Here is a 72,089-nt window from a genome sequence, read left to right as displayed (position 1 = left end):
ACATTGGACACGTGCACCACGGCCTCCATGCATGCTGTCACTCAGCGCACTCTGCGTGCACCACCACATTGGACATGTGCACCACGGCCTCCATGTATGCTTGCACTCAGCGCACTCTGTGTGCACCAACACACTGGACACGTGCACCACGGCCTCCATGCATGCTTGCACTCAGCGCACTCTGCGTGCACCACCACATTGGACACGTGCACCACGGCCTCCATGCATGCCGTCACTCAGTGCACTCTGCGTGCACCACCACATTGGACATGTGCACCATGGCTTCCATGTATTCTTGCACTCTGCGTGCACCATCACACTGGACACGTGCACCATGGCCTCCATGTATGCTTGCAATCAGCGCACTCTGCGTGCACCATCACACTGGACACGTGCACCTTGGCCTCCATGTGTGCTTGCACTCAGCACACTCTGCTTGCACCATCACACTGGACACGTGCACCATGGCCTCCATGTATGCTTGCACTCAGCGCACTCTGCTTGCACCACCACACTGGACACGTGCACCATGGCCTCCATGTATGCTTGCACTCAGCGCACTCTGCTTGCACCATCACACTGGACACGTGCACCAAGGCCTCCATGTATGCTTGCACTCAGCACACTGCTTGCACCACCACACTGGACACGTGCACCTCGGCCTCCATGCATAGTTGCACTCAGCGCACTCTGCGTGCACCATCACACTGGACACGTGTACCACGGCCTCCATGCATAGTTGCACTCAGCGCACTATCACACTGGACACGTGTACCACGGCCTCCATGCATGCTTGCATTAAGCGCACGCTGCGAGCACCACCACACTGGACACGGGCACCATGGCCTCCATGCATGCTTGCACTCAGCACACTCTGCGTGCACCACCACACTGGACACGGGCACCATGGCCTCCATGTATGCTTGCACTCAGCTCACTCTGCTTGCACCATCACAATGGACACATGAACCATGGCCTCCATGTATGCTTGCACTCAGCACACTCTGCTTGCACCACCACACTGGACACGTGCACCATGGCCTCCATGCACGCTTGCACTCAGCACACTCTGCGTGCACCATCACACTGGACACGTGCACCATGGCCTCCATGTATGCTTGCAATCAGCACACTCTGCTTGCACCATAACACTGGACACGTGCACCATGGCCTCCATGTATGCTTGAACTCAGTGCACTCTGCGTGCACCATAACACTGGAGACGTGCACCATGGCCTCCATGTATGCTTGCACTCAGCACACTCTGCTTGCAACCATCACACTGGACACGTGCACCATGGCCTCCATGTATGCTTTCACTCAGCGTGCACCATCACACTGGACACGTGCAGCATGGCCTCCATGTATGCTTGCAATCAGCGCACTCTGCGTGCACCATCACACTGGACACGTGCACCATGGCTTCCATGTATTCTTGCACTCTGCGTGCACCATCACACTGGACACGTGCACCATGGCCTCCATGTATGCTTGCAATCAGCGCACTCTGCGTGCACCATCACACTGGACACGTGCACCTTGGCCTCCATGTGTGCTTGCACTCAGCACACTCTGCTTGCACCATCACACTGGACACGTGCACCATGGCCTCCATGTATGCTTGCACTCAGCGCACTCTGCTTGCACCACCACACTGGACACGTGCACCATGGCCTCCATGTATGCTTGCACTCAGCGCACTCTGCTTGCACCATCACACTGGACACGTGCACCAAGGCCTCCATGTATGCTTGCACTCAGCACACTGCTTGCACCATCACACTGGACAAGTGCACCATGGCCTCCATGCATGCTTGCACTCAGCACACTCTGCGTGCACCATCACACTGGACACGTGCACCATGGCCTGCATGCATTCTTGCACTCAGCACACTCTGCGTGCACCACCACACTGGACATGTGCACCATGGCCTCCATGCATACTTGCACTCAGCGCACTCTGCGTGCACCACCACATTGAACACGCGCACCACGGCCTCCATGCATGCTTTCACTCAGCGCACTCTGCGTGCACCACCACATTGGACATGTGCACCACGGCCTCCATGAATGCTTGCACTCAGCGCACTCTGCGTGCACCACCACATTGGACACGTGCACCACGGCCTCCATGCATGCTTTCACTCAGCGCACTCTGCGTGCACCACCACAGTGGACACGTGCACCACGGCCTCCATGCATACTTGCACTCAGCGCACTCTGCGTGCACCACCACATTGGACACGTGCACCACGGCCTCCATGCATGCTGTCACTCAGCGCACTCTGCGTGCACCACCACATTGGACATGTGCACCACGGCCTCCATGTATGCTTGCACTCAGCGCACTCTGTGTGCACCAACACACTGGACACGTGCACCACGGCCTCCATGCATGCTTGCACTCAGCGCACTCTGCGTGCACCACCACATTGGACACGTGCATCACGGCCTCCATGCATGCTGTCACTCAGCGCACTCTGCGTGCACCACCACATTGGACATGTGCACCACGGCCTCCATGCATGCTTACACTCAGCGCACTCTGCGTGCACCACCACACTGGACACGTGCACCACGGCCTCCATGCTTGCTGTCACTCAGCGCACTCTGCGTGCACCACCACATTGGACATGTGCACCATGGCCTCCATGTATGCTTGAACTCAGTGCACTCTGCGTGCACCATAACACTGGACACGTGCACCATGGCCTCCATGTATGCTTGCACTCAGCACACTCTGCTTGCAACCATCACACTGGACACGTGCACCATGGCCTCCATGTATGCTTGCACTCAGCGTGCACCATCACACTGGACACGTGCAGCATGGCCTCCATGTATGCTTGCAATCAGCGCACTCTGCGTGCACCATCACACTGGACACGTGCACCATGGCTTCCATGTATTCTTGCACTCTGCGTGCACCATCACACTGGACACGTGCACCATGGCCTCCATGTATGCTTGCACTCAGCACACTCTGCTTGCACCATCACACTGGACACGTGCACCATGGCCTCCATGCATGCTTGCACTCAGCGTGCACCACCACACTGGACACGTGCACCATGGCCTCCATGTATGCTTGCAATCAGCGCACTCTGCGTGCACCATCACACTGGACACGTGCACCTTGGCCTCCATGTATGCTTGCACTCAGCACACTCTGCTTGCACCATCACACTGGACACGTGCACCATGGCCTGCATGTATGCTTGCACTCAGCGCACTCTGCTTGCACCACCACACTGGACACTTGCACCATGGCCTCCATGTATGCTTGCACTCAGCGCACTCTGCTTGCACCATCACACTGGACACGTGCACCATGGCCTCCATGTATGCTTGCACTCAGCACACTCTGCTTGCACCATCACACTGGACAAGTGCACCATGGCCTCCATGCATGCTTGCACTCAGCACACTCTGCGTGCACCATCACACTGGACACGTGTGCACCATGGCCTGCATGCATTCTTGCACTCAGCGCACTCTGCGTGCACCACCACACTGGACACGTGCACCACGGCTCCATGCATGCTTTCACTCAGCGCACTCTGCGTGCACCACCACATTGGACATGTGCACCACGGCCTCCATGAATGCTTGCACTCAGCGCACTCTGCGTGCACCACCACATTGGACACGTGCACCACGGCCTCCATGCATGCTTTCACTCAGCGCACTCTGCGTGCACCACCACAGTGGACACGTGCACCACGGCCTCCATGCATACTTGCACTCAGCGCACTCTGCGTGCACCACCACATTGGACACGTGCACCACGGCCTCCATGCATGCTGTCACTCAGCGCACTCTGCGTGCACCACCACATTGGACATGTGCACCACGGCCTCCATGTATGCTTGCACTCAGCGCACTCTGTGTGCACCAACACACTGGACACGTGCACCACGGCCTCCATGCATGCTTGCACTCAGCGCACTCTGCGTGCACCACCACATTGGACACGTGCACCACGGCCTCCATGCATGCCGTCACTCAGTGCACTCTGCGTGCACCACCACATTGGACATGTGCACCACGGCCTCCATGCATGCTTGCACTCAGCGCACTCTGCGTGCACCACCACATTGGACATGTGCACCACGGCCTCCATGCATGCTTACACTCAGCGCACTCTGCGTGCACCACCACACTGGACACGTGCACCACGGCCTCCATGCTTGCTGTCACTCAGCGCACTCTGCGTGCACCACCACATTGGACATGTGCACCACGGCCTCCATGCATGCTTGCACTCAGCGCACTCTGCGTGCACCACCACACTGGACATGTGCACCACGGCCTCCATGCATGCTGTCACTCAGCGCACTCTGCGTGCACCACCACATTGGACACGTGCACCACGGCCTCCATGCATGCTGTCACTCAGCGCACTCTGCGTGCACCACCACATTGGACATGTGCACCACGGCCTCCATGCATGCTTGCACTCAGCGCACTCTGCGTGCACCACCACACTGGACATGTGCACCATGGCCTGCATGCATGCTTGCACTCAGCACACTCTGCGTGCACCACCACACTGGACACGTGCACCATGGCCTCCATGCATGCTTGCACTCAGCGCACTCTGCGTGCACCACCACACTGGACACGTGCACCATGGCCTCCATGCATGCTTGCACTCAGCACACTCTGCGTGCACCACTACACTGGACACGTGCACCATGGCCTCCATGCATGCTTGCACTCAGCGCACTCTGCGTGCACCACCACACTGGACACTTGCAGCACGGCCTCCATGCATGCTTGCACTCAGCACACTCTGCGTGCACCACCACACTGGACACGTGCACCACGGCCTCCATGCTTGCTGTCACTCAGCACACCTTGCTTGCACCACCACACTGGACACGTGCACCACGGCCTCCATGCTTGCTGTCACTCAGCACACCTTGCTTGCACCACCACACTGGACACGTGCACCATGGCCTCCATGCATGCTTGCACTCAGCACTACCACTGCATTTCAGGATTGACCTCTAACGAAGGCCCTCGAGACTGACACACGCAGATCACGGTGATCACCTAAAAGGACCCGCAAGGATCAGGTCTGTGCGCCAGAGGGTCAGGGGGTACACGTGGAAGAGCATCCCAAACAAGGTACTCCGCAGGCAGCCTTACCTTTCTACTGAAAGATGTGAAGGGGTCGAGGCGCTCTTCGTACTGCGTGGAGTACCGGAGCTCGGTGTCGTCGCTGCTGCCGCCCTAAAAACAGACATGAAGAAACAATGACCGAGTCAACAAAGAAACTTAAAATATCTATCACCACGCTTGATTACTTTCAGTTACTTGGGAGACAGCTCCAGGATCCCGCGCACTGTCTAATGCTTACAATTCTAATAACCAAGAAATATATTTTTAACACTGGCCAGAGCAGGAAGATTGTTTCAGATGACACCGGTCCAAGTGGATGAATCATTCATTTCAAGACTAACATTATATTCATCTTAAGCTCTAGCATACACTGTAAGGTAAAAGTTATACATTCATTTTTCATAAAGCATTTATTTGCTATTGCATACGCACGCTCTGCCATACATCATTTGCTGTTACTCAATGTGTTTTCCATCAATAATGTTACAAATAAGCTTTATTTATTTATAAAATGTGTATTGCATGAATGCCATCTCGGGTTTACCAGTCAAGCCACATGTGATCTAAGGTTTTCTCTTTTCTTAAACAATTGACCTTAGAGCTCCCTCTCGTGGAACACTCACTACTTTCCCCAGATGTTCCCTCAGGAAAGTGGGTGAGGGCAGAGATTCCCAACTCCTGGAAGCCACTGAAGTTTGAAGCTACCAGCGATGAGAGGACTGTTGAGGCCCAGTAGGCGTCTCTTCTCAATGATGGCTAACTTAAGCCCCAACTTTGAGACATTCTAATTTTTACATTAGAGTGCCGGCTCGCCAATACCAAAGCTAGAGGGCGCATGGAGTGCGACAATCGATTCCTGGCACCAGGATCCAGATAACCAGCATAAGGGAGAAGGAAGGAAAGAACAAACATAGTTAGAGCCGCGTAAACCTCAGGGAATGGGACACCGCTCCAGCAATCCGAGAAGCTGCCTCTCGAGTGGAGCAAAACACTAATCAATGCAAACCTAACCACCTTGAGTTTCAGAACCCCCTGCCTCTGGGGTTAGTCAAAAACAGACAGCTGCTTAACTGGTACTATCCCCACAGTTCTTTGCTTCTAGACCAGCGTCCATCTCAGCCATGTGATTTTGTAGGCCAGAAAAATACATGAGCAGTAAAAAAAGACTGCTGAAGACGAAAATCAGACAAACAGATGCAGGAAAGTAGGACGTATCAAGACATCTTTATCGAGGAAAACTTGTGAACGGAGAAACTGGAAATCACAAATGCTTTTAACAATGCAAGTAACCAAAAATACAGAAAATGCAAAGAACTATGGAGTACAATTCACAAAACCACCTTTCATAAAATAAGTCTCTGTGAGCGTAGGAACCATGCAGCACCTATGTAGCTCCATATAAAGTGCCAACTGGAGTAAATGTACAGAGATCACCAATCGAGGGTTGGAAAGCATACCTCCGCATTTTATCTTGTGGCTCACTGAAACATTTTACATATTTATGACGTAGTAAGTGATCACACAGCTTTCACTAGTCCTTTCAGTCTATTTTTTTCTCCAATGTATTAAATTGTATGTCAACCATACGACTCCATGAATTATTTATTATTTCAGTGGTTTCTAAAGCGCAGAAAACACAGATCATAGATATGAGAAACAATAATCGCCTGCAGCCATGTTTAGCCTTTTCATGAACTCTAAGAAGCATGCTTGACTCACCATGTTGAAGAGTCTGTCTCACCGGTTTCTATGAAGGCGGCTCCCTCCAGCATTCCCTGCCCCTCTGGCTCTACCAGACTCTAATATTAAGATTCATAATACAAAGACTCTAAAATGGATGTGTCTGGCAGGAGTTTTGAAGTTGTAATACCAATAATTATTAAGAATGCCAACGCTGTGTAGGTAGCACACAAGTGAGGTATCATTTTACTCGGGACACTAAGGAGAACACTATGGGGTAGGACATTTGTGCCGGGACGGTGATTCCACACAAAAAGATGTGGAAAATGTGTTCTATTCAGCTAAATTTGTGGTTTGCAGGGGATTCTGGGTAGGGAAACGGTGGATCCACGCAAGCCATACCTCATTGGGCTCCCCAGGGTGTCTAGTTTTCAGAAATGTGTGGGTTTGGTAAGTTTCCCTAGATGGCGGCAAGACAAGGGCCAAAAAACCAGGTGCCCCGCCCTCCCCCAAAACCAGATAGTTTTGTTATAGAATTTTGAAGTCTCCACAGTACGAATTGGGCCATTTCGTGTTGCAGCCACTATGCCCACCCACACAACAATTTTTATCGGGAGACCTGAGAGAGTACTGGGTGGTAGGAAATTTCTATCAGTCCGGTGATCCGAAATGTAAATAAATGTAAATGTAAATCTAGAGTATTTATATAGCGCACTTCTACCCGGAGGCCTCGTAGCGCTGTATTCATACCGCTGTGGAACCCATCCTGGCTTTCCTGTGAAATGTCCACTCCTGGGCACCCCTAAGGTGAAGCCAGAGATCCACAGCGCTGCTGGGGCCGTTGTGGAGATTAAGCAAGTTATTGCCCAGAGTCACAGAGTGGGACCCATGATTAGACTAGGCACCGAGACGAGAATTATCAGGTCCGGGGAAATTGAGTCCAAGAGCCGCCGAGGCGGGAATTGAACCCTGGTCCCGGCCAGACCTCTGCATCAGGGTCTGCCGCTCTAACCATTGAGCCACGCTTCTCCACTCCTATAACTTTCCACACAGAAATGTGAGAAATTGTTTTTTTCAACAAAAGTTGAGGTTTGCAGGGGATTCTGGGTAGGCAAATGTTGGGGGACCCACGCAAGCCATTCCTTGCTGGACTCTCCCGGGTGTCTAGTTTTTATAAATGTATGGGTTTGGTAGGTTTCCCTAGATGGCCGCCGAGCCCTGGGCCAAAAACCCAGGTGACACCCCTTGTAAAACTAGGTTGTTTTGTGATAGGTAATTTTGATGTCACCTCAATAGGGTTTGGGCCCTTGCCTGTCGGGGGTACTTGACCCACCCACGCGAGTGAGGCACCATTTTTATCGAGAGACCTGGGGGAATACTGGGTTGTAGGAAATTTGTGGAATCACGCAGATTCCAGAACTTTCCCAAATAGAAATTTGAGAAAAAAGTGATTTTTTTTAGCTAAATTTGAGGTTTGCAGGGGTTCTGGGTCGGGAAATTTTGGGGGACCCACGCAAGCCATACCTTGCTGGACTACCCAGGGTGACAATGTATAAGAACTTTATTTGATTAATAAAAATCATTACAATAGTAAACATGCATCAGTGATAATAAAAACGTGTATCAGTGTTACTAAAGGATTTACACATGGTACAAAAAACACGTGTCTATTCTCAAAAAATTATTATTTTCCTTTAAAAAAAAAAAATCTTCCTATGAATGTCCGTTTTAGTCCGTTTGTATCATCACCATAGTCATTGAGAATAAATAGTTAATACTACTGGGGGCGCGGGTCCATTAATATGGTGTAGACACTACAAATGATGGTTTAATGGACCTGGGACACACAAGAGGCCAAGAGATCGTATGTGTAAAGAAAGAGGCCATGGTCAACAGCAATTTGATGGAACAGAGGGGTTGGTCTTCCTTTTTATTGTTGACCGTTGTTTACTTGCTGGCTCTCTCTGATTGTGAATCTTCTTGCCGCTCCTATCATAAACTTGGTGAACCGGATATTGAGCATTGGGTTGTCCGGTTTCATTGATGCAAGGATGGCTTGTCTGCACGTGCGAACGCCGAGTTTATTCCATTCGCTCTTTAACATGATCTTTCGGTCGTCGAGTAGTGCAGGGCAAAGACATGTCACATGCTCAATCGATTCACTGTTACTCCCACACCCCCTGCATGTTACGTTGGTATTTACGTGTTGCCAGCTCGGCAGGTGATACAGGAATGGCCATTCGCCCATTCTGAGGGCCATGAATCTTTTTTTCCACAGCACGGAGTAGGTACATGACAGGAATGGGGCCATAATCCCTGGCTTGAACCATGATACAATTGTCCAGGTGTGCTTACGTTGGGCCAGTTGGGCTCTGTCCGAATGAAAGGACCAGAGGCGAACGTTCGTTTTGATGTGAATTTTGAGTGCCTGCTGCGATGGGTTCAAGTTCCAGATTTCTTCTGAATCCAGGAGTTTTAGGGAGTCATGTAGGTCGCGCCAATATGATCTACCAAGTTGTCCGACTAAGATTTCCTACCACAGGAGGGCTTCCAGGCTTCCTTTTCTGGAGCTACGCAACTTATTACACAGCCTGATGAATGCTCCGGCCCCTACTGCTTGATGATCCTGAAGGCCAAACTCGAGACGTATTTGAGCAGGGGATGAAGATTTTGGAAGGCTCAACACTTGTTTGAATATTCTTGTTGTTATTTTATTCACAAAACTGTTGTCCTTCCCTCGCATGATCTCCTGGCTATAGGTGAGAAAGTTGGTAATTTTTGCCTTCATGACAGTTATGAGTGGGGTCATGCATGGCCCGTAAAGTTGTCTGGTTAGGGTCTTAAAAGCCACCTGGATTGTCAAAGCTTTGGCTTCTACCTCATCACTGTGTTTAAAGAAAGAGCCCCTTCTGTCCATGTGGACCCCCAGGTACTTGTAAGAGATGGCTTTATCTACACTTTTACCGTTGTATAACCAACCGCCGCCTCTGTATTTCCTTGACCCAAAGGTGATGGCCCTTGTCTTTGTTAGGTTCAATTCTAGTTTGTTTCCGATGCTATAAATGAACAATTGATCAAGGAGTCTCTGCAAGCCAACCCTGGTATGGCTTATAAGTACTAAATCATCCGCATACAATAGGTTGCTAACTCTTACCCCGGCGAGTTTTGGTGGATGAGAATTAACTTTGTTGAGTGACTCTGACAAATCGGAGATGAAGAGGTTGAAAAGAAGGGGCGCTAACACACAGCCTTGTTTCAATCCGCGTGATTTTTGTATTTTCCTTTTCCGCGTGATGTTTGTATTTTCCTTGAGGTATGTTATCCATCCCCAAGTTTTATGCGGATCCAAGTTTTCGTGTGTAGTGCAATTATAGCTCGTAGAAGCATTGATGGAATCCCCCCTTTCTGCAATGTGTCTAGTTTTCAGAAATGTGTGGGTTTGGTAAGTTTCCCTAGATGGCCGCCGAGCCCAGGCGCCAAAAACCCCTATGACCCCCCCCCCCTTGCAAAACACGGTTGTTTTGTGATAGGTAATTTTGATGTTGCCTCAATAGGTTTTGGGCACTTGCCTGTTGCGAGTACGTGCCCCACCCACACAAGTGAGGTGCCATTTTTCTCGGAGGACTTTGGGGAAAGGGCGTTGAGTGGAGTTTTGTGGATACACATAGATTCCAGATTTTTCCACCACAAAAATGTGCGGAAAATGTGTTTTTTAAAACAAATTTTGAGGTTTGGAAGGTATTCTGGGTAACAGAACCTGTTGAGAGCCAGACAAGTCACCCCATCCTGGATTCTCCTGGATGTCTGGTTTTAAAAAAAGTATACGTTTGCTAGGTTTCCCTAGGTGCCGGCAGACCTAGGGTTCAAAATTTACAGCCAGGCACTTTGCAAAAAAAGGGTCAGTTTTCCCTGTGAAAATGTGGTGTTTCCACATTGCGTTTTGGGCGCTTTTCTTTTGCGGCCGCTAGGCCTACCCACACAAGTGAGGTACCATTTTTCTTGGAAGAATTTGGGGAATGCGGGGTGGGTGGAATTCTGTGGATCCACGCAGATACCAAAACTTTCAATCACAGAAATGTGAGGAAAATGTGTTTTTTTTTAACTAAGTTTGAGGTTTGCATGGGATTCTGGGTAACAGAACCTTGTGAGACGCACACAAATCACCCCATCCTGGATTCCCCATGGTGTCTAGTTTTTAAAAATGTACAGGTTTGCTAGTTTTCCCTATGTGCCGGCTGCGCTAGGGCCCAAAATCCACAGGTAGGCACATTGCTAAAAAAAAAAGTATGTGCTTAGTGGGCTTTCTGCTGCCCTGTGGTGGGGAGTCAGGGGGGGAGGGTGAGTTTTCCCCCACGGGCAGCCCCGATGTATAAAAAAGCCAGTGTAATTGCTGGCGCCTAGTGGGTTTTCGGCCCCCCGGGGGGGCAGAAAGACTGGAATTTCTTTGGGGGGGTATTGTCATGCCCATTTTGGGCAGCCTCCACCCCTACATGAATTAAAAAAAAATATCCTGGTTTCGAGTGGGCTTTCTGCCCTCCGGGGAGTGTGGGGGGGGCAGGAAGACTAATTGTTTTGGGTGGGGGGAGGTCGGGGCATTGGCATGCCCGTTTTGGGCAGCCCCCACCCTAATTTCAATTGCCCAAAATAAATCCCTGGCATCTAGTGGGCTTTTTGCCCCCTGGGGGGGGCAGATTGGGGCTACTGCCCCCCATGGGACCAGAAAGGCTGATATTTGTGGCAGGGGTGGGGGCATTGGCATGCCCGTTTTGGGCAGCCCCCACCATAAGTAAAATTGCCCAAAAAAATCCCTGGCGTGTAGTGGGCTTTATGCCACCCCGGTCGGGGCAGATTGGGGGTGACTGCCCTCATCTGCTTTGGGGGGTGGAGGCATTTGGCAAGCCCGTTTTGGGCAGCCCCCCCCCCCTAATTTCAATTGCCCACAATAAATCCCTGGCGTATAGTGGGCTTTTTGCCCCCCCCGGAGGGCAGATTGGTGGCTACTGCCTCCAAATGCCTCACGGGGGGGCAGAAAGGCTGTAATTTAGGCTGCGCATGGGGGCATTGGCATGCCCGTTTTGGGCAGCCCCCACCCTAAGTAAAATTGCAGAAAAAAATCCCTGGTGTCTAGTGGGCTTTCTGCCCCCCGGGGGGCAGAAAGACTAAACTTTGCCAATTATTGGGGGGGAGCAAAGGCCCTTGCCCAAGGGGCGCTACCCCCTCCATGGTGTCTAGTGGGTGGAATCCTGCTTGGGGATCGCCCTCCCTCCCTGTCCAACGATACTGCTCCCGTCTTTCTACGTGCTCAGGGGGCTGAGATAGCCCCCAGAGCACTTAGAAAGCGAAACTGAAATGAGCCTTTTGGCTCATTTCAGTTTCGGTTTCACTGAAATGACGTCAGCGCGACGCGGTCATTTAAGGGAATCCATGGGGGGGGGGGGCTAGAGAGCTGGGGAAGCTCTTCCCCAGCTCCCAAGGCTGTTGGGGGGTAAAGGGAATCTCTCTGGTGCCCGCACCAGAGGGATTCCCTGTGCCATGGTGTCGGACGCACGGAAGCCGTCCGACGCACATGAGCACTTATGCGTCGGACGGCTCCCTCGCGTCTGACGCATAGAAGGGGTTAATGAAACTGTCAACAATAAACATCAGGGGGCTGCGATTTCTACTGAGAAGAAAATGAAAGTGCTAAGCTTTTGGTATGTATAAAAGTGACATGGAACATGTCTAATAGAGCAGCAGAACATTAGGAGAGTGAAGTCTTGATTTGTGGTGCGCTTTTCTTTTGGAGATCTGCAGCATCTCTAATTACAGCCATTAAACACAACAACTGCAATAATAATAATATTAATAACTGAGAAAGCATTTGTGTCTTTTTGTGGTTATGATGGATCTGTTGTAGGATCTGTTTTAATGGCATAGTCTGCTTTTGTCCGTTTCATCTACTGATTTTATCCATTTGCCTTGTAGTATGCGGAGTTGTGTTTTCATTCTTTTGACTTGTCATTAACCCATGCTGTCCTCTTTTTTATGGTCAACACTGGTTGTAGTTTTTGTATGTATCGGCTTGTCCAGGGCAGTGGAGATCCAGTTGTAGAAGGTGTGTATGTCTTTCAGCCGCATGTTTATTGGGGTTCTTTCTTTTTTGGGGAGCGAAGGGGGGGGGGGGTTATATAGCGCTACCTCGACCCGAAGGTATCCGGTATCCGAGGGCTTTACATGAGCACTAGTTGCATTTCAAACGGACACATTCATTTTTGTTAGGCACAGGGAGATTAAGTAATTTGCCCAGAATCACAGGATGTTGAGCGTCGTTGCCGAGAGTGGAGCCTGGTTCCCCAGATTCCAGATCGATTGCCCTAGCCTTTAGGCCACACCCTGGTGTTGAGTTGCTGGATGTCTAGTTTTTTCCATTGACTGCACGAGAGTTTGTTGTTGTTGGTGGTTTTTGTTGTCTTCAAGTCTTTTTATTGATAGGTGTGTGGATCATGAAAGTGATGATCTTGTGGTCGCTCTAGCTTATGGGGGAGTTATCTGTAACTGTGGCTTGTCTTAAGGATGCAAATATGACATCTAGTGTGTGTCCTGCGTAGTGAGTTGGGCCAGAAACGATGTGTTGTAGGCGGGAAGCTTCACCGGTTGGTTGTGATACCTGTGGTTGTGGATAGATTCTGTATGTTGAGGTCTCCTCGAATGTATAGGTCTGGGTGTTCCAGATGTGTGTTGGTTACTGTATAAAGTAGGACATCTTTAAAGCTGGCACTGCTGCGTGATGGTCTATGTATTAAGTGGAAATAATAAGTAGCAGTTGGAGTGGGGTGACATTATTAAGGATTCACAGCCGCTCATGGTGACGTTTTCAATAATTGTTAGTTTTTTATGGATGACAGCCAGGACTCCTTCAATTTTGCCAATCCGATTTTTATTAATGATATGAAATCAGGAATGATGGCTCTGTGGGATGTAGTTGCAGATTCTTCGCTGAACCATATTTCTGTAACGAAGGTGAGGTCTGGTGTTGTTTCTGAGTAGGTCAAAAATGCCAAAGCGATTTTTGTTAATAGATCTTGCGTTAAAGATAGGCATTTTAGTAGTTGTGTTTTTCTTCTTCATGCCTTGTAGTAAGGTGGAGGAGGAGGGGCGTAGGGTATTTTAATGTAGTTGGTTTGGGGTGTAATGTGCTTGCTGTTTTACTGGAGCTGGAAGGGAGGTTGTTTGGCAAGAGAAATGAAGATTTTGAGATATGTATGCGTGGGGACATTTGTGGTGGGTCATGATGATGTAACCTTATGTTGTCTGGTTGTGTAGAGTATGGGGAGCTGTGGTGGGAAGGTATACTTGGGGAACCTTGTGATCATACGTTCACTTTCACTTGGATTTTAGTTTTCTTCTGGCAAGTGTCATTATGTTTTCAAGTTAGTTGCGTTAAGCTAATTGATTTCTTGCATTGCTAGTGCTAGGTTGTATGGTGTTGGTGATGTGGTTATTTTATTTTGGAAAAGATAGATAGTTGATAAGGATATTTATTATTAGTTAAAGTTACTCGGTGTTTGTATATGAGAGATATACAGTTAGTATATGGGGAAACTTAAGAACGTAATAGTGGATAAAGATTTTAGAAGTAAGTGGTCGCTAATCCAAAGTTCTTATGGTGGAGATGCAGAGTGTCTGGCCCTAGACCCATTCCAGGCTCAAACGGGCAACACCCCTTACCTTTAGCTGGCAACCCTGAGTTCTAGGGTTAAATAGACCTAGAAATCATAACGGGAGCCCTAGGGACCACTTACAGCCCTATCCCTATCAACCAAGCAGAACACAAACACTAAGCACAATAGAAACCCTAGCCCTGTGATGCCAATCAGAACCCTAGCCCTATCAAGCTATCAGAATCCGAGCCCCAAGTCCAATAGTAACCCTATCCATGTGATGCCAATCATACCCTTGGTCCTATCAACTAAACAGATCTCAAACCCTAAGCCCAATACAAACATTAGCAATGGGAGCCAATGAGAACCCTAACCCTTGCACCCATTCTGAACACACATCCTTAATCCAATAGAAACCATAGCCCTGCGTGGCATTCTAAACTTAGGTGCAACAACCAATAAAAACCTTATCCTTAGAGAATCTGACAAACTTAAAGGGCTGTGTGGGGGTTGGAGGAGCTGCTGTTCAGCTCACAATCTCCTTGGATTCAGACTGGCCCAATATACACTTTGCAGTTCCTGTTTAATCCTGCAGGTAAGAACAAATGTAAAGCCACTAAATAATGCTTTTCACATACTTAAAAATCCTTCTCTTATACCCTAAAAGGAGTGTGAAACACACTCCCAAACACAATTTAAACCACAGAAAACAGGTTACTCAGTCTTCAGACACTCAAGGTAAAGGATTATTTTTGCCTTTTTAGACTGAATCTTTGGGGATTGAGGGGCTTGGCCTTTAGTAATTTTAGTGCAGTTTAGAGAAAACAAGGAAATAATTTAAGCAGTCACACATAGAAAATAACAGCAGATTTAGAGTGAAATTACACAGCAGAATGTTCCTGCTCTTATCACCCCTTCCGTTGGTCTGGCTCTCTAGGCTGCTCATGGCACACAGAAGCTAGGGGGTGCAAAATGTAGATCACTACCTTAGGGTTCCTTCCCCAGAATTAAGAGCTGTGCGGGGTGGGAGGTAAGGCGGAAAGCCTGCTCAGGTTACTCTGGCCTTGTTCGCCCTAGGGTGGTCTCACCCCATGTTTTGTACCTACTTACCTCCATGTTTTGCTGAAATTTGTTTTGTTATGACTGTGCACCTTAACTCTACTGACCAGTGCTAAAGTGCTTGTGCTCACTCCCTTAAACATGGTTTAATTGGTTTACACCCGATTGGCATATTTATTTACATATAAGCCCCTTGTACAGTGATAAACCATACACCCAGGGCCTTCATAATAAATGCTTCTAGTTTTCCTGCGGGGTATAATTATACAGATTAATAATAAATTACTGGTAAGGATATCTCTACAGTATTATCCTAAAAGAATCAAGGAGTCAAGTGTTTCATTCAAAGTAGTGCTAAAAAAGCATCATTTTATATACTGGTCAAGAAAGGCTGGGGGAGGGAAGGGGAGAACAATGGGGGGGGGGCAATAAACACAGTTAATTACAGCACTGTGAGAACAATTAAACAAATGACAAATGACAAGTATCAGCCCAAAAGGTTGTACAAGGTGCACGAGTGCAGTGAATTGTGACACTACGGCAGCGCAAGTGACAAGAGATACAGCGTGAGCGGCGCAAGGTGCAAATATATACAGTGACAATACAATGGTTTCCAGTTCAATTATGGTGTCCTAATTTAATCTTTCTAAGGAGAACCACTGTAGGGGGGCGCCTAAAGTCTGGCTGTTTGGTCGACGACGTTTCGATCCGGTTGAATGAGGATCATCTTCAGGACATACAGGGCTGGGTGCAGTGCTGTGTGGAAAGGAAATATGGGTAAGGGCGGGCCGATTCACTAAATGAATACCTTATGGAAAGGGGCACAATGAGGGTGCGCTTACCGTTGATCATTGAATATCTGATCAATAGACGGGAGTTAGCTTGGGGTCAGGCCAGATAAGGTCCCGGTCCGGGCAGCACGTGGAGAACTGAAAACAAACATGTGTATGTTTCAGAAATGAGGAAGTATTTCGTGCGGAACAGGGAAGTAAGGGTGGCGGGCGAGAAACCTACTCACCAGCAAATTACTTGAATTGGCTAGAAGTCCAGGCGGGGCAATTGCCGATAGGTGGCGGGAAGCGTCCACTTCTACGGCGCAAGTCTCAATTATCTGGGGGAAGGACAGAAGACATTGGAACAACACACTCGGGAAGTAGAAAAACGGAAAAGCAACAAAGCCGAAGTAAAATGCGCTAAGAGCCCCCAGCGTCTTACCTTCAGGCTGTTGTATCAATCACACGGCAGGGCAATTAGTCTGGGGGGACAAGGGGTTAAGATAAAGAAATTAGTAATCCAACACGGGATGCTGAGGGGTAATATTCAGAGAATGCACAGCAAGGACGTTCGTCGTAACGTCTTACCGAGTTGAATCATGAAGGGAGAGTCGGGTAGCAGCGCTCAGTCGCTATGGTGACCGGCGCCATTTCACCAGTACAGATATCAGGATTGGGCAAGGTCAGGGGAACGCCCATCAGAGTAAGCGAGGAGTGGATTGGTCTAAACATGATGGTAACGGATAGCGCCTCTGGTTACCAAACAGCCGATCGTTCGTCACCACAAGAGTCTGTGGGAACGTAGTACAAGTAGAGGGGGAACGTGGATAAATACAGAGGCAAAGTGACGCGCAGTGTCCCTGGTGACTAAAATATCGATCATATACCATTTCATGAGAATGTGGGAGCGTAGACCGATGGGGATCTAAGTTTCACAGTCCTCAGAGGGTGTAGGGAATGCAGCTGAGTATACAGAAGGTAGCCATGGTTCGAGGCTATCGGCCCCATTAACAGTCATGTAACACGAGCTCTACTGGAAGGACAAGTGTGGGTGTTCACAAGTCCAAAGCGTGACGTAAGGTGAACCTTTATGTTCTGCAGCTAAATCACAGGGTATTATTCTAAACAATCACATTTATATTATATTATACAAAATTACAGTGGCGAGCAATGTGAAGGATTGACTGCTCCCCCAAAACACAGTTGTATTAGTGTTGGTAGGGTACATGTAATGGTGGAGAAAGAGACATTAGTAACACATGGCAAATTCAGTGCAGGGAAACATACTTATCATACCAGAATGGTACTGTTCCATTCATCAATGGTGTTCAGTCCCTGGTTCACTGAATCACAGAGGGTAAACTATTTGGTTTCACTTTTGTTCATCAGTGTGTGGATGTTACCCCCTCTGGTTGGTAAAGTAATGTGTTCAATGACCTGCCATTTCAAGTCCGTATCTTTGTGTTTGTGAAGCAAGAAGTGTGGAACCATGGGCGATGTAGTCACTTTACAGTTAATGCGGCTCTTGTGCTGTATGATTCTATTCTTAATCATTTGGGTAGTCTGGCCAATGTACAAGAGACCACAAGGACATTCAATTGCATAGATAACATTGGATGATCTGCAGTTGGTGTGGCTTTTGAGGGTCTGTACTTTTCCTTTGTATTGGAATGTCTTGGTGTTGACGGTGAGATCACATACAGAACAGTTTTGACATTTGAAGTGTCCGAGGATCGGAGGTAGACCCCCTGCTGCAGTGATGCTATTTTGTTCAGGTTGTTTCTCAGGCCAGGTGATGGCTCGCACTAGATGTGTAGAGAGATTGTCGCCTCTTTGGTAGGAGAACAGCGGCTCATCCTTGAAGGGGGCAAAGGGTCGGAGGATAGACCAGTTTCTTTTGATTATTTTAGCAACCTCGTTGCTGTTGGGGGAGAATTTAGATACAAAAGGGATTCTCCTCTGAGGTTGTTTGGTCTGGGGCTCCAAGAGATGTTCTCTGTGGCAGTACCATGCTCTCTTGCGTGCCCGAGTGATGAGTTTCTTTGGGTATCCACGTGTGAGGAGCTTCTGGGTCAGAACCTCTGCTTCCCTGAAATAATCATGGCGCCATTTACAATTGCGCCTAAGGCGTAGAAATTGCCCATAAGGTAGGCCATCCCTGAGTCCTCTTGGATGGAAGCTGGTGTACTGTAGTAAGGTGTTTCTTTCAGTATTTTTCCGGAATAGGCGGGTTCCCAATTTGCCTTCTTCGGCATGAATGGTCACGTCTAGGAAGGGTAGATCGTTGTTTCTGTACTCGCTGGTAAACCGTAGGTGATCTTGGGATTGGTTTAGCCAGTCCATGAAGCTTTTCAGTTGATCTTTTGTACCTGTCCAGAGTAGCAGAATGTCGTCAATGTAACGACGCCAAAGACGAATATTACTATAGAAAGGGTTGCTGGGTTGAAGAAAGATCATTTTTTCCAGATGGTGTACATATAGAATGGCAAAGTTGGGGGCAAAACAAGCCCCCATCGATACTCCTTTAATGTGCAAATAAAATGTCTCCTTGTATAAAAAGTAGTTGTTTTGCAGGGCGACGCGGAGTAAATTCATAATGAATTGTGTAGGAATTTTGGTGGGTCTTGGTCTGGTGTGAAGCAGGGTTTCAATGACTTGTAAACCTTCTTGATGAGGAATATTGGTGTACAAGGATTCGATATCCAATCCTACCAATAGATCCCGTCCTTCGTCATAGTCTAAATCATCAATGATATTAATCAGATGTGTGGTATCTCTGATGAAGGTGTCTGTAAATGGCACAAATTCTTTCAGGATCGCGTCTAGGTATTTTCCAAGTGGTTCTAGAATAGATCCGCAACCGGATACGATCGGCCTTCCCGGGGGATTGTTCTCGTCCTTATGAATTTTAGGGAGGACGTATATGACCGGGGTTCTTGGGTATGGATTGTTAAGAAAAAGAAATTCCTTTGGAGTCAGAATATCCATCATTTTGGCTTCTTCGGTGAGTTCTCTGATTTTTTCCTTGATTTCAGGTAGAGGGTCTTTTTTGAGAGGACGGCAAATAAGTCCACGTCAATTGGACCCCAACAGTGTACAAAGGATGTAACTAGGATATGATCTGCCTCTTTTAAAAGCGGCTCGCCAGCAGATAAGTCACTACTTTCTTTCTCTCCTTACTTTATGAAGTTTTGGATTATATTTCACCTTTTATAATGATGCTAATTGTCTTACTGCCGATATGATGCCTTTTCTCTCATATAACTATGTTTTATAAGGTCTTTATTGCCAATGCTCTGTTTAAAATGCCAATTCCTATGTTTAATGTTGCCCTCCTTACGTCCCTTCAAATTGACTGGGCCCCTTTAGAAGTTTTTTCACACTTCTCCTTCCTTCCCTGGTGGTAGTGCCGGTTTCCCGTTCCCACTCCCACCCTCCTCCCATGGACTTCCAATTTTCGGTCGTCCTTTACCTTCCTTGTGTCTCCCCCCGCGATCGACCTCAGTCCTCGCCTTCCTTGTGTTTCCCCGCCTTCACTCCTAAATGCATATTTCTTTCAGCACGTTTCCTCTGAAATGCGCTTTACTTCGCACCTGAGGAAAGGACATTGGCAACGCCCGCGTTGCGTGCCTCTTTTGCCAAGCGTCTTTCCTCCTCTCCGACGGCTGAGCTGAGCTGAGCTGAGCTGAGCTCGAGCAGTCCCAATGCTTTGACAGTTGCTCTGCTTCAGCCGTCGGAGACACTCTGCCTATCGCGTCCAATACCTTACTATTTTAAAACGCTTAGCTTTCCGCTTATTAGTTTATAATTCCTGCTGATCCCGGCAATAATTACAATTTGACTACTTTCTCATGGAGTTTTGATTAACTCCATTACTCTCCTAGTGGGTGCCGTATTTACTAATATTTACCCTATTAATACAACTTCCCTTTAACCCGCACGCCTACCCTGCACAAAAAAAGGGGTATTTTTAGATTTGAATTTGTTTAAAAAAAAAAAAAAAAGAGGAGGAGAAAGAGAGGTGGACTCTTATTAAGAAGGGTATAGTTTTCTACTTACTTCATTTATATTATTTTATTTTCCTACTACACCATGTCTGACATGGATTCTGAGGATGCCATGGCAAGCTCACCTGCACCTATTGGTAATTCTTTGAAGAAATTCCTCCAACAGGAAATTAAATCCTGTATGATGTCCTCTCTCAAAGAAGTCATGCTCTCTAAAAGACCGTGTGATTCCCAAGATCCCCCCCCCCCCCATTCACGGCAAGAGACCCAGAAAGACTAAATACTGTGAAAGCACTACAGGCCCTAGTGGCACTCATTGTACGGGAGGTCCTAGCACCTCAACTTGGATGGGGGGCCACCGCGCCCCACTTGAACCTGATGTCCCTCGGGACACTCCCTTGACCGGTGTCCATGGCGGCACAAATGTGTACGGTGTCCCTCGCGACACACCTTGGAATAGTGCTAATCCAAAAATGAACTCTGGTTTTGACTCCTCCTCCTCTTCCTTTGACGACAACTCCTCAAAAGACCCCTCGGACGAGTAAGTCTTTGACCTGGACGAAGTCCAACAAGACTTCAATTCTCAACCTGATCCCGAGCCAAGCTCTAAAAATACTATTTTGAACCCTATTGGAGAAGAAATGTTCTCTCCCTTAAACATCTCTCACCCTAATAGCTCAAAATGGTTCCCACAGGAACATGTATCCCAGTTTGTCACACGTTGGTTGAGAAACCTTTTGGATAGAAATACTAGAAATACAATGAGGTCTGAATCCCCCAGACCTACCATTGAAGAGAGGGTCTGTCAAACCCCAAACCTAGATCCAGACCTTATCAAATTCCTCTTTAAATTGGGGCGAGACCCTAGAAAAGGACTAGAGAGAGCCCTTAAAGGCTGCCAAGACCGTCTTTTAGATGTCTTAGGACCACTGGTTAGAATTTTAGATATGGCCGAACAATCCCATCTCTCCTCTACCCCCTTGAACGTCGACCTCGTTCGAGGATGGAGCCAAAGAGCCCTTGTTCTCCTTGGCAATACTAATGCCAGTCTAAACATTGAAAGAAGAAGGTCCATTTTAAACAAAATTAACCCTAAACTAGGGGACATGGCAGAGAAAGAACCCTCCCAAAACCCTAAAGGCCTTCTTTTCGGAGAAGATATAATCAAGGAGATTGGTAAATACGTCTCTACCTTCACTGCTCTCGACAGGGCTCAAAACAACCTGAGACGAGTCTTTAACACAAACCTTTTTGGCCAGGCCGGCAGAAGGGGTCGCTCTTCCGGCCGAGGAAATCAACGACCCTATTCATCATTCAGGGGAAGTGGAAGAGGCTTCTATCCCTCTAGACAACCCTTCTTTCCCCAAAGAGGAAGGGGTCCAAGAAACCGTGGTTCCAGAGGTCGAGGTGCTCCCAACACCTCAAACTCTACCAGTAAGTACTACTCCTCTTTCTTCTTTCCCTCCCATTGTAGGGGGCAGACTAAAACAGCTTTATCATGTTTGGAATTCAATCACCCAAGATCCATGGGTTCTAGAAACTGTCTTGGGTTTCAAGATAGACTTTTTACAGATCCCCTTCCAATCACACTTACCCCAACCCTTTGTCCTTTCACAAGATCAGGAAAAGATCGTGGAGGAAGAAATTATTTCTATGTTCAAAAAAGGCGCAATAGTCGAGGTTCCCTGGTCCGATGCAAGATTCATAAGCACTCTTTTTCTTGCTCAGAAAAAGGACAAAGGGTGGAGACCGGTAATAAACCTTCGAGAAGTCAACACATTTCTGGTCTATCGTCACTTCAAAATGGAAGGTATCCACCTTCTAAGAGATCTCCTTCTCGAAGGAGATTGGATGGTCAAGTTAGACCTGAAGGATGCCTACTTCACCATCCCAATGTACAAGGAACATCAAGCTTTCCTTCAATTCGCTTGGAAAGAACGTCTTTACCAATTCCAAGCTCTTCCCTTCGGCCTCTCTTCTGCCCCTTGGTGTTTTACCAAGATCATGAAGTGTATTGTTACAATTCTAAGAGAAAGGGGTATCCGTCTCATCATCTACCTGGACGATATTCTTATCATGTCCCAATCCCATTCAGACCTCCTAAGAGATCTGAATTCTTCAATGAACTTAATAGAGAGTCTAGGATTCATCATCAACAAAGAGAAATCCATTCTCTCTCCCTGCAAGACCATAGATTTCCTTGGCTTCACTCTGGACACTGTCAAATGTCTTCTCCTTCTTCCTACCAAGAAGATTGCCAAGATCCGGAAAGAGATCAGGTCCGCCTTGAAACAAGAGTCTTTGACACTCCGCGAACTAGCCAGACTTCTTGGGCTTCTTTCTTCTTCCATCCAGGCCATTTTCCCTGGTCCTCTGAATTACCGCGCGCTTCAGCGAATAAAGAGAAAAGCGCTCAATTCAGGTCTATGGTATGGAGATCTTGTCTCTCTGGACCCAGATGCCAGAGCAGAGCTCTTTTGGTGGCTCGAAAACTTAGACGCCTGGAATGGCAAAGCTATCTTTGGCTCTTCCCCAAATTTTGTCCTAGAATCAGACGCCAGTCTTCATGGCTGGGGTGCACGCTTGGAAGACCAGAACACCGGTGGGGTTTGGACCCTGACGGAATCTTCTCAACACATAAACTTTCTGGAATTGACAGCTGGTTTATACGCTCTTATGAGCTTCAAACACTCCATCCAAGGGAGGTCTGTTGTTCTGAAAATGGACAACATTTCTGCTGTTGCCTATATCAATCGTCTTGGAGGAACAAAATCTGCAGATCTCTCCAATCTTGCCAGGAAACTTTGGATGTTCTGTCTGGAACACAAAATTTCCCTCAGGGCGGAATATCTTCCAGGGAAGTCAAACATTTGTGCAGACTGGAATTCAAGATTCCTTCTAGATTTCTCAGACTGGAAACTCGATGTGAACGTCTTCAATTCCCTTTTCCACTTTTGGGGTCCAATTGACGTGGACTTATTTGCCAGCAGGCTTACCTTCCAGCTTCCCAACTATTTCAGTTGGATGCCGGACCCGGGCGCTCTCGCTGTGAACGCCTTTCTCCAACCATGGTCTCACTTCCTGGGTTATGCCTTTCCCCCTTCGCCATGATTCAGAGGGTCCTCCAGAAAGTCAGATTAGAACAATGCCTTCTGATCCTAATTACTCCCTTTTGGCCGTCCCAAGCTTGGTTCCCGATAGCCCTGGAACTAGCATGCGACATTCCCTTTCTGATCCCAGCCTCTCCAGGCCTGGTCTCAAACGCAGACGGGGAAGATCGTCGCCTTATTCTCGAGGGGAATTTGAACCTTCTTGCTTGGAAAGTGTCAGGCAATCTAACGAATTGTCTGGACTTTCGTCGACCGCTCTCTCTCTTCTCGGAGAATCTTGGGCACCAGGAACACACCTTAGGTATAACAACATTTGGAAGAAATGGTTTCATTGGTGCCTGGAAAGGAGTCTCGATCCCGTGGAGACTCCTGTCGTCAATATTGTGAATTTTCTGGTCGAACAATTTGACAGAGGCCTTTCTTATCGCTCTATAAATTGTTTTAGATCCGCAATCTCCGCGAGCCATTCCCCCATCAACGGTAAATCGGTAGGTAAAAATCCTATTATTTGTAGAGTCCTCAAGGGTATAAGATTGAGGAGACCTCCTAAACCTAAGTACCAGACCCTTTGGGATGTTAAATGTATTTTAGACCTTTTTTGTTCTTGGTCTGATAACTCTTCCCTTAATAGAAAATTTCTCTCCTTCAAACTCGCCACTCTCTTGTGCCTAGTTTCCTGTAGAAGAGTCTCTGACATCAAAAGCTTAGACATTTCTAATAGATGTTATGATATATTTGGCGTCAAGTTTGAGTTACTCAGAAGGACGAAAACCATGTCAGATTTTATCTTTTATCCTCGTTTTGACACCTTCCCTAAACTTTGTGTTGTTGCTTGTATGGAAGAGTATGACTCGAGGATGTCTCTCCTATGCCCTAACGATGCAAATCAACTTTTAGTTTCTTTTGTGAAACCTTTTAAACCTGTTTCTTCCACTTCTATAGCTAGATGGGTTAAGTCTACCATGAGTCTTGCTGGTATCGACCTCTCTAAATTCCAAGCACACTCTATCAGAGGAGCTATGGCCAGTAAACCCTTCTGGTCAGGTGGTAAGTTGGATGATATCTTGAAAGCTGCTGACTGGTCAAATGCTAACACCTTTGCTCGTCATTACTGCAAGCCTATCGAGCATATGTCTGATGTTGTCCTTCGGGGCTACGAACATGCATAATGTAGCCTCCGGTCTTGTAATGAAATTGCGATTCTCCTATTAACATGACCAGAGAATCTGGATTTCATTAAAGACACGGAGGCTGACATTATCCCTCCCTCCTCCCTTTTACAACTTTGATATGTCTTTATGAAATTATCGACTGCTTCATTTATTGTTAATCTGTTATTATACCCATGTTATAATTGTTATGAGATTTTATAGCTCTCTAGGCTCTTGATTCTTAATCATTTCTTTCTTTCAGGCAATTCTATTTGACTGGATTTCCATTGAGGAGCTTTCCATTAAGATTTTGGAGATACTGGAGTTCCTTCCTCGTTGTTTCTTCTTGATTCTCTCTGTTTGTGAAGTCCTTCCTGCTGCTGCGATTCTTTTAAAAGAGGCAGATCATATCCTAGTTACATCCTTTGTACACTGTTTATTCTAGAACTTATCCTTTATGATGTAGTGCGGCTGTGTGAGTTGCTTATTAAAGGATAATGCATAATGTCAGCCTCCGTGTCTTTAATGAAATCCAGATTCTCTGGTCATGTTAATAGGAGAATCGCAATTGTTAAGAAAAAGAAATTCCTTTGGAGTCAGAATATCCATCATTTTGGCTTCTTCGGTGAGTTCTCTGATTTTTTCCTTGATTTCAGGTAGAGGGTCTTTTTTGAGAGGACGGTAGTGTTCAGCATTACACAGTTGTCGTTTGACCTCCAGGTCATACTTATCCGCCTGTAGAATTACAATACCACCACCCTTATCCGCTGGTTTTATGATAAGGTTTTGGTTGTCTTTTAGACCTAGGAGTGCCCGTTTCTCAGCTAGTGAGATGTTGTATGGTACAAATTGTGGTTGTATTTGGAGTGCGGCAATGTCCCTTAAGACTAATCGTTCAAATGCCAAGATTTCGGTTGGCATACTGGTCGATGGAGGATTAAATGAGGAGGGTGGGTGGAATCGTTGGGGAGATGGTTCCTCAGGCTCAGAATCCTGAAAGAATTGCTTGAGACGAATACGTCTGAAGAATTTAAGGAGACTGGATTGAACCAGGGACTGAACACCATTGATGAATGGAACAGTACCATTCTGGTATGATAAGTATGTTTCCCTGCACTGAATTTGCCATGTGTTACTAATGTCTCTTTCTCCACCATTACATGTACTCTACCAACACTAATACAACTGTGTTTTGGGGGAGCAGTCAATCCTTCACATTGCTAGCCACTGTAATTTTGTATAATATAATATAAATGTGATTGTTTAGAATAATGCCCTGTGATTTAGCTGCAGAACATAAAGGTTCACCTTACGTCACGCTTTGGACTTGTGAACACCAACACTTGTCCTTCCAGTAGAGCTCGTGTTACATGACTGTTAATGGGGCCGATAGCCTCGAACCATGGCTACCTTCTGTATACTCAGCTGCATTCCCTACACCCTCTGAGGACTGTGAAACTTAGATCCCCATCGGTCTACGCTCCCACATTCTCATGAAATGGTATATGATCGATATTTTAGTCACCAGGGACACTGCGCGTCACTTTGCCTCTGTATTTATCCACGTTCCCCCTCTACTTGTACTACGTTCCCACAGACTCTTGTGGTGACGAACGATCGGCTGTTTGGTAACCAGAGACGCTATCCGTTACCATCATGTTTAGACCAATCCACTCCTCGCTTACTCTGATGGGCGTTCCCCTGACCTTGCCCAATCCTGATATCTGTACTGGTGAAATGGCGCCGGTCACCATAGCGACTGAGCGCTGCTACCCGACTCTCCCTTCCGGATTCAACTCGGTAAGACGTTACGACGAACGTCCTTGCTGTGCATTCTCTGAATATTACCCCTCAGCATCCCGTGTTGGATTACTAATTTCTTTATCTTAACCCCTTGTCCCCCCAGACTAATTGCCCTGCCGTGTGATTGATACAACAGCCTGAAGGTAAGACGCTGGGGGCTCTCAGTGCATTTTACTTCGGCTTTGTTGCTTTTCCGTTTTTCTACTTCCCGAGTGTGTTGTTCCAATGTCCTCTGTCCTTCCCCCAGATAATTGAGACTTGCGCCGTAGAAGTGGACGCTTCCCGCCACCTATCGGCAATTGCCCCGCCTGGACTTCTAGCCAATTCAAGTAATTTGCTGGTGAGTAGGTTTCTCGCCCGCCACCCTTACTTCCCTGTTCCGCACGAAATACTTCCTCATTTCTGAAACATACACATGTTTGTTTTCAGTTCTCCACGTGCTGCCCGGACCTGGACCTTATCTGGCCTGACCCCAAGCTAACTCCCGTCTATTGATCAGATATTCAATGATCAACGGTAAGCGCACCCTCATTGTGCCCCTTTCCATAAGGTATTCATTTAGTGAATCGGCCCGCCCTTACCCATATTTCCTTTCCACACAGCACTGCACCCAGCCCTGTATGTCCTGAAGATGATCCTCATTCAACCGGATCGAAACGTCGTCGACCAAACAGCCAGACTTTAGGCGCCCCCCTACAGTGGTTCTCCTTAGAAAGATTAAATTAGGACACCATAATTGAACTGGAAACCATTGTATTGTCACTGTATATATTTGCACCTTGCGCCGCTCACGCTGTATCTCTTGTCACTTGCGCTGCCGTAGTGTCACAATTCACTGCACTCGTGCACCTTGTACAACCTTTTGGGCTGATACTTGTCATTTGTCATTTGTTTAATTGTTCTCACAGTGCTGTAATTAATTGTGTTTATTGCCCCCCCCCCCATTGTTCTCCCCTTCCCTCCCCCAGCCTTTCTTGACCAGTATATAAAATGATGCTTTTTTAGCACTACTTTGAATGAAACACTTGACTCCTTGATTCTTTTAGGATAATACTGTAGAGATATCCTTACCAGTAATTTATTATTAATCTGTATAATTATACCCCTTGGGATATTGTTTTATATGCACCTCTCCAGACCCCAATCCCAATCGGTTGATGGGTTTATACTCCTGTTTTCTGACACATATCTAGTTTGCCTGCAGCACTTATTGTGCCACTCACTATATTAGCACCTTAAAACTTGTCCCAGGCCCGTCATTGCAGCCTGATTGCAGTTTTAAACTGGCAATTTGAGTTTTCAATATATACCCCTTGCCAAGCCCTAAACTCCCCTTTTATTGCATATAATCACTCCTTCGGTGTGCCCTAGGTAGTCCATAGGGCTAGGTGCATAGTAATTTAAAAAAGTTGTACATGAACTTTAAAGTTTTACATGTCCTCGTAGTGAAAGCTCCTAAATTAGGTTTTTAGTACTGTGAGGCCTACCTGTCCCTTATTACATACGATAAGAGCTAACTTTTGATTGGGACCAGGTAAGCAGTTCATGGTTGTTACCTATTAAATTGTAATGAAAAATCGTCTTTAATGCTAAAGTCACATTTTTAATTACAATTTTGAAAATGCCACATGTAGCTGACAGACTTTGTGAATTCTTAACAGACATTCACACAATAGAGGGATTATGTGTGCCTGAATAGGCCATCTGCTGGCAGGATAAGAAAGAAGAAGCTGGATACAGCCCCACTTGCGACTGAATATGCTGTGCTCTGCCTTCAAACAAAGGGCTAAGCATCCTCACACCCCTGCTCCCCCCCCACATCTTCCACAGGGCTGCCACAGCCGTCACACCCGAACTAAGTCAGACAATCAACTGCTCCCTCGAGACCACCACATTTCCCAACGACTGGAAGCATGCTGAAGTCAACCTCCTCCTGAAGAAAACCTCCTCGGACCCAACTGACCTCAAGAACTTCGGGCCCATCTCACTGCTTCCATTCGCAGCCAAAGTCATCAAAAGGGCCGTCAACACCCAGCTAGCACACTTCATTGAAGCTAATGATGTCCTTGACACCTCCTAATCCAGATTCCGCAGCAACCACAGCACCGAGACCGCCCTTCTCGCTGACACCTACTACACCGTCTCCCACCGCACACTAGCCACCAGAGTCCACGACGCCGGTATCCGAGGAAAGGCTTTAGACTGGACTCACTCATTTCTTACAGACAGAACGCAGCAAGTCAGGCTCCCGCCCTAACTCTCAGAACGAACAGACACCAGATGTGGAGTACACCAGGGACCCTCCCACAGTCGCACCCTCTTCAACATCTACTTGGCCCCCCTCGCAACCATCATCAGAAACCACAGACTTAACATTGTGTCCTATGCTGACGACATCCAGCTCACCCTCTCCATCACCAAGGAACCCAACATCACCAGGTGCAACTTCCAAGAAGGGATGAAAGCCGTCGCAACCAGGATGAAGAAGAGCTGCCTGAAACTCAACTCAGAGAAAACAGAAGTCCTCCTCCTAGGTTCCACCCATCAGCATGGGACGACACCTGGTGGACTCGCGCCCTCGGAAACCCCCCACCCTGACAGACCATCCATGAAACCTCAGCATCAGACTGGACTCATCGCTCACTATGAACCGCCAGATCAACGCTTTATGCTCAGCCTGCTACAACACCCTCTGCATACTCTGAAAAACATTCAAATGGATCCCCTCTGAATCCAGAAAAACGGTCATGCACGCCCTCATCACTAGCAGACTGGACTATGGCAACGCCCTCTATGCTGGAATCAACAAAAAACTCCTCCGCAAGCTCCGACGTCCATAACGCCACAGCCAGACTAATCCTAGACATCTCCAATCACAACCACATCACCCAGCACCTCCATGATCTCCACTGACTCACCATCAAAAGAAGAATAACCATCAAGCTCCTCACACACGGATACAAGGTCCTACACAACACCGGACCGGCATAACTAAACAACCGCCTCTCCTTCCACGCCCCCAAGAGAAACCTCAGATCAGCTGACCTCTCCCAGGCTACCCTTCCACGCATCTACAAGACCAGAAAGGGTGGAAAGTCCTTCCCCTACCACGTAGCCAAGACCTGGAACATCCACCCTCCTCCCGCAAAGCCACACACTGCTCCAGTTCAGGAAGAACCTCAAGACCTGGCTTTTCAGCCGGAGCCCCTCTTACCACCAACGCCTTGTGACTCTCAAGGGCGAGTAGCTGCGCTTCACAAACCCCTGATTAATTGAACGGGCTGATTACCTTTGTCCCCATTGACCATTGTCAATGCAGTCAGCTTGGAGCTAGGCCAGGGAAGTCTGGAAATTCCATGAACTTCAACTAGAAACCTCTATAAACGTCTATTTCAGGAGGCACTGGGTATACCAATCGGGCCCTCAGACCCACTCTTCAACTTCACCTGCGGAAGAAGTCTCAGAGGACTGCCTGCTGCTGTGAGCTGCTGTGCACAATGCAAGCCATTTTGCTGTACCTGGTAGGACTGCTTTGCTATCTTTTGCCCGCCTTAAACCCTCAGAGGCCAGCCTTGCTATTTGAACCCTGCATCTTCACCTGAACCCAGGGCTACCAGAGTGACTCTCAGGGCTAGTTTGCTGGCGTCCCACTAGTCCTATACCCTTGGTTGTGGTGCTAAAGGTGCCCAAAATGCCAAAATCCCAAACTTGGGATTTAAAAGGTTTTGGTTAAACACTGCCCCGAGAAGCAATGCACGACCGGAACCAACCTGCTCCCCGATAGCCACAGTGCATTGCCGGTCAGCCTGACTTTGCAGCCGCTCCCGCTACGTTTATCTCCACAGCGGCAAATCCTGTTCAGTGGCCCTTCACCAAAAAGGAATTCGACCTCCTGGGACTGTTTTTGGCTACAGCCTCCTGAACATAGAAATCTTCACTGATGCTTCCACCCAATGCTCCCTGATGACAACTCTCCCTCATCGGACACCACTTGCTGCCTTGCCCCACTGAACTTTACCTTCTAAGAACATTTATCTTGAAGTTTCTTCAAAGCTCGAAGTTAAGTGCTAGCCGAGCGTGTAACCGGGGTCCAATCCACTTCTTGTATTGGATCCAGACGCCATTGCGGTCAGTCAGATTATTTTTAACTTTGTTTCAGTCTCATGTGACTAGATGTCCATGGTTGCTGCTTTAATCTTTTAGCCACTAGTTGTTACTAAAAACTTTAGAAAATCATAACCTCGACTCTACTAATTGGATTTTTTGCCACTTTGGTGTTAAATAATTTATTTAAATTTACTCAGTTTCTCTAAATTGGTGTGGACTTTTTCTTGGGTTGTGTTTTCACTTTGTTGCTGTTTGTGTGGTGCATAAATACTTCACACATTGCCTGTTAGTTAAGCCTGACTGCTTTTCATGCCAAGCTGCATAGGGTTAAACACAGGTTAATGCACAGGTTAATTCAGTGACTTTTTCTGGTTCACCCTACAAGGGATTGCGAGTGTTGCTTGTTTAACACCCCAGTCAAGCAACAACCCAATTTCTCACAGGCCCAATCACTGACCTGAACAAACCACTGTACGTCAGTGCAATAGATTTTGGAAAATGTGGATTCTGGCCTCACCAATTTAAAAAGTTCAGGGTTTTTTCAGATATTAAATAGATTAGTGTAAGGAACTGGCTCTATATACACTGTACCAAAGTGAGGTACAGGGTGTTTAGAGTCCAGGGATCTCTAGAGGGTTGGCAGAGGTTAAAGTTAGATAGAACCTTACTCTCTAAAGTGGTAGCTTGGTCGAGCAGTAAGGAAGTTTCAGAGGACAGTGTAAAGCTTTTGATGTACCCACCTAGTCAGCACAGGAATTGCACACACTCAATAACTGAACTCTAGGCCAATGGCGTTGTATAAAAAAATATACTGTGGTTTTATTTCTAGAACCAAGCAAGCCTGTTACAGGTAAGCATGAAAATACTTTGCAGTGGTATATTACTTGTAGGTCCACAGTCCAAAATTGTGGTGTCACTTGTACTGATTTTGGTTACAGGTTTAAGTAAGCAGTTTGCAACACATTGTAGGTATATTACATTCAAATGAATGGGCTTTTTGATAAAAATGCAGTTAATTACTTTTCAGATTACTTTGGTTACCACAGGACTGGATCCTAGATTCAGCCCTGGGATACTTCCTGAAAACAGGTGAGTAAATGCGTTTCGGTTGGAGGTACGATTTTTAAAGAATATTCTTGTATTTCAAAAGTTGACACTGAGAAGAATTTTCACAGAAAACAGTCAATGGTGTCCTATGGAGGGAAATTGTATCTTCGATAAATTACATTTGGGATTACTTTTCCTAATCAGCGCTGGATACCTAGATTCAGCACTGGGACATCTTTAGTAAACAAGTGAGTAAATTCGTTTTGGTAACTCATTTTAAAGAATATTTGTAATTTGAAAAACTCAACATTTTGAAACATTTTCTACAATGTCACCAATGTTATCCTATGGAAGGAAATTCACTTAGCAGGTAAGTTAGGTTATCAATAATTTTTCTTACTCAGTGCTGGATCCTGGATTCAGCACTGGGGCATTTCCTGAAAACAGTTGAAAGAATTTGTTTGGTTAATCGGCTGATTTTTAAGGAATATTTGCAGTTTTCAAAAGTCGACACAAACTTCTTGGGAGAAAAAGTGTCATGGTTATCCTATGAGGAAAAAGGAATTATCGCTTTTAAGGTACGTAGTCAGGCTTTTTAGTTAGGGTTCTGGGGTTAGACTCAGGGGTCTCCCAGGGTCAGTGATGCACTGTTGGTTCACCCTCAGCGGCACTCGGGTGGCCGGGCGGAGAGTGTTAAGGCCCAATGTTATCCTATGGAGGATAGGGGAGCTCCGGTTGGTGGCGGCTGGCAAGCAGGCCACGGGTTGTGGGAGCAAAGCTCCTAGGGTTAAGCTCAGGGCAAGTTGGGGACCAAGTTAGCACCAAAGGGGCACCCTCCGCGGCGCTAGGGCAGCCGGGTGCAGGGTGCCCTGTTGATTTCATTGGGAATGCTCCGGGACAAAGAAACACTGCAGGCTTGAGCATGAGGATCTTCCAGGAGTAACCACCACTTCGAGGGGTAAGTTGGGATATAGAGGGATGGTTAGGCACCGCTGGGTTAGGCACACAAGGTCGTGGGGCGTCGGATGCAGGGGTGCCTTTGGACGTCGGATTCTCATACCCGCTCTGGTCGCGGTAGGGGGGGGCTCTGGATTGAGGCTGCAGGTGTCCTCTGGAGGCTTGAGGCAGGCCAGGGGTCGCCGGATGTCGGGTCAGGATCATCGGGGGGACCACCTGATGGTGTTTGTTCACTCAAACACGGGCCGGGCTTGGTGGGTGCAGAGTGTGCTGGAGTCGCGGTACCTGGCTGGCACCAGAAGCTGCAGTTTAAACATGTCCAGTGCTCACAGGAGAAACAGCTTGGAAAGTGGATGCAGGCAGGTCCTCCAGGGTTTTTGAGGTTGCTGGCCACTGGACACGCCGGGATTTCGTAGGAGCAGGTTCGAGAGGAGACAGGCCTGTAGGGCTGGGGCCAAGTCAGTGGGCGTCGTCCTCTTGTTAACTGTGCACAGCTTCTTGCCCTCCTTTTCTTATTGTTGCTGGATCTGTTAAAGCAAGGTTCAGGGTGCCCCTAAATACTGGATTTAGGGGGGGGTTACAGGTAGGGCACGGGCAGGGACCAATGGGTCCCTTCCCTGGGGTGAGCACCACCCCTATTCTGCCACTCTCCAGTGGGAGGGGGGCAGGAGCCTAGTCCTGATTGACTGGGTCCCCCCATCCTCAAGATGGCAGGGACGCAAGATTGTGCTTCGCCTCGCCTCCCCCACTCTAGGGGTGGGGTAGGCAGAGGTGGGCACACCTCTCTTCCTTTCTTTTGTTTTTCCCGCCTTGTTCCTGGCCAAAGTGGGGGGTAGAACCAGTTGCTGAGAATAGCAAGTAGTCTGGAGAGGCTCACAAAGGCGGTATGCCTTTGAAGCTTCTCCTTCATGAACCCTGCTCATCATGGGGGAGGGGGCTTGGCACCTCATCCTTGGATGTGCAGGGTTTCAGGCCCCCAAGAGAAGCAGTTCTCGACCCAGGGGTCTAGAAATATGTATGGGGTGGCTGCCTCGGCAGCCACTCAGTCATGTCACTGGGAGTTGGTTCCGATTCGGGGGGCATCTGTAAGTTGCGCTCTGTTGGGTAGGTTACATTAACCCCTTCGACGCTGATGACGAGCTGGGCTCGTCATCGCGAAGCCTCCTCGCACGCTGATGACGAGCCCAGCTCGTCACGCAAAGTGCAATTTTAAAAAACCCAGCGTGCGAGCGGAATTCCGCTAGCGCGCATGCGGTTAAATCCCACACTGGCATCAGTGTGGGTTTAATGTGCTGAGAAGTTTGATACCAACCTTCTCAGTCTTTAGTGCAACCATATACTTTTAATGGCAGCACTGTACTCATAGTACCCAGGAATGGACCTGGGCACGGTAGGGGTACAGGGCTCATGCACCTGTACCCTCACCACTGGCATAGGGCACCCAGCTAGAGGGGTGACTGATGGATGGCAGGGCAGTGGGTTGTGGCCATGGTAAACAGGGATGTGTGCCATATCGACTCTTCACTTTGGTCTGCACCAAGACACGCAGCCTGCAAGGGTAGGATGTGTGTGTCAAGGTACAGGGCCTCTAAGGGTGGCACATTGAGTGCTGCAGCCCTTAGGGCCTTCTCTGGTCATAGTGGCCTGGGTATCTGTGGTACCATTTACCGGGCGCTTAAGTGTGGCCAGAGATGTCAATTGGGTTTAGGCTTCAATGCAGTTTTAGTGAAGGAACACAGGCCCAGGGTACCTGTTTGGCAGGAGCCCAGGGCACACTCAGCAAAAAGTGGGGGCATACTCATGCAAGAAAGAGGGCACTTTCTCACAATTAGTACTACTGAAGATTACGTTTCTAGCAGGTAAAAGGACAAGGCCACGTACAGATATTGGTGCCAGACGAGTGCAGCCCTCATGGTGTTGTGCTTGTCAAATAACACTGAAAATGGCTTCAGAAAAATAAAAATCTGTGCACCTCTGAATCAAAACCGACAAAGGTGTCATTTGTGAGTCATGAGTATATGTAACAGTGCCTCCCGTATACACATAGACTGTGTTGTAATACATGGCATACACACAGAAATATTCATAAAATGAAATAATTCAAACCCCTCCATCCTAACTGTCCATGCTACTAGGGCTCAGAGCCACATGGCCAGCCCAGGGCCTTGTTTGAGAGACGGCAGCACCTGTGCAGATGTCTGCATCTTACTGCCAGAGTCCCTACGTTTGTGACACCAATGACATATTCCCCAAATCCCAACTACCCCAGAACGTGAAACTAGTTATTAATCAAAAATTAAATAGTGGCCAGTAACGCGCCCAGTTCACAATCGATTGTGTTTTTATAAAATCTGCTGTACTTTAGCCAGTTTCATTTGCTCGCTGTCATCTGAGTGAAGTCTGCCTGCGTGCGCGCTTTTATGTGGACTTTTCTGGCTTTTTAGCTTTGTTTTGATATCTTTTTTCTACACAGAAGCTTTCACAGATTCATGTTGGTATCTTCTGCCATCTGCTGGATGATCAAAGTCAATGAATCGTCTTAGAAAATGTCACTATAGCTCCGAGTGTAGACAGCGCAGCTGTCAATCAGACCTGTTGTGAGTGGTATAAACACAGTGGACTTTCAACCATTGGCTCTCTTGCACAAGCCGATTTCAGCCATTGGTTGTCAATCACGTCTTGGGTCAGGCCAGTGGAGTGTTCATCTCTCAGCCACGGGTGTTTGGCAGTATCCTTCCGCTTCCACTCGAGAGCTTGCATTGGACTGCCAGATGGACTGTTTTACAACTGTAGCCCTCTCCCTCCGCCCTGCCGGGGGCCTGGCCTGTGTCCAGCTCCACTCTGCTAATGCATACGTTAGCACATTATCCTGAAACCTATTGACGGCGCTAATGCTTGTTTGCTCTCTAGCCATCACTGAAAGAAATGAGAAGAAACGTCAATACTTCAAGGTCATCTTCAGATCTTTAAAGCTGACTTTTTCTGTACATTCTCTGATATTTCCTTCACAGCTTTCATATCTAAACTCATTTTTAAGCCAGTGTTTAAGGCAGTGTTTCTCATCCTGTTGCACTTGGCCGCTTATGTCCTCTTAACTTCCTTTCTTTTCAGTCAAAATTCCATTATTAGGAGCACCCTTCAAAAAGGCAGAGGAAACAAACTGTCCTCGCAGCATGTTCACGGAATCCCTTTGAGGGCTCTTCAGTTGCCTACTAAAGTCTGATACAGAAACCGCCGATCCTCCTGCCCAAAGTGGAAGTCAGAACCGGTGGGCGCAAGTTGGTTGGGGCAGCAAAAGACAGGGTCAGTGACTAAAGCCGGCAGGCCTTTGAAGCTACCCATTTCATGGACCCAGCCCATCCTGGGGGAGGAGGCATGACACCTCTGCCCAGGATGGGCTTTGTTTCTGGACCCAGAGAGCGGAGGCTCTCTACCCATTTACCCAGGGGTCCAGAAACCTACCTGTATGGTGGTGGCAAATGGCAGGCAGCAATTCAGGAACCACACCAGGACTGGTCGTTTTTCAGGGGGCATCATAAGATGCCCTCTGAGTGCATTTTACATTAAAACCCACACTGGCATCAGTGTAGGTTTAGTGTGTTGAGATGTTTGCTACCAAACTTCCTAGGTTACAGTAAAGTCATTATGGAAATGTGGAGTTAGTAATGACCAACTTTCAGACCATATACTCTTAATGGCTTTACTGCACTTACATTCTCTAACATTGGACTCAGACACCTTAGGGCACAGTGCTCAGGCAACTGTACCGTCACCTGTGGGTTAGTGCACACAGCTAGAGGGGTGACTTACTGAGGCCACAGGTAGTGGGCTCCAATGTCAACTCTTCAGTTTTCTCTGCACAAAAACACTAAGCCTGTGTTGTGTAAGTGTCAAGGTGCAGGGCCTCAAAGTGTGGCACAATAGGTGCTGCCGCCCTTAGAGGCTTTCCCTGGTCAGAGTGCCCTTGGTACCCATGGTACCTTTTACAAGGGGCTTACCATTGGCCAGAGATGTGTCAATTGTGGGTACAAGGGTGGTTCTGGGAAAGATCACAGGCCCTGGGAACCTGATTAGGAGGGGCCCAGGCCACAGCAAGTCAAAGTACAACACATGTCAGGCAAAAAGTAAGGGGGTTACTGCAACAAAAACCCACTTTCCTACACTCCTCTACACATATCACTAAGAGAGGAATGCTGCATAATCATTATCCACATGAATGAGAATCTTATTCTGTTAATACTATCACTGCTGCAGCAATTCCCCCTCTGTGCTGCTGATCCTTGAATCTCATTGTTCATGACGAGCACACGACCAGTGTACTGCATGACGAGCTGAGCTCGTCATGAGCATCGAACAGTATGCACTCATTAACCAAATGAGAGTAAACCCCAATTGGAGAATAGTATGCCCCATATCAGAAGTGGTAGATGGCGACAGCATCACTGAGTGAATGCTATGCAGATATTAATCCTATTGTAGGAATGATATGGTAATAGAACAGTGTGCAATAATTTCCTCATTGAGGAAACATGCTGTAGAAACGATTCTTGAACTAGGAAACCGTGATTAATACTTACCCGAATAAGGACATGCTAGATAGCCATGATATGCCAGTGAGCTATCTGCAATCATCACCTCAGTGAAGGAACACCAAGTATTCATTACACAAAGAAGAGTGAACAGTACAGACTTTACCCCAATAAATGTACATTAGAAAGTCACTACTCCAAAGAGGGAACAGCGAGAAGGAATTACCACAGTATGAAGGAACAGCACAGCTCTCACCAAAAGAAGTAACAATCAAAAGAGTCATTAGCCTCAAATATTATGCAGACATTACAGGAACAAGTAAACTGTATGAAATGGTCATGCTGCAGGATGTAGAAAAGCAAGCATAACACCTTCTGCCTATTTTTACAATTGGATGTGTATGATAAGGAAGAAAAGAATAGAGTAGAAGACAAAAAGATAAAAAGTTTTTGATATCTCAAATCATTTTTAACAAATTGCAATCAACAAATGTTTGAATGGTAAATACATGTGGAAAATTATGAGTGTGTGGTATTATAGCTGTATTATTTCAAAATGTATTTGTTTTAGGTAATGTCAAATCTTTCTCTGCTAAAGCACAAAACATGAATGTTTTAATAGGAAACTCAATCATTAGACCAGTGTCAAAGCTTTGCAGTCATTTCACTAATAAGGGATAAATATACTAGAGGCCAGAGGCCCCATCTCTTCAAAGATGAACTCCAACATTGATAAGTCTGGAGTGTGCCTGAATTTAGATACTCTTTGCTATCCATCAACCACATGGCCTTTGTCCAGTATAAAGTCTCAGAAAAAAGTTTGCTTAATGTACACCTTCCTTCCTAAATTTCAATACTGGGTAATTATTCCCAACTCACTTTGCCCGGGTAGCTTTGGAGAAATTTGATCTTCTCGTATAGCTTGATGTTGTCCGCCCGGAGGTTATCCAGCTCGCTCTGTAGCGCCTGCATTGTGTGCTGGGTCATGCGGTTTTCCTGCAAAAATAGGCACAAAGAATTAGGCTGTATGATTAAACATGCTCAGCATTATTTTCTACCATACTCAAAGAGGTTTCAAGACAATATGAAAATAGAAATGATTATTGTTTATTGTTAGATTACTTAAAATCATGACAATTTAAAAACAAACAAAAAATACGTTTCATCTTAATGCAACAAGTAATTAAAGTTTAAAAAAAAATACAATAGTATATATAAATAAATATTGTTATTATTATTTTCACACAAGAAGCAGCTAAAATATGTTTAAAAACGTAATGACATTGTTGGTGTGTGTAAAACTCGCCCCCAACTTTCAGTCAAACATACAAGTGCTCCACCAGTAAGAGTCTTGGAATTGAATAGGGGACGGGGGGTTCCAGACCAGTCATGAAACTGAAGATTGTGGCGATGGTTCCTGCAAACCTATGGAGTTAAGTTTTTTTTTGCAATTTTGAAAACAAATTTTGCGAACTTAACATTGAGCATTGTGTTGTTGGGGTTCATTGCTGATATAATGGCTTGCCGGCATGATCGGACGCCGTGCTTGATCCATTCACATCGCAACAACTGCCTTCTGTCCTTGAGAAATGCAGGGCAAACACACACCACGTGCTCAATTGATTCCGTGTGGTGACCACAGCCCCTACAATTAGTGTCCTCATTTGAACGACGCCATGCAGGCAAGTGTTTTAAAAATGGCCATTCGCCCATCCGCAGGGCCATAAATCTTTTCTTCCAAACAACTGCATAGGTGCTTGAAAGATATTGGGCCTCTGATCTGGGTTGGAGCTCAGTGATTATCGACCAGGCGTGTTTTCGTTTAGAAATGATTACAATAGCAAGAATATTTTTCTTGGAATGCACTCTGCATAAAAACACTTTACCTGGGATCCTGAAAAGAACTGCAATCTTTTAAAGGAGGACATACAGAAATTCCCTTGTGTTGAAAGTGAGAAAGATATATTAATGAGTGATGTAATATGTGACGTCATCAGCAGTGCACTGCGGGCGCGCAAGTTATAGTTAACTATAACGGGGGAATTTCAATGGTTTTGTATGAGTGAAATGTCCAGCTAACTATAACACGTATGAAACCTATGGTTTATATATATATAAATGCGATGGTGGTGCAGATTTGGGGGATACAAGGAGTTTCTTGTTTGTGGCAGGCAGAGCGGGACAGAAGGAAAAAGCTGCCAAAACAGTCCTGCTATTTCCGCAGTAACGTGGTGATCCTGGCAATTCTACTGCATGCTGGGATCAGTAGTTCGACATCACATCAGAGAGCCCAAGCAGGTGATACAGATCACAGCTTGGGGGAGGAGCTAACCACAGTATTTACCTGAACTGGGTGGGGCAGAACTGTTGAGCGGCGCATCCTTTTCCTGTGCAACACGCTGGGCGCTGAAGAGGCCACAAGGCTGAAATGCATACGCCCGTCCACAACTTTGTTATTTTCTGCAATAAAGATGCTCCGCTGTGTTCCCCCTAAGTGGCCTCAGACTTCTTTGTTTTAAGGAGTGTTCTTGGACATATTTTGCACTTCAAGCCAGCGATGTGCTACTGGGGTCCCTGCACTTAAGCTGACTCGATCTTCACTGGCGGCGTTGTGCTGTGGCACAACCTTCTTCAATTCCGTGTTAACGGAAAGATCGAGCACACCACTGCAGACGGGAGGATTTAAGCGGTGACGGAGTCATGGAACTCTGCATCGGGCGACACAGCCCCCGTGGACAACGTACCTGAATGCGATGGTGGTGCAGATTTGGGGGACACAAGGAGTTTCTTGTTTGTGGCAGGCAGAGCGGGACAGAAGGAAAAAGCTGCCAAAACAGTCCTGCTATTTCCGCAGTAACGTGGTGATCCTGGCAATTCTACTGCATGCTGGGATCAGTAGTTCGACATCACATCAGAGAGCCCAAGCAGGTGATACAGATCACAGCTTGGGGGAGGAGCTAACCACAGTATTTACCTGAACTGGGTGGGGCAGAACTGTTGAGCGGCGCATCATTTTACTGTGCAACACGCTGGGCGCTGAAGAGGCCACAAGGCTGAAATGCATACGCCCGTCCACAACTTTGTGATTTTCTGCAATAAAGATGCTCCGCTGTGTTCCCCCTAAGTGGCCTCAGACTTCTTTGTTTTAAGGAGTGTTCTTGGACATATTTTGCACTTCAAGCCAGCGATGTGCTACTGGGGTCCCTGCACTTAAGCTGACTCGATCTTCACTGGCGGCGTTGTGCTGTGGCACAACCTTCTTCAATTCCGTGTTAACGGAAAGATCGAGCACACCACTGCAGATGGGAGGATTTAAGCGGTGACGGAGTCATGGAACTCTGCATCAGGCAACACAGCCCCCGTGGACAACGTACCTGAATGCGATGGTGGTGCAGATTTGGGGGACACAAGGAGTTTCTTGTTTGTGGCAGGCAGAGCGGGACAGAAGGAAAAAGCTGCCAAAACAGTCCTGCTATTTCCGCAGTAACGTGGTGATCCTGGCAATTCTACTGCATGCTGGGATCAGTAGTTCGACATCACATCAGAGAGCCCAAGCAGGTGATACAGATCACAGCTTGGGGAAGGAGCTAACCACAGTATTTACCTGAACTGGGTGGGGCAGAACTGTTGAGCGGCGCATCATTTTCCTGTGCAACACGCTGGGCGCTGAAGAGGCCACAAGGCTGAAATGCATACGCCCGTCCACAACTTTGTGATTTTCTGCAATAAAGATGCTCCGCTGTGTTCCCCCTAAGTGGCCTCAGACTTCTTTGTTTTAAGGAGTGTTCTTGGACATATTTTGCACTTCAAGCCAGCGATGTGCTACTGGGGTCCCTGCACTTAAGCTGACTCGATCTTCACTGGCAGCATTGTGCTGTGGCACAACCTTCTTCAATTCCGTGTTAACGGAAAGATCGAGCACACCACTGCAGACGGGAGGATTTAAGCGGTGACGGAGTCATGGAACTCTGCATCGGGCGACACAGCCCCCGTGGACAACGTACCTGAATGCGATGGTGGTGCAGATTTGGGGGACACAAGGAGTTTCTTGTTTGTGGCAGGCAGAGCGGGACAGAAGGAAAAAGCTGCCAAAACAGTCCTGCTATTTCCGCAGTAACGTGGTGATCCTGGCAATTCTACTGCATGCTGGGATCAGTAGTTCGACATCACATCAGAGAGCCCAAGCAGGTGATACAGATCACAGCTTGGGGGAGGAGCTAACCACAGTATTTACCTGAACTGGGTGGGGCAGAACTGTTAAGCGGCGCATCATTTTCCTGTGCAACACGCTGGGCGCTGAAGAGGCCACAAGGCTGAAATGCATACGCCCGTCCACAACTTTGTGATTTTCTGCAATAAAGATGCTCCGCTGTGTTCCCTCTAAGTGGCCTCAGACTTCTTTGTTTTAAGGAGTGTTCTTGGACATATTTTGCACTTCAAGCCAGCGATGTGCTACTGGGGTCCCTGCACTTAAGCTGACTCGATCTTCACTGGCGGCGTTGTGCTGTGGCACAACCTTCTTCAATTCCGTGTTAACGGAAAGATCGAGCACACCACTGCAGACGGGAGGATTTAAGCGGTGACGGAGTCATGGAACTCTGCATCGGGCGACACAGCCCCCGTGGACAACGTACCTGAATGCGATGGTGGTGCAGATTTGGGGGACACAAGGAGTTTCTTGTTTGTGGCAGGCAGAGCGGGACAGAAGGAAAAAGCTGCCAAAACAGTCCTGCTATTTCCGCAGTAACGTGGTGATCCTGGCAATTCTACTGCATGCTGGGATCAGTAGTTCGACATCACATCAGAGAGCCCAAGCAGGTGATACAGATCACAGCTTGGGGGAGGAGCTAACCACAGTATTTACCTGAACTGGGTGGGGCAGAACTGTTGAGCGGCGCATCATTTTCCTGTGCAACACGCTGGGCGCTGAAGAGGCCACAAGGCTGAAATGCATACGCCCGTCCACAACTTTGTGATTTCCTGCAATAAAGATGCTCCGCTGTGTTCCCCCTAAGTGGCCTCAGACTTCTTTGTTTTAAGGAGTGTTCTTGGACATATTTTGCACTTCAAGCCAGCAATGTGCTACTGGGGTCCCTGCACTTAAGCTGACTCGATCTTCACTGGCGGCGTTGTGCTGTGGCACAACCTTCTTCAATTCCGTGTTAACGGAAAGATCGAGCACACCACTGCAGACGGGAGGATTTAAGCGGTGACGGAGTCATGGAACTCTGCATCGGGTGACACAGCCCCCGTGGACAACGTACCTGAATGCGATGGTGGTGCAGATTTGGGGGACACAAGGAGTTTCTTGTTTGTGGCAGGCAGAGCGGGACAGAAGGAAAAAGCTGCCAAAACAGTCCTGCTATTTCCGCAGTAACGTGGTGATCCTGGCAATTCTACTGCATGCTGGGATCAGTAGTTCGACATCACATCAGAGAGCCCAAGCAGGTGATACAGATCACAGCTTGGGGGAGGAGCTAACCACAGTATTTACCTGAACTGGGTGGGGCAGAACTGTTGAGCGGCGCATCATTTTCCTGTGCAACACGCTGGGCGCTGAAGAGGCCACAAGGCTGAAATGCATACGCCCGTCCACAACTTTGTGATTTTCTGCAATAAAGATGCTCCGCTGTGTTCCCCCTAAGTGGCCTCAGACTTCTTTGTTTTAAGGAGTGTTCTTGGACATATATATATATATATATATATATATACATATACATACGAAATCGTCACTTTCAAACGCCGTTGTTCAGGCAAGAAACGAAAAGTGGACCCGCAACTCGTGTGCCAATCAAGTCTTTATTATTGCATTTCACCGACCAGCCAGTCCGCCATGACGCTTTTCGACCCCACTGGGTCTTGATCACATGACTATATAACATATCCTGTTGCGAGACATTTTAAGAAGGTACATGCAAATAATATCAATTGCTTGTCTTATTTTGTAATAGATGCTGTGGCTAAGAAAAGAAGAGGTGGCGATAGGGAGCGCCAACTCCGTCAGCTTGAAACTAAATATATTATCGAGCTTGATTGTAAATGGCCCAATGGTTTGAATACCACTGAGGATATGCGCAGCTTTCTGTAATAACATACTTTAGCTGCAATATCGTGGTTCCCAATGACAAGTGGAGTTGTATGTAAATAGTCCAATGAAGTACGTCCTCCTTGTAGATATATTAACTCTCTGATTTTACAAATCATTTTTATCATATTTCTTCTTTCTCTCTTTTTGATTTCTCAAAATGTATTTATTATATACATAATCAAATGTTTTTAGGATAAAGGTGGCTGTTGTCAATTTATGTATGAATTTTAGAAATAAGATTCCTCTATGTTTTGGGAACAGATGGTTTGACCTTAAATTAGCATTTGATTTGTGGAGAAATCAATACTATCTACACTAGCACTTTATATCTATATATGCACTTTTGCACAAACCTTCTCCCGCTTGTGTTTACACTGGATAAAAAGAAATACAAAGAAAATTGGTTCAAAATTATGACAAAAATAGGTACATGTTGTTATGTACGCAGGACTCATAGGTCATACTGGTTGAAATTACAATAAGCGGATTTATCCGGTAATATTACAGTATTGGTGCAGCAACAACGCAGGCAGTCTTGGATTTATCCAATGAGAACTTTTAAAATGATTTGTATTTATTATTTTATGAATACTATGACACTTAGCACTTTACATGTTTTTAGATGTTTTTTTAAACATGTGTCGTATTATATCAATCTGCCTCAGTAGTCTAGAACTAGAAAACGATCAGTGTAGCAACTACAGTCTGTTGTTAATGCCCATAATCATGTGACCTGTGATGTCTGAAACTGGGAGTGGTATTACTCACTTTAAATAGTAGATGGTGTTTTTTCACTTTTGACACGTGAACAAGGGCTTACGGGCTTGAAACGCTTTGTGTTTGGGTCACTTTGTAAAATAAACATCTTTGCCCACTTGAAAACCTCGGAGGTCTGTGTCTCTTTCCTCGCCTGTCTGCTGTGGCGGAAATCAAGAAGTGGTTCGAGTTTCCAGGATATATATATATGGTGGGTGGGGCAGAACTGTTGAGCGGCGCATCCTTTTCCTGTGCAACACGCTGGGCGCTGAAGAGGCCACAAGGCTGAAATGCATACGCCCGTCCACAACTTTGTTATTTTCTGCAATAAAGATGCTCCGCTGTGTTCCCCCTAAGTGGCCTCAGACTTCTTTGTTTTAAGGAGTGTTCTTGGACATATTTTGCACTTCAAGCCAGCGATGTGCTACTGGGGTCCCTGCACTTAAGCTGACTCGATCTTCACTGGCGGCGTTGTGCTGTGGCACAACCTTCTTCAATTCCGTGTTCACGGAAAGATCGAGCACACCACTGCAGACGGGAGGATTTAAGCGGTGACGGAGTCATGGAACTCTGCATCGGGCGACACAGCCCCCGTGGACAACGTACCTGAATGCGATGGTGGTGCAGATTTGGGGGACACAAGGAGTTTCTTGTTTGTGGCAGGCAGAGCGGGACAGAAGGAAAAAGCTGCCAAAACAGTCCTGCTATTTCCGCAGTAACGTGGTGATCCTGGCAATTCTACTGCATGCTGGGATCAGTAGTTCGACATCACATCAGAGAGCCCAAGCAGGTGATACAGATCACAGCTTGGGGGAGGAGCTAACCACAGTATTTACCTGAACTGGGTGGGGCAGAACTGTTGAGCGGCGCATCATTTTACTGTGCAACACGCTGGGCGCTGAAGAGGCCACAAGGCTGAAATGCATACGCCCGTCCACAACTTTGTGATTTTCTGCAATAAAGATGCTCCGCTGTGTTCCCCCTAAGTGGCCTCAGACTTCTTTGTTTTAAGGAGTGTTCTTGGACATATTTTGCACTTCAAGCCAGCGATGTGCTACTGGGGTCCCTGCACTTAAGCTGACTCGATCTTCACTGGCGGCGTTGTGCTGTGGCACAACCTTCTTCAATTCCGTGTTAACGGAAAGATCGAGCACACCACTGCAGATGGGAGGATTTAAGCGGTGACGGAGTCATGGAACTCTGCATCAGGCAACACAGCCCCCGTGGACAACGTACCTGAATGCGATGGTGGTGCAGATTTGGGGGACACAAGGAGTTTCTTGTTTGTGGCAGGCAGAGCGGGACAGAAGGAAAAAGCTGCCAAAACAGTCCTGCTATTTCCGCAGTAACGTGGTGATCCTGGCAATTCTACTGCATGCTGGGATCAGTAGTTCGACATCACATCAGAGAGCCCAAGCAGGTGATACAGATCACAGCTTGGGGAAGGAGCTAACCACAGTATTTACCTGAACTGGGTGGGGCAGAACTGTTGAGCGGCGCATCATTTTCCTGTGCAACACGCTGGGCGCTGAAGAGGCCACAAGGCTGAAATGCATACGCCCGTCCACAACTTTGTGATTTCCTGCAATAAAGATGCTCCGCTGTGTTCCCCCTAAGTGGCCTCAGACTTCTTTGTTTTAAGGAGTGTTCTTGGACATATTTTGCACTTCAAGCCAGCAATGTGCTACTGGGGTCCCTGCACTTAAGCTGACTCGATCTTCACTGGCGGCGTTGTGCTGTGGCACAACCTTCTTCAATTCCGTGTTAACGGAAAGATCGAGCACACCACTGCAGACGGGAGGATTTAAGCGGTGACGGAGTCATGGAACTCTGCATCGGGTGACACAGCCCCCGTGGACAACGTACCTGAATGCGATGGTGGTGCAGATTTGGGGGACACAAGGAGTTTCTTGTTTGTGGCAGGCAGAGCGGGACAGAAGGAAAAAGCTGCCAAAACAGTCCTGCTATTTCCGCAGTAACGTGGTGATCCTGGCAATTCTACTGCATGCTGGGATCAGTAGTTCGACATCACATCAGAGAGCCCAAGCAGGTGATACAGATCACAGCTTGGGGGAGGAGCTAACCACAGTATTTACCTGAACTGGGTGGGGCAGAACTGTTGAGCGGCGCATCATTTTCCTGTGCAACACGCTGGGCGCTGAAGAGGCCACAAGGCTGAAATGCATACGCCCGTCCACAACTTTGTGATTTTCTGCAATAAAGATGCTCCGCTGTGTTCCCCCTAAGTGGCCTCAGACTTCTTTGTTTTAAGGAGTGTTCTTGGACATATATATATATATATATACATATACATACGAAATCGTCACTTTCAAACGCCGTTGTTCAGGCAAGAAACGAAAAGTGGACCCGCAACTCGTGTGCCAATCAAGTCTTTATTATTGCATTTCACCGACCAGCCAGTCCGCCATGACGCTTTTCGACCCCACTGGGTCTTGATCACATGACTATATAACATATCCTGTTGCGAGACATTTTAAGAAGGTACATGCAAATAATATCAATTGCTTGTCTTATTTTGTAATAGATGCTGTGGCTAAGAAAAGAAGAGGTGGCGATAGGGAGCGCCAACTCCGTCAGCTTGAAACTAAATATATTATCGAGCTTGATTGTAAATGGCCCAATGGTTTGAATACCACTGAGGATATGCGCAGCTTTCTGTAATAACATACTTTAGCTGCAATATCGTGGTTCCCAATGACAAGTGGAGTTGTATGTAAATAGTCCAATGAAGTACGTCCTCCTTGTAGATATATTAACTCTCTGATTTTACAAATCATTTTTATCATATTTCTTCTTTCTCTCTTTTTGATTTCTCAAAATGTATTTATTATATACATAATCAAATGTTTTTAGGATAAAGGTGGCTGTTGTCAATTTATGTATGAATTTTAGAAATAAGATTCCTCTATGTTTTGGGAACAGATGGTTTGACCTTAAATTAGCATTTGATTTGTGGAGAAATCAATACTATCTACACTAGCACTTTATATCTATATATGCACTTTTGCACAAACCTTCTCCCGCTTGTGTTTACACTGGATAAAAAGAAATACAAAGAAAATTGGTTCAAAATTATGACAAAAATAGGTACATGTTGTTATGTACGCAGGACTCATAGGTCATACTGGTTGAAATGACAATAAGCGGATTTATCCGGTAATATTACAGTATTGGTGCAGCAACAACGCAGGCAGTCTTGGATTTATCCAATGAGAACTTTTAAAATGATTTGTATTTATTATTTTATGAATACTATGACACTTAGCACTTTACATGTTTTTAGATGTTTTTTAAACATGTGTCGTATTATATCAATCTGCCTCAGTAGTCTAGAACTAGAAAACGATCAGTGTAGCAACTACAGTCTGTTGTTAATGCCCATAATCATGTGACCTGTGATGTCTGAAACTGGGAGTGGTATTACTCACTTTAAATAGTAGATGGTGTTTTTTCACTTTTGACACGTGAACAAGGGCTTACGGGCTTGAAACGCTTTGTGTTTGGGTCACTTTGTAAAATAAACATCTTTGCCCACTTGAAAACCTCGGAGGTCTGTGTCTCTTTCCTCGCCTGTCTGCTGTGGCGGAAATCAAGAAGTGGTTCGAGTTTCCAGGATATATATATATATATATATATATATATATATATATATATATATATATATATATATATATATATATATATATATATATATATATATATATATATATATATATATATATATATATATATATATATATATATATATATATACATATATCTATATATATATATATACATATATCTATATATACATACATATATCTATATACAACTTTCTATATATATATACACACACACTTTTTTAAAACACATACACACATATGTTAGCTTGTGTGTGAGCATGTTTAAAAAAAAAAATAGACTTTGTTATACTTCCACATACTTTTCCATAGGGAGATCACAATCAGGTGAAAAGTTACTAGTAGTATATCTACACTTGTGAATTATATTATAAGAGACTCTACACCCACCCTCATTGAATTCTATGCCAAGGTGTAACCTTCCACTATGAAACAGTCAATAGTAAACAAGCGGAGGGCTACAACAAGCTGTAGAAGTAAATGTGCACAAGTAAAATTACATCCGTATATTGCCTAAATGATATAAGCTTCTTAGCCCTCTGAAAGGGTGAGGATGGTGATGAGAAATGTGGTCAGCACCAGGAGCAGACTGTAGCTGGTCAGTCATACTTAAAGATAGTTGAGTGCTCCTAATGCCAAAAGTGGATTTCTTTTGAATACATGTACTAGGTTTAGCCGGCCGAATACAATGCATTACTACAACAGCATGAGAAGCTTGAGTTGGTACTGGGTGAAGGTGTAAAGTGCTGCGTTTGTAGCCGTGTACAGTTGAGAATATTTAAGATGGTCAATTATATTAGAAGGAGTGGATAGAGGCAGAGCAAGAGAGTATCAAGAAAGCCAACTACAGGTCCTGTTAAAACAGGTGCTATAAATGATCTCAGATGTTAGTATAGGCTGCGATGCTCAGATAGCACTACCTGGCATTTGATAACCTACCGCCTCTAGCTCCTGATTTCTGGCTCTGAAGCGCTCTCTTTGACTTGAGATGATCGACAACAGGGAATCCATCTGACCATCAGGCAGCGGAGTGTTTGTAGGTGGTGCAGGGTAACCTTGGGTAGGAACATTAACAGTTAGAACTTACGAGTTTTCTAAACACTACTACACACTCACAGACAACCTACAGTAATATTACATTGCTTTCCTTGTCTTAAAACATCTTTTCTCTTGTTTAAAAAAAAAAAAGATATTTTTCTTATGTTTTCCAAAGAAAAAGTAAACATCAACACCAACAATAATAGAGACATCATCTCTGAGTCAGTCGGAATACACAGAGGAATCATCATTTACATATTAAGACGAGAGTATGCACTAGTCGTCGGGCCTAACAATAGCCCACACAATTATGAAATTGACTAGACTTTACCCTGTACGTGAATCACTCCACCTGATACATACATTCCATATTTTATAGTGGTTCTGTGGGCCCGGTAGACCGTTGGCTCTGCTGAAGGACAAACATCCGTACACATACCCCACTCCGTCACCACAGGGGAGTCGTCGTTCCTCCACTACCTGGCAAGGCCACTTCAACTCACTTAAAACCTATGCCCACCAGGGTCCGGGGGCTATTGTTCCCATCCCATTGACCCATTAGTGCAAGAATCTCAACCCTGGCATCAACTAACACCTGATGGCCCACTACTGTAGCCAGCTTTCTATAAATTGACTGCCAGTAAGCCTTGGATCTACGTGCCCTCTGGGTCTCCACAGCGTGGGCAGTGGGTACCCTGCCCATTGACCATAGTCAATGAGGATGATAGCATATTCCATGTAGGTATCTGAAGTGTATAAATAGTAGTCGTGCTGAAATGGCCAAAGTACGAGTGGTCATTTTCGGCTCCGCTCACTCCTCATTCTCCAGAGGTCCCACATTCCGCTCCGGGATATTAGACGGAAGTGACAACTATATTCTAGAGATCCAACCCCCCCCGCCCCATCATGTTCCACTATGACCTTGATTTCTTGGGGGTTAAAATCAGTTGGTCCATGTAGGGATCGAGGTCATGTCCAAGATGTAAATATTTATAGAACTTAGTTTTGTGGAGCACCAAGTCATTGACCAGTTGATCAAATGCCTTCATGTGCCCACTGGCCCAGATGTCTCCCAGCGTGGAGGCATCTGGGCCGGTTGGCCAATTGAATCCCACACGCGGAAACCCTGAAGGGCGGTGACCTGTGGAAGCCTTGCACTATGTCACTGAGGCATCTCTCCAGTACTTTTTTGTGCGACTGAATACCTTTTAAAGCAGTGTTCCAACATAGCATCAATGCCCTAGTAAGATTCGGAACGGTACTCAACATCAGTGCTCTGTAGAACATATTATGAATGTCCACGTTGAATCAGCAGGTCTAATACCAGTCACACTGCTAGGTCCGTCTGTCGCAAAAGACCTAGTCACTAATAAGTAAGTTATGAGGCCCAATAGTATTTCCTGATGTCATGTATACCAAGCCCTTCGTCAAACGTGGGTTGAGGGCATTTGTCATATAGAACCTGTGGTCAAAGAAATCAGGTTAACATCACTTGCACAGTAAGTAAAAAGGTTAGGGGGATTAAGTAGAGGTCATTCCGGAGGATATACAGAAAACGTAATAATTTTAAACAGCACTCCATGGCCAGGAGGGATAGAGCAAGGCTGCCTACTGAACATGTCACACCGTGCTTTTGCCAGAAAAGGCTCAACATTAAGGTCCCAGCTCTCCCGCTCCGTATGTAAGATCTTCACATCGAGATAGTGGAAGTAGTCAACGGCCACCTGGATGCCTGTGGTCGCCACGCCTTAGGGGTTGCTCCCTGGTTAATAGACTGATTTAGTTCAATCTGTGAAAGGTCGGAAAGTGTCCCCCATAAACCCCCAGCATGTGCATCAAACATGGCAATGAGTGGGTAAGACGCTGTGCGTATGCCAAGAGTTCATCAGCGTATAGGGAGGCTCGGTCCTTAGCTCCCCCTGGCTGACGGAAGATAGTCAGTTGTGTATCACAGTGGATTTAATCTGCAAGGGGTTAAATCAGTACAGCAAACAGGAGTGGTGACAGGGGGCATCTCTGCCTTGTTCCTCTCACCACCGGAAGAGGATCAGACAGGACTTCATTAACCCAGACCTGAGCCCAAAGGTCAGTGTAGAGCAGGGTGATATAATGTAAAAATCGAGGGCAAAATTCCCTGCTCAGCAATATTTAGTGCATGAATGGACAATGGACTACATCGTAGACTTTTTAGAAATCAATTGATACCAGTGAGGTCCAGGGAACGCGATAGGGCTGTCTGCAATCGTCGCAGGCAGTGCCTTGTACCCCTCCCTGGCATGAACCCATTTTGATCATGGTGTACCAGTTTGCAAATTGACATGGCCAGCCTAGTGGCCAGATTCTATGTCTGTATTATCTACTCTATGCTGATCACAAGAAACAATTTACACATTTTATGTATAACCGTAATAAGCACCCAATGCAAATCTTATGTGAGCACACCGTTGTCAAAAGCCTCCTCATACAAGGCAAGAAGGTGTAGCTCAATTAAGGAGGAACATTTTTGTATGAAATTCCACAGGGATTCCCTTGGGTTTAGCCACCTTTCCTGTAGGCATTGATGTTAAGGCTTCGAGACATTTCATATGCTGTTATTGGGACATCAAGCACCTCCAAGTCCTTGGCAGGGGGCCTGGACACCAGCAGGTCTGGGACTATTGGGCCCTCCATCTCTATGCCCAGCGGGAAGATCACAACATAAAGGGTCTCATAGTATCGGGCAAATACATTAGCGATCTCAGCACAGCCACTGACCAAGTGTCCTGCTTCATCCAAAATTCTTGGAATCAGTTGGGTTTCCACGTCCAAGTTGGCGTACCAGTAGAGAAGTGCTTCGGTTTGGTCACCCCATTTGAGCACACTGTGTTGGGGGTGTAGTCGGGCATATGGGGCCGTGTTGAACAGTTAGTCCCTGAGGGCTTAGGTGGCTCTTTCCTGGTCAACGTCATATCTCCCCAAGCTCTCAGCATCTGCAGTCTCTGCAGTCTCAGTATCTGCCTTTCCATTTCATCCACATCCCTCACTCTGTCCCATTCACAGCCCCCTACAGTATATCATGGTGCGGCCTCTGACCACTGTCTTGAAGGTCTACCATGGCGTTGCGTGGGTAGAGCCCGATTTAAAAGAAATCCGTCATCACGTCTTGTAGAAAGTCCGAAAGGTGCTTGTCGGTGAGTCAACAAGAGTTTAAGCGCCGAATCCCCAGTGGGCCCTTATCGGAACCCTGCAAGCACAGTTCCACTGGGAGGTGTTCTGAAATTCCCCTGGGTAGCACGTTCACCCCAGAAACTGTGCCCATCCCACCACTGGGACAAAGAGGTAGTAGATACATGATTGGGAGCACTGTCCATTGGAGTAGAAAGGTTACTGTCGCTGTGCCAGAGTTGCCAAGTTTCCACAAGGCCTAATGAGGCGGCACAGCTGGAAACATCAGCAGCCTGGCCAGGGTGGCTGACCTGTGGACACCCAAAAGGGGGTCCATTGCTAGGTTGAAGTCACCCACCTCCCGACCAGCGTCATACCGATGGGTTCAGTTGATAGGTGGCCAGTAAGGTGGTATTGTCAAGTCTGGGAGGGAGATATACACTAAGCAGCGTCCAGTGGTGAACCTCCAACGTTCCATGCACTATAATATAGTGGCCGAGTGGGTCAAATCTTGTGTTTGTCACTGTGAGTGGAAACAGCCTGGGTAGCAGAATGGCCACCCCTAGAATTCCTGGGCAAAGCCTGACATCCTTTAACAGAAGACTTTGCCCAGAAAGGCCTAGTGTCTGCGAGATGTCCTCGGGAGGTCTGCAACTTGCCTTAAAGTTAACAGGCCCTGAGAGGCCAGGCTCCATAGACTTTATGACAGCACAGAAACCCAGTGAGGCCAGGTGCCATAGTCTTTAGTCTTTATGACGCAAACATAAGGAGATGATGGACGGAGCGCTGAAACTTTTCCGACACCCCAGTCATAGATCTGGGTTGCATCCATCCTCATTCTTTAGCTCACTTCACCACCTCAGTTCAGACCCAGCTATACGCAAATCAGTCTCGACCCTGTGCCTCATGGGAACAGTGCAGCCCGAACTGCCAAGCCAGGTCTTCCCTTAACCGGAACAAGCATCCTGGGACCGGTTTCTGGGTAACACCCTTCATCAGCCAGGCTAGCTTGAATTCAGTGGAAAAGTGAGCAAGCGACCCGTGTCTGGGCATACCCTACCAACTTAGGGTGATCAAAGCAAACACAAGGAGATGATGGACGGAGAGCTGAAACTTTTCAGACACTCACCCCCAGTCACAGATCTGAGTTGAATCCATCATCATTCTCTAGCACTTTATGACAGCACAGAAACCCAGAAAGGCCCCCCGGGCAGGCAGGGAGAAGGGCCAGGCGGACCACCTACACAGCACCTATGACCCTCTGCCCTAAGAGCCTGGAGCTGTGCAAACAGCTAGGAAGGAACCAGAGATGCTCGGCTCTGTAGCTGGGTGTGATGGATGTGGCCCAAAGCGATCAAGCAGTTTAGAACACCAGTCAGCTCATTGTCTTAATTAGTTTGAAACAATGGTAACGAGCCAAGATGAGTGCAAGCTCTGAAGCCAGTACGAGAAGGAAACTCAGAGGTCTTATTCTACAGCCAAAGTGAGAGAGTATAAGCCAAAAGTGTCCAGACTCTGCAGCCAGTGCGAGAGGGTGTAGGCCAAGAGTGTCCAGACTATGCAGCCAGTATGAGAGGGTGTAGGCCAAGAGTGATCAGGGTCTGCAGCCAGTGCGAGAGGGTATAGGCCTAGAGTGATCAGGCTCTGCAGCCAGTGTGAGAGGGTATAGGCCAAGAGTGTCCAGACTCTGCAGCCAGTGTGAGAGGGTATAGGCCTAGAGTGATCATGTTCTGCAGCCAGTGTGAGAGGGTATAGGCCAAGAGTGTCCAGACTCTGCAGCCAGTGTGAGAGGGTGTAGGCCAAGAGTGATCAGGGTCTGCAGCCAGTGCGAGAGGGTATAGGCCTAGAGTGATCAGGCTCTGCAGCCAGTGTGAGAGGGTATAGGCCAAGAGTGTCCAGACTCTGCAGCCAGTGTGAGAGGGTATAGGCCTAGAGTGATCATGTTCTGCAGCCAGTGTGAGAGGGTATAGGCCAAGAGTGTCCAGACTCTGCAACCAGTGTGAGAGGGTGTAGGCCAAGAGTGTCCAGACTCTGCAGCAAGTGTAAGAGGGTGTAGGCCTAGAGTGATCAGGCTCTGCAGCCAGTGCGAGAGGGTGTAGGCCTAGAGTGATCAGGCTCTGCAGCCAGTGTGAGAGGGTATAGGCCAAGAGTGTCCAGACTCTGCAGCCAGTGTGAGAGGGTGTAGGCCAAGAGTGTCCATGCTCTGCAGCCAGTGTGAGAGGGTGTGGGCCAAGAGTGTCCAGACTCTGCAGCCAGTGTGAGAGGGTATAGGCCTAGAGTGATCAGGGTCTGCAGCCAGTGCGAGAGGGTATAGGCCTAGAGTGATCAGGCTCTGCAGCCAGTGTGAGAGGGTATAGGCCAAGAGTTATCAGGCTCTGCAGCCAGTGCGAGAGGGTGTAGGCCTAGAGTGATCAGGCTCTGCAGCCAGTGTGAGAGGGTATAGGCCAAGAGTGTCCAGACTCTGCAGCCAGTGTGAGAGGGTATAGGCCTAGAGTGATCAGGGTCTGCAGCCAGTGCGAGAGGGTATAGGCCTAGAGTGATCAGGCTCTGCAGCCAGTGTGAGAGGGTATAGGCCAAGAGTGTCCAGACTCTGCAGCCAGTGCGAGAGGGTGTAGGCCAAGAGTGTCCAGACTCTGCAACCAGTGTGAGAGGGTGTAGGCCAAGAGTATCCAGGCTCTGCAGTCAGTGTGAGAGGGTGTAGGCCAAGAGTGATCAGGCTCTGCAGCCAGTGCAAGAGGGTGTAGGCCAGGAGTGTCCAGGCGCTGCAACCAGTGTGAGAGGGTGTAGGCCAAGAGTGTCCAGACTCTGCAGCCAGTGTGAGAGGGTGTAGGCCAAGAATGTCCAGGCTATGCAGCCAGTGCAAGAGGGTGTAGGCCTAGAGTGATCAGGGTCTGCAGCCAGTGCGAGAGGGTATAGGCCTAGAGTGATCAGGGTCTGCAGCCAGTGCGAGAGGGTATAGGCCAAGAGTATCCAGGCTCTGCAGCCAGTGTAAGAGGGTATAGGCCAAGAGTGTCCAGACTCTGCAGCCAGTGTGAGAGGGTATAGGCCAAGAGTGTCCAGACTCTGCAGCCAGTGTGAGAGGGTGTAGGCCTAGAGTGATCAGGCTCTGCAGCCAGTGTGAGAGGGTATAGGCCAAGAGTGTCCAGACTCTGCAGCCAGTGCGAGAGGGTGTAGGCCAAGAGTGTCCAGACTCTGCAACCAGTGCGAGAGGGTATAGGCCTAGAGTGATCAGGCTCTGCAGCCAGTGTGAGAGGGTATAGGCCAAGAGTGTCCAGGCTCTGCAGCCAGTGTGAGAGGGTGTAGGCCAAGAGTATCCAGGCTCTGCAGTCAGTGTGAGAGGGTGTAGGCCAAGAGTGATCAGGCTCTGCAGCCAGTGCAAGAGGGTGTAGGCCAGGAGTGTCCAGGCGCTGCAACCAGTGTGAGAGGGTGTAGGCCAAGAGTGTCCAGACTCTGCAGCAAGTGTAAGAGGGTGTAGGCCAAGAGTGATCAGGCTCTGCAGCCAGTGTGAGGGGGTGTAGGACAAGAGTGTCCAGACTCTGCAGCCAGTGTGAGAGGGTGTAGGCCAAGAGTATCCAGGCTCTGCAGTCAGTGTGAGAGGGTGTAGGCCAAGAGTATCCAGGCTCTGCAGTCAGTGTGAGAGGGTGTAGGCCAAGAGTGATCAGGCTCTGCAGCCAGTGCAAGAGGGTGTAGGCCAGGAGTGTCCAGGCGCTGCAACCAGTGTGAGAGGGTGTAGGCCAAGAGTGTCCAGACTCTGCAGCAAGTGTAAGAGGGTGTAGGCCAAGAGTGATCAGGCTCTGCAGCAAGTGTGAGAGGGTGTAGGCCAAGAGTGATCAGGCTCTGCAGCCAGTGCGAGAGGGTGTAGGCCAAGAGTGTCCAGACTCTGCAGCCAGTGTGAGAGGGTGTAGGCCAAGAGTATCCAGGCTCTGCAGTCAGTGTGAGAGGGTGTAGGCCAAGAGTATCCAGGCTCTGCAGTCAGTGTGAGAGGGTGTAGGCCAAGAGTGATCAGGCTCTGCAGCCAGTGCAAGAGGGTGTAGGCCAGGAGTGTCCAGGCGCTGCAACCAGTGTGAGAGGGTATAGGCCAAGAGTGTCCAGGCTCTGCAGCCAGTGTGAGAGGGTATAGGCCAAGAGTGATCAGGCTCTGCAGCCAGTGTGAGAGGGTGTGGGCCAAGAGTGTCCAGACTCTGCAGCCAGTGTGAGAGGGTATAGGCCTAGAGTGATCAGGGTCTGCAGCCAGTGCGAGAGGGTATAGGCCTAGAGTGATCAGGCTCTGCAGCCAGTGTGAGAGGGTATAGGCCAAGAGTTATCAGGCTCTGCAGCCAGTGCGAGAGGGTGTAGGCCTAGAGTGATCAGGCTCTGCAGCCAGTGTGAGAGGGTATAGGCCAAGAGTGTCCAGACTCTGCAGCCAGTGTGAGAGGGTATAGGCCTAGAGTGATCAGGGTCTGCAGCCAGTGCGAGAGGGTATAGGCCTAGAGTGATCAGGCTCTGCAGCCAGTGTGAGAGGGTATAGGCCAAGAGTGTCCAGACTCTGCAGCCAGTGCGAGAGGGTGTAGGCCAAGAGTGTCCAGACTCTGCAACCAGTGCGAGAGGGTATAGGCCTAGAGTGATCAGGCTCTGCAGCCAGTGTGAGAGGGTATAGGCCAAGAGTGTCCAGGCTCTGCAGCCAGTGTGAGAGGGTGTAGGCCAAGAGTATCCAGGCTCTGCAGTCAGTGTGAGAGGGTGTAGGCCAGGAGTGTCCAGGCGCTGCAACCAGTGTGAGAGGGTGTAGGCCAAGAGTGTCCAGACTCTGCAGCAAGTGTAAGAGGGTGTAGGCCAAGAGTGATCAGGCTCTGCAGCCAGTGTGAGGGGGTGTAGGACAAGAGTGTCCAGACTCTGCAGCCAGTGTGAGAGGGTGTAGGCCAAGAGTATCCAGGCTCTGCAGTCAGTGTGAGAGGGTGTAGGCCAAGAGTATCCAGGCTCTGCAGTCAGTGTGAGAGGGTGTAGGCCAAGAGTGATCAGGCTCTGCAGCCAGTGCAAGAGGGTGTAGGCCAGGAGTGTCCAGGCGCTGCAACCAGTGTGAGAGGGTGTAGGCCAAGAGTGTCCAGACTCTGCAGCAAGTGTAAGAGGGTGTAGGCCAAGAGTGATCAGGCTCTGCAGCAAGTGTGAGAGGGTGTAGGCCAAGAGTGATCAGGCTCTGCAGCCAGTGCGAGAGGGTGTAGGCCAAGAGTGTCCAGACTCTGCAGCCAGTGTGAGAGGGTGTAGGCCAAGAGTATCCAGGCTCTGCAGTCAGTGTGAGAGGGTGTAGGCCAAGAGTATCCAGGCTCTGCAGTCAGTGTGAGAGGGTGTAGGCCAAGAGTGATCAGGCTCTGCAGCCAGTGCAAGAGGGTGTAGGCCAGGAGTGTCCAGGCGCTGCAGCCAGTGTGAGAGGGTGTAGGCCAAGAGTGTCCAGACTCTGCAGCAAGTGTAAGAGGGTGTAGGCCAAGAGTGATCAGGCTCTGCAGCCAGTGTGAGAGGGTATAGGCCAAGAGTGTCCAGACTCTGCAGACAGTGAGAGAGGGTGTAGGCCAAGAGTTATCAGGGTCTGCAGCCAGTGCGAGAGGGTATAGGCCTAGAGTGATCAGGCTCTGCAGACAGTGAGAGAGGGTATAGGCCAAGAGTGTCCAGACTATGCAGCCAGTGTGAGAGGGTGTAGGCCAAGAGTTATCAGGGTCTGCAGCCAGTGCGAGAGGGTATAGGCCTAGAGTGATCAGGCTCTGCAGACAGTGAGAGAGGGTATAGGCCAAGAGTGTCCAGACTATGCAGCCAGTGTGAGAGGGTGTAGGCCAAGAGTGTCCAGACTCTGCAGCCAGTGCGAGAGGGTATAGGCCTAGAGTGATCAGGCTCTGCAGACAGTGAGAGAGGGTATAGGCCAAGAGTGTCCAGACTATGCAGCCAGTGTGAGAGGGTGTAGGCCAAGAGTGTCCAGACTCTGCAGCCAGTGTGAGAGGGTATAGGCCAAGAGTGTCCAGACTCTGCAGCCAGTGTGAGAGGGTATAGGCCTAGAGTGATCATGTTCTGCAGCCAGTGTAAGAGGGTATAGGCCAAGAGTGTCCAGACTCTGCAGCCAGTGTGAGAGGGTGTAGGCCAAGAGTGTCCAGACTCTGCAGCCAGTGTGAGAGGGTATAGGCCAAGAGTGATCAGGCTCTGCAGCCAGTGCTAGAGGGTATAGGCCTAGAGTGATCAGGCTCTGCAGCCAGTGTGAGAGGGTATAGGCCAAGAGTGTCCAGACTCTGCAGCCAGTGTGAGAGGGTATAGGCCTAGAGTGTCCAGACTCTGCAGCCAGTGTGAGAGGGTGTAGGCCAAGAGTGTCCAGACTCTGCAACCAGTGTGAGAGGGTGTAGGCCAAGAGTATCCAGGCTCTGCAGTCAGTGTGAGAGGGTATAGGCCAAGAGTGATCAGGCTCTGCAGCCAGTGTGAGAGGGTGTAGGCCAAGAGTGATCAGGCTCTGCAGCCAGTGCGAGAGGGTGTAGGCCAAGAGTGTCCAGGCTCTGCAACCAGTGTGAGAGGGTGTAGGCCAAGAGTGTCCAGACTCTGCAGTAAGTGTAAGAGGGTGTAGGCCAAGAGCGTCCAGGCTCTGCAACCAGTGTGAGAGGGTATAGGCCAAGAGTGTCCAGGCTCTGCAGCCAGTGTGAGAGGGTGTAGGCCAAGAGTGTCCAGACTCTGCAGTAAGTGTAAGAGGGTGTAGGCCAAGAGTGATCAGGCTCTGCAGCCAGTGCGAGAGGGTGTAGGCCAAGAGTGTCCAGGCTCTGCAACCAGTGTGAGAGGGTATAGGCCAAGAGTGTCCAGGCTCTGCAGCCAGTGTGAGAGGGTGTAGGCCAAGAGTGTCCAGACTCTGCAGTAAGTGTAAGAGGGTGTAGGCCAAGAGTGTCCAGGCTCTGCAGCCAGTGTGAGAGCGTATTGGCCTAGAGTGATCAGGCTCTGCAGACAGTGAGAGAGGGTATAGGCCAAGACTGTCCAGACTCTGCAGCCAGTGTGAGAGGGTATAGGCCAAGAGTTATCAGGCTCTGCAGCCAGTGTGAGAGGGTATAGGCCAAGAGTGTCCAGACTCTGCAGCCAGTGTGAGAGGGTATAGGTCAAGAGTGTCCAGACTCTGGAGTCAGTGTGAGAGGGTGTAGGCCAAGAGTGTCCAGACTCTGGAGTCAGTGTGAGAGGGTGTAGGCCAAGAGTGTCCAGACTCTGGAGTCAGTGTGAGAGGGTGTAGGCCAAGAGTGTCCAGGCTCTGCAGCCAGTGTGAGAGGGTGTAGGCCAAGAGTGTCCAGACTCTGCAGCCAGTGTGAGAGGGTATAGGCCAAGAGTGTCCAGGCTCTGCAGCCAGTGCGAGAGGGTGTAGGCCAAGAGTGTCCTGACTCTGCAGCCAGTGTGAGAGGGTGTAGGCCAAGAGTTTCCAGGCTCTGCAGCCAGTGCGAGAGGTTGTAGGCCAAGAGTGTCCTGACTCTGCAGCCAGTGTGAGAGGGTGTAGGCCAAGAGTGTCCAGGCTCTGCAGCTAGTGTGAGAGGGTATAAGCCAAGAGTGTCCAGGCTCTGCAGCCAGTGTGAGAGGGTGTGGGCCAAGAGTGTCCAGACTCTGCAGCCAGTGTGAGAGGGTATAAGCCAAGAGTGTCCAGACTCTGCAGCCAGTGTGAGAGGGTGTAGGCCAAGAGTGTCCAGGCTCTGCAGCTAGTGTGAGAGGGTATAAGCCAAGAGTGTCCAGACTCTGCAGCCAGTGTGAGAGGGTGTAGGCCAAGAGTGCCCAGGCTCTGCAACCAGTGTGAGAGGGTGTATGCCAAGAGTGTCCAGGCTCTGCAGTCAGTGTGAGAGGGTGTAGGCCAAGAGTGTCCAGACTCTGCAGCCAGTGTGAGAGGGTGTAGGCCAAGAGTGATCAGGCTCTGCAGCCAGTGCGAGAGGGTGTAGGCCAAGAGTGTCCAGACTCTGCAGCCAGTGTGAGAGGGTGTAGGCCAAGAGTGTCCAGGCTCTGCAGGCAGTGTGAGAGGGTGTAGGCCAAGAGTGTCCAGGCTCTGCAGCCAGTGTGAGAGGGTATAGGCCAAGAGTGTCCAGGCTCTGCAGCCAGTGTGAGAGGGTGTAGGCCAAGAGTGTCCAGACTCTGCAGCCAGTGTGAGAGGGTGTAGGCCAAGAGTGTCCATGCTCTGCAGCCAGTGTGAGAGGGTGTAGGCCAAGAGTGTCCAGTCTCTGCAGCCAGTGCGAGAGGGTGTAGGCCAAGAGTGATCAGGCTCTGCAGCTAGTGCGAGAGGGTGTAGGCCTAGAGTGATAAGGCTCTGCAGCCAGTGTGAGAGGGTGTAGGCCAAGAGTGTCCAGGCTCTGCTTGCCAGTGCAAGAGGGTGTAGGCCAAGAGTGATCAGGCTCTGCAGCCAGTGCGAGAGGGTGTAGGCCTAGAGTGATAAGGCTCTGCAGCCAGTGTGAGAGGGTGTAGCCCAAGAGTGTCCAGGCTCTGCAGCCAGTGTGAGAGGGTGTAGCCCAAGAGTGTCCAGACTCTGCAGCCAGTGTGAGAGGGTATAGGCCAAGAGTGTCCAGGCTCTGCAGCCAGTGTGAGGGGGTGTAGGACAAGAGTGTCCTGACTCTGCAGCCAGTGTGAGAGGGTATAGGCCAAGAGTGTCCAGACTCTGCAGCCAGTGTGAGAGGGTGTAGGCCAAGAGTGTCCTGACTCTGCAGCCAGTGTGAGAGCGTATAGGCCAAGAGTGTCCAGACTCTGCAGCCAGTGTGAGAGGGTGTAGGCCAAGAATGTCCAGGCTCTGCAGCCAGTGTGAGAGGGTGTAGGCCAAGAGTGTCCAGGCTCTGCAGCCAGTGTGAGAGGGTATAGGCCAAGAGTGTCCAGGCTCTGCAGCCAGTGTGAGAGGGTGTAGGCCAAGAGTGTCCATGCTCTGCAGCCAGTGTGAGAGGGTGTAGGCCAAGAATGTCCAGGCTATGCAGCCAGTGCAAGAGGGTGTAGGCCTAGAGTGATAAGGCTCTGCAGCCAGTGTGAGAGGGTGTAGGCCAAGAGTGTCCAGGCTCTGCAGCCAGTGTGAGAGGGTATAGGACAAGAGTGTCCTGACTCTGCAGCCAGTGTGAGAGGGTATAGGCCAAGAGTGTCCAGACTCTGCAGCCAGTGTGAGAGGGTGTAGGCCAAGAGTGTCCTGACTCTGCAGCCAGTGTGAGAGGGTATAGGCCAAGAGTGTCCAGGCTCTGCAGCCAGTGCGAGAGGGTGTAGGCCAAGAGTGTCCAGACTCTGCAGCCAGTGTGAGAGGGTGTAGGCCAAGAATGTCCAGGCTCTGCAGCCAGTGTGAGAGGGTATAGGCCAAGAGTGTCTAGGCTCTGCAGCCAGTGTGAGAGGGTATAGGCCAAGAGTGTCCAGGCTCTGCAGCCAGTGTGAGAGGGTATAGGCCAAGAGTGATCAGGCTCTGCAGCCAGTGTGAGAGGGTGTAGGCCAAGAGTGTCCATGCTCTGCAACCAGTGTGAGAGGGTGTAGGCCAAGAGTGTCCAGACTCTACAGCAAGTGTAAGAGGGTGTAGGCCAAGAATGTCCAGGCTCTGCAGCCAGTGTGAGAGGGTATATGCCAAGAGTGTCCAGGCTCTGCAGTCAGTGTGAGAGGGTATAGGCCAAGAGTGATCAGGCTCTGCAGGCAGTGTGAGAGGGTGTAGGCCAAGAGTGTCCATGCTCTGCAACCAGTGTGAGAGGGTGTAGGCCAAGAGTGTCCATGCTCTGCAACCAGTGTGAGAGGGTGTAGGCCAAGAATGTCCAGGCTCTGCAGCCAGTGTGAGAGGGTATAGGCCAAGAGTGATCAGGCTCTGCAGTCAGTGTGAGAGGGTATAGGCCAAGAGTGATCAGGCTCTGCAGCCAGTGTGAGAGGGTGTAGGCCAAGAGTGTCCAGGCTCTACAGCCAGTGTGAGAGGGTGTAGGCCAAGAGTGTCCAGGCTCTGCAGCCAGTGTGAGAGGGTGTAGGCCAAGAGTGTCCAGGCTCTGCAGCCAGTGTGAGAGGGTGTAGGCCAAGAATGTCCAGGCTCTGCAGCCAGTGTAAGAAGGAAGATTGGCAAAAAGGCCATACCCTGCAGTCAGTAAAAGAGGCCCACAGAAGCCAAGCTCTGCAGTCATTGTGACCGAAAAAAACCCTCAAACAAGCTAGATTGGTGTCCGTAGCATGATGGGGACAGGGCCAAACTGTAGCATGTATGAGAGAATGGATACCTGGAGAGGTCATGCAGTGCAATGCAGTCTGAGTGAATGTGGATAGATCCAGAGATGCCACAATCTGATGTCAACTGATGCAAGAGACTAAGAGAAAGAAGGTTCAATAGCCTGAGTGAAAAGGGGAAGACCTAAAGAGTGCAGACTAATCAGATCTCTACAGTCGGTGTGAAATGAGAATGCCTTAAGAACAAGGTTCTGAAGGCAGAGCAACATGAGTCAGGCTTTGAAGTCCAGACAACCAGTGCTTTGGCTACACTGGCCATTCAGGACAAAAGGCCCACCGTTCTCTCCTGACAGAGTGGGGACAAGAGGACTGCCCACAAGCAAAGATGGGGTTTGTGGATCTTAGCCTATCCGGCACTAAGGCTGATGCACACACCATTTCTAAAGGAGCATAGATCAGTCGCTGCTCTGCTGATGAGATGGAACACTCCTAGATGTGCCGTCACACCGTGAAGTATTGGAATATTTGATGAGTTTCTTCTTAGACCTGCCTTTAAAACATATGGCTTTATGGCAGATATAGTTGATAAATTGAGCTGCAGACGAATTGCTTAGCAACATTTTCATTAATAAAGGGGCTTCAGGTGCAATGTGTAGCTGGTATTGAAACATTTACCAGCCCAGTCTTTAAACTCTACATCCAGTCCTTGAGAGTGATACAGAGGTCAGTCTAAGCAGTCATCTCAACGACGAGACCCTCAAAAGGCCAGGCTTTGCAGCAGGGTGACCGGAAGGAGAAATCCAAAGAGGCTAGGCTTCGCAGCGAGTGAGACAAAACACTACAGGAGAGTAGCACAGCGTCCGATGCATCTTGAAGGATGAAACTACTAAGTGTGGGCACCAAGGTTATCTATCACAAGTCTAAGCTCTGCAGTTGCACAGGAAGTGTAAATCATTAGCAAAGGCAGACTCACAAGTAGTACAAATACCCTTGGGTGGTGGAGGAAAGAGGACGCAGGAACAGATCGAAAATGTGTTTCTCCATGTTAGAACTTGTGTAAGGCTTTGCTAACCATGGCCCTTAGCTTGTGTGTGTACACATTCCTGGCAGTTCCTGGTCCTGAAGCCTGTGCAGATTCTAAGAACACTAAAGCGCAGGGAAAGCGATGTAGGTGTGCAGTTTCCAAACCTAGAGATGTAGCAACAGTATCATGGGTCCTAACCCATACAAGAAAAATGGCTTCCCTTACCAAAGGTTGGATACTAATTAAAGGCGACCATAGCTGGGCTACAGTGGGTCTTGGGCCCCAGTGTCACTGCACCTGCTATTCTATTGATAGCTACGACCTTGTCCAAACTTACCATAAAAGAGAGCAGTGGCTTCTTTGATGGGTTCAGGAATCTGCTCCAGATTGGTCTCAGCTGCACCCTGAATCAGAAATCAGAAGAGGAGACAAATGAAGTAGCAGTACAAATCAGCATTAAAGAAGGGACGCAATAAATAAACTCAACAGAGCTGGCTCAGCATGTATTGCCAATAGGTTACAAGCCTTTCACCCGCAGGTACATAGGTCTGATCCTGACCTCCACCAGTGCTTGTCCAATGAAAATAATTAAAGTGGTTGCAGCCCAGCTACCAGCATATGTGCCACAGCTTTTCAGTTATCAATCTCTTTGTCATTATAATAATAGAGCACCTCACCAGCTTGGCACAGTGACACATGGCACTCGCAAGGCCATTGCATGCTGGCATTGGCAGCACTAATTCCTGCCACCCAATTGTTCGATCCACTACATTTCTCAGTCCTCGGAGCAAAGTAGTTGGGGCATAGTGAGGTACCACTTGCATTTGCTAAGAAGAGTATGTAAAAATGTATATAATGCAGTCAGAAGAGGCATAAAGAGGACACAGTTCTCACCATTGGCTCATCTCCATTAGGCACACAATGTTTCACACAAAAACCCAAGAATATTACACAAGCATTGGCACAGCCAATAGCTGTGAGATTACAAATATTCTAAAAATATAATAAAATATATAGATAATGGAGTGGTTTGTCAGCAAAGACACTGAAGTGCACCCATTTCCAGCAGCTCTGCACATGATCAGGGTAAATGCAGTCACTCACAGAGCAGATCAGCCAATGGATGAAGAAGCTGACCCACTGTTCCATGTTGTATGCAAAGGTGGGCAGAAGCAAACTGTAAATGGCAAATTAAAAGACCAAGGGATGAACAGGCCTGACTGAAAACCTCTGTATGTAAGTGTCTAAGCATTTTTGTTTATCATGATTTGTTTCAGAGACATGTAGCTATTTTAATGGTAAAATCACCTACAAGATAGTGCTCTATGACACATTCACCCAACAACCAATCAATACATAGTGCTTGATTACGATGTTGGGCGGACTAGAGGCCGCCCGAAACAGTTGCGGTCTCGGGACCGACCGACCTCTATTTGGCAGTCCCAACACTGCTATTAGGATGCGACTGCACCATATGCAGTCGCATACTCCCATTTCTCTATGGGAGCTTGTGTTACAATCATAAACCAGCCATAACACAAGCTCCCATAGAGAAATGGGAGATTGTGTAAAGCCCTGCACCCCATGGCAGGCTCCTCAAGGTACCTGTCACTAGATGTAGGGATCAAACGTGTCCCCATGGCCCCCAACCATAGGCAGTAAACAGAAGGGGGTTCTGCTAGGGGCCCTAAAACACGCTTTACGACAGGCTTTCCATGTTGGAAAGACTGGCATGAGAAGCCTGTCGGAAAACGTGCACTGTAATCTCGACTGAGTAAAACGCCGTCCATATAGATTACGGTCCGGCTTCCTACTGGCTGATGGGCTCCTTGAGCCCGTGGTAATCCAGCCAGAAATACCGCCTGGTTACAATTCCATTCAATTGTAATCAGCCAGTCGGGATTAAAACCGACGGTCTCGATCGGAAAGCCTCCGACCGATATCGTAATAGGCCCCATAGTGTGCATGTCAAAATTGATCATTTAAGCCTGATGGAGTGGTGATGGAAGCCAATAGCAGTCGTTACCTCGGCATCGGGGCGCTGGACTGAAGACAAGGACTGTATGGTGCTAAGATCATGTTCCAGTTTGATGATCAAATCCTTTTGGTTATTAGCAGTTGCGAAAGTTTCAGTAAATTGGATCTGCAACTCAGCACAGCGAACTAGAAAAGAAAAACAAGAGAGTGTTGATCCAGCTAGCCTCCTTTTAATTATTAACAGTGATTACTTACTTGTATCATTCTTAATCACCAACATTGACTTCTAGCCTTGGATTTATTCAACTGAAAAATCAGTAGAGCAAAACAAAAAAACAAGATTTAACAGTTAAGACTCTAAGAGAGATTGCTTTATTTTCCTTGATAAATGTATTGTTCATAAGCTCTTATTCATAAGTAATGCAAAAACTGCCTTAGTCAGAGGCATGATCAAAAACAAGGTTGAAGCCGGGTCATTTGTTGATGAACAAACTTCATGGTTTTCACATGAATATAAAATGTGGGAGGTTGTACTCCTGCATACTGCTTTACAGCAGATCCTAATCAAAGTCTACTGTTAAATGAGGTTCAGTGTGCTTCAGAAAGAACATAGGAAACACAGACCAAAAACACCACCAGCATTCACACTGCACACAGGGAAGTAGTCTTTCTTCCAAGCAGAAATATAAAAACCAGGAGGGCAGGAGCCAAGCCAGATTATCAGGATAACAAATGACTTGGTTAATGATTTGAATTCACCTTTATTGTCTTAGGTTTTATTTCAGGTTGACATCCTGAAAATCTGCCATGGATTCAGTCTTCTTGGACCTTTGTTAGGCTCCTCTGTCCCAAAATATTCTTTTAAAAGCAATATTTGAAATGTACCAGGAAGGAATGAACATTTATAAATCTTTGGAAAGGGATTCTTGGACTGCGGACAGAGCTGCGATTCCATACCAGTGGCATACTACCTATTATATCAATGCCAAAAGGGAAACGAGTTAAGAAACAGGGTCAAGACTGATTTGCAAATGGCTGCATCCAAATTAGGGTGGCTTGGAGAGTAAAAGAACGATAGATTTGACCCAGATCTGTGACTGGGGGGGAATGTTTGACAATGTTCAGCATTCCGTCCATCATCTTTTTGTGCTGCAAAACAGATAGCCAGCCCACTGCTGGGAGAAGGCATTATCCAACTAATTCTGAGAAGTTCTCTTTTCTTTAAAGATGGCTTTGTTGTGAACGTGTGGTCTAAAAAATTAATGAGCAAACAACCGAATTAAGCTCTGCAAATATTAAATCTAGGTCTCAAAAGGATTACTTACCAGTGACTGAGATTTTTAGTGAACAAACTCAAATGTATTCATTAGTACCTTATCGGCATAACACAACTGGGTGATGGGACCAGAAAGTTAGGCTCATCAGTGAAAATCAGCAGACCAGCCAGAGTATCCACCCTGCACCTCTCCTGCAGGATCCTTTCACCTCACACACCTTACTTCCGCAAAGCACTTTGGATTTTTTGAATAGGGAATTCACGGGCAAGAGCAGAAAAAGGTGACAGCTGAATCAGAGAAGGAAGGTGGGAGAGCGCCATAGAAGCAACCAGAGGACTAGGAGCACAAGCTACTGGGAAAGAACATTTCTTATCTGTCTCACTATAGAAAGGTTGCGCACTGGGAATGACTCCTTTTTATGCTGCCCAAGTCACAGGAAAGCTCAAACAGTATTGTAAGAAACACAGATGCTCCTTGCCCTCCATCAGTAATCCAGATGTGAACATCGCCTGACGTTTTAAGCTTGGACTAAGAAAGTCTGGAACCTTCACTTTAACTTTGTGCTGACAACCTGCTCTTTGGGAATGACAGAGGGCCATATGTATGAAGGCAATTTTGCGATTGCAAACGCCGAAATTCGGCATTTGCGATCGCAGAATTGCTAAGTGGTATGTATGTAAGCAAAACAGCCTTGCAAAATCAGAAATCGCTAATTTGCGATTCCCTATTTTGCGATTGCATTTAGGGAATCGCAAATTGCGATTCCTTAAATGCAATGTATGAGGCCCAGAAAGAGTGCAATTTGGCCATAAGGAATCGCAAATTACCACCAACTTCAAGTTGGTGATAATTTGCGATTTCTTTGAAAAATTCACTTTTTTGCATTTTCCAAGGTGCCATGTGGCACACATAATGTGCCACATGGGCACTCATGCACATTTCAGGGGTACAACAGGGTGGCCTTTTGACACCCTGGCACCCTTGAAATTGCATTCTCAATTTGCAATTCTCTAATTGAGAATCGCAAATTGAGAATGTCTTCAAATTCATTCCTATGGCCCATAGGAATGAATGGGGAGGTATTCCTTAATTGCAAATTGCTATTCGCAATTAAGGAATATGTAGGATTCGCAACATTATTTGCAAATCCTACATACATAGCATTTTACGATTCTCAAATAGCGATTCCCTAAAAATCGCTATTTGAGAATCGTAAAATGTAACTTTCATACATATGGCCCAGAGTGACATAAATGGGGCAGAGTTCTCTCAAGAACTAAAGACAGTAGTCAACTTCCACCCCATTAATACCAACAAATAGTTGCATGAAAGTATTTTCAGAACTTGTAGAGAAAGGTTTGATACACTTGGAGACTGACAAGAATTTTCATGAGACAATGTTCTGGCAGTCCTAAAAGCCTGCAAGACCCTGACCTGTAGCTAAAGCGCCGGGAAAAATAATAATGTAAAACTAGCAGGTGAGGTGATGAAGTGGGTAATACTCTAATGAGAGACGCCACTGATACTAATGGTTACTACTTACCTATCTCGAAAGTTGACAGTTGGTTGAAGTGGATTATTGTTTATGTACTTTTTGTGAATTCTTTCGAGGTTCAAATCGTAGAAATTGATTAGGCTGATGTCCCCGGCTTCCAGTGGTAATTTTGTGAGGGTCCAGAGAAGTCTAAAGGTTAAGAAACACTGGTCTTGCTCCATTACCTAGTGGTCACGTGTTAGATCGCCACACAGAGCTGGCTACAGCACTCCCCAGTAGAACAACTTGCAGGGAATTCTTCGCCCAATGCCCTTCTGGGCAGGCCCTAAATCTCCCCCTCCCCTCAATACCATGATTAAAGAACTGCAGTCCCTACACATGGAGGTTGGACCAGTTATTTATTTGGAATCTGTTTTAAGCTGTACTTTATTATAATTATTGTATGGCTTTAGTTGGTGACTTTCAAATGGATCCCCCTTGAATCAAGAAAGACAGTCATCCACGCACTCATCACCAGCACACTGGATTATGGAAACCCACTCTACGCCAGCATAAACAAGTCCCTACTCCGCAAACTCCAGACGACACAGAACCCCGACGCCGAACTCGTCCTCGGCATCCCCCGACAAGAACACATCAGCCAACACCTACAAAGGCTCCACTGGTTCCCCTTGGAGAAAATAGTCACCTTCACAATCCTCACCCACGCCTACACAACACCGGACCCAAATACCTCAACGACAGAATCAACTTCCACGTACCTCCAATCTCGCACTGGCCGAAACCCCCCGCATCCACAGTGTCAGATCAGGTGGAAGATCCTTCTCTCACATCGAGACAAAGACCTGGAACGAGCTCCCATCCGCCTGAAACCCTTCAGGAAGACTCAAGACCCTGCTGAACATACTTGCGGACACTCCACCCTCCCCCCCCCCCCCCCCCCCACCCCAGCGCCTTGAGCCCCTCACGGGTGAGTTGCACGCTTATAATCCCGATTGATTGATTTTTGAACTAAAAGAACATTTCTATTAAGGCTCAAGGATTACCACGGTGCCCTAAACCCAATGCAAGCAGTGCTTCCTTCCGTCCCTTGGATGGCTCAGGGTATGGTCAGGAAAGCTGGAAGTAGAAGTGTGGCAGGTGCTGCAGCTTCATTGGACGAAAAGAAAGGTTTCTTGATCCTTTACAAGGTACCTTAAATGGCATTGCCTTGCAGATTTTGTTGTCTGTTTATAGTCAGTCAAAGGGTAATGAGGCCAGGGAGAAACAGCCTTTAACAAACAATTATTTTTTCTTTTAGGAACCATGTCTATATGAAGCTTTGTGTGGCTACTGAAGTAAAGGACTATTTAGTGACATTCACCCACATACATGTTAAAAAGGGTGAAAGCAAAAAAACACATATGACAACGTTTTCCTAAACTCTGCAGAAGTAGCTCATTTGCTGGAACCATTTCTCTTGCTTTCAAATATTTAAAAATACAAAATAAACTCTTGGAAGTACATGGCCCTCCACTTTTTCGTAGAGTACAGGTCAGCTTAATTTTACTGCATGCCATGTACCCAAATATGAAAACCCTCTTTTTAGAACTATCCTGGCTGCAGCTACTACACCTGCAATCAAAAAATTCATACATTAAAAACAAAACCTAACGTATATATACATAAATTGAGGGATTTTGCTCAGCTATCTTCATACAAAGGTCACATTATCCTTCCTATCACTACAGCACACACTAGTAGGCAATGGGTTAGTCCAGTTCGGCCATGGGCTTTCTTTCTCTCGAAGTAAGTGCAATACTGCAAAAATGTACATCAGTCTGGAAAGAAGTGCACTTTAGTGCCTGGGCTGGTGGGTCAATACTTTAATTGCCAATGCTTCTCTCTTTTTGTCCGTTTATTTTTTTTAGTCATCATTGTGTGCTTAAACTATCATTAGGTAAGTATCATTCGAAGCAAATAGAAACTTTTCTTTCCTGTGATGTTCATTAAATGAGTGATTCTATGCCTATTCTCACTATACCTCATGAAGAATCTATAATGTTTTATTAAAACTGATTTATTTTCTTTTAATTTACATTTTTTTAAGGCCTGGGCGGTAAATTCCGTTCCGCTCGCGGATTTGGGTAATTTCGCGTTTCGCGGAGAACGCGAAATTGCCCAAAATTCTGCGTTCCGCGACTGCGCAACATTTTTTGCTTGTTTGCATGCTCAAATGCGTGTTCTCGAGATATTTCCCCCCAGCACGCAAACAGTGATTGCAAACAGTAAAAAAGCATCGCGAACAAGCAATTACGCGTGTTAGCGGAGATCTTTTACCGTTTCGCGGAGATTTACGTAACGCGATTCCGCAAATTCCACCCACCCCTAATTTTTTTTATGGCAAGCATACCACAATTGACAGCAGTTTCTTTGCATATGCTTGCAGTGAAAAAAATAATCATCACATCTGCTTGCTAAGTCTAGAACATAACGGCTTTGCCAATGGTTATTATTGTTTTGCATGTACATATGTACTTTTTAGGGACACACTTGGAGACTTGCCAAACTTGCATCATAGCGGTCTAAGGCTATTTACCGCAGGGTGAGCAGATTTTCAAATGTAGTATCAAACTTTTAATGTGAGGCACGCCAGTCTGCACAGGAGGCAAAACAACATGTCACTAATCTACCATGTCATTACTTGGCACCCAACTACTAATCGCAAGGCTGCTTACAGTTGGTAGAACGTGTTTGATGTCTGTACAGTTGGAACATGTGCCTACTGAACTTCTCATGCCATTAACAGCCACTCAACTGCAGTAGTCCGCGCCTAGTATTCCCATACAGGCAACGCAGGCAAACCGACTGACTGGCCAAGTACGGTGGAGTGCAACCTACCAGAAAGGGTCCCTGTATTGGGTATGAGTCATTAGGGTCATAATGGTTACCAAACATCAAACGTTTAGCAACTACAAAGAAGTATATTAGTACCTCTACTGCAAAATGTGAGTAAGAAGGATTAAGAGAACCTTTTGAAACGCATGCTCTATCAGATAGAACTAGGTCATGTAACACATATTGTACCCACAAAATGTCCCTCATCACATACAGATAATTAGAACATCTGAATGTTGAGAGCTTCATTGAAGACAATGAAGTGGCTCTGGGGTTATAATGGCTGGTATACGCCCAAAGCGCCAACAGTCCAATGTTTGTCTTCATGTTTCTCACTTTTTAATGTACAAGTTACTTACCTTCGGTAAGGTAATATCTGGCAGAGAGACAGTCTAGCCAAAGATTCCTTAACTTTTTAATTCTCCACAGGCGCCAGTCTGCAGCTGGAATTTTTTTTGTGATACCTCTTGGTGCCCCGGGGACGGTGGTGTTCTGCTCCGTGATGACGTTGACTCCGATCATGTCAGTGGAGCCATATAAGTCCTCTCGGGCATGCAGACATCAGTTTCTTCTGTGAAACCTTCCGTGCCAGAACGCGGAGCCACTATAGAAACCATTTGTGGAAACAGTGTGCCAAAGATATCAAAACTCTTTGAAACATTAAAAAAGAAGAAACATCAAACGGTATGTTAATACCAGACAAGGATTTGAAAGGAAACCCCAAAAGAATCAATGAAGCACAGGGCTACTTGAAACTCTGCACCTGTAACGTCCTGATCGTCTCAGGATCGTTAACAGACACGAAATGAGGACGCAACCACTTGTGTACGGTTTAGTTATTTTAATGAAGGCAAAAATAATACAATAAGTATACGAAAGTTATAGTTACTGGAATCCTCCAGTCTATCCACGTTACCAGCCCACAGCACGGATGGTCCTAATCGTCCTCTGCAATTACGCCGGTCCCGGCGTATTCCAACAGAGGGCAGATAAGCAATGGCCGAAAATGCCAATCGGTAAGCTGTGAGGGGTACGCAGAGGGATGGGGAGATTAGAGGAGACAGGGGAACACCCAGCCGGGGTCTCTACCTGAAGGGAGCAGCCGCTCGACCTCTTCCTCGTAATGCCCCGCGATCGAGAGCAGCCGCTCGATCGATCCGGTAGACTTTGTAGGAGAGTAGGGTCTGCAATCCTATGATCACCCAGATTTTTTGCTTTTGTTTCACTGGTTTACGACTTTCTCTAGCTGTGGGCCTGCTAATCAGACCCACAGCCTGGCTGTTCTCTTTCTAAATTACGATATGTACCCTAGGTGCATTTACCAATTGGTACTGGGCCACCTTATCAGACCCCGTAACGCAGGGCATAGGTGTACCCAGGGCCGCCAGGGGCTGAAGCATGTATTATGCCACCCCTGGCTGGCCTCCTAAATTTGACACAACTGGCTGCACGACAGCTGGGGCGAAGCCGTGTAACCACCCTTCGCTTTAGGTATAGTAGCTCTATATCTAACCATACAATGGACACCCGAGTTCCTATCAGTCACTCCTATGGCAGGCCTTAACAATCCTGAAGGCAGAGTGCGTGGGCTCGTGTGAGCTAGGTTCAGGCCCGAGCCGAGCCCGGTTGCAGTTTGCGGAATCAAGACCCAATGGCTGTTCCA

This window comes from Lissotriton vulgaris, chromosome 2_1, assembly GCF_964263255.1.
Source record: "Lissotriton vulgaris chromosome 2_1, aLisVul1.2, whole genome shotgun sequence".
In the NCBI taxonomy this organism is placed as follows: Eukaryota; Metazoa; Chordata; class Amphibia; order Caudata; family Salamandridae; genus Lissotriton; species Lissotriton vulgaris.
Note: the sequence above shows the minus strand (reverse complement) of the source record.